This window comes from Acinonyx jubatus, chromosome A3, assembly GCF_027475565.1.
Source record: "Acinonyx jubatus isolate Ajub_Pintada_27869175 chromosome A3, VMU_Ajub_asm_v1.0, whole genome shotgun sequence".
Lineage (NCBI taxonomy): Eukaryota > Metazoa > Chordata > Mammalia > Carnivora > Felidae > Acinonyx > Acinonyx jubatus.
In genome coordinates this window covers 4448584-4520042 of record NC_069388.1, presented here as the reverse complement: position 1 = coordinate 4520042, position 71459 = coordinate 4448584, and the positions used below count along the sequence as shown (strand labels likewise).

Genomic DNA, 71459 nt, shown 5'->3' with positions numbered 1-71459 from the left:
ATTTTATCTTCCCAGATCCAGAACCTATTACCTTCCTCCCAAACAGCTTCCTCCTGCCCCTCAGATAAGTCAACGGGGAGGATCAGACTCCACATGCGGCTGGATTGTGCACCCTGACAATGACTGGTAATTAGGGAGCCCGCGTGGATGGGAGCCCAGAGGTAGCCGCGGCCACCAGTCCTGCCCGTTAAGATGGCTTCACCAGCACCTTGCCGCAGAGAGAGGCCGCTCCAAACATCGATTCTCTCCCCCCCCCCCCCCCAAGGTTAGGATTCTGCTTCGAACTCTCTGCTTCCAGCTAAAATTTCCATCCCCGAAGGGTCTGATTTCTGGCGGAGAAAGGACCACTTTAGCAAATGAGAGAAGAGAAATGAGGGGGTCATTTCAACTGCGGCAAAAATCAGCCATGCCATTTTCCCTGACAGCACTTTAATTATGATGAAAGAACAAGATGGTTTTTGGTTTTTTACAGAGGAGGCTGGGGGCGGGGGGAAGGGAAGGGGCCTCTGGAAGAGGTGCCGGCTGCAGAGCCTGTCACCCAGTGATGGATGCTCCGGGAGGGGGAGCGCCCCCCTGCCCTTGGCCCCCGGGCCCCTCCCCAGCCCCCCGGTCACGCCTTGCTGTGAAGTGTGAATAGGAAGGGCCCACAGGACAGAGCTCAGCAAGCTGCTGGGGGGTGGCCTCTGCCTTCCCTTCCATGCGGGTGAGCTGTGACTTTCACCCCGAGGAGCCTGTCTTCTCCACCGGCTTTGAAAGCCGGGGAGGGATTTTGAGCGGTCACACACCCCATTGTTGAAAATAATGTTTTTCTTTAAAGTCAGGTGCGTGACTCGGATGGACGAGCAAGGGCCTTGGCGCCGCAGGGAGGGCCGGGGACCGATGCTCTCTGATGGGCAGAGAGGCCGTGTTTTGGAGTGAGGAGAGAGTTAGCAAAGCAGGTGTTGGCCTTCATTTGGCTCAGGCAAGAATCAGGGAAGGAGCCCCGTTTCCCCCCCTCCCACCCTCCTGGGCTTGTCTGTAATCCCCGCCCTGACCTTAGGCATTGAGCCCATAGGGAGCCCCCCCCCCCAAGTGGGTTGCTGCACCCCCTGAAGGTGGCCCTGGGACTCCAGTCTGGCAGCGTTTAGAGAGAAACAAAAGTGAAAAGGAGACTCAGCTGCATACGGCCTCGGCTCCTGTGAATGAGGACGTAGGCTAGAGAAGAGCAAAACACATCCAGGTTAGCTGCGGGGTCCCCAGGGATGAAGGGAGCAGAGGAAAGAGAAAACAGACCCGGAAGGTGCATGATTTCCGGCCACCTTTCACCTCCCTCCTCCCTTTTAGGGCTCTTTCATGCCCTGCAACGTACAGAGCAGACAGCTTCCTGAGCCTCCAGCACAGAATCACACAGAACAGGAGAGATGATTTGAACCTGCTCATCTAGGCTGCTTTTGTGTAACTGAATTACACAATGTCTCCGCTCAAAGTGATGTCGCTGCCGAAAGCGCCCCTCGGCCTTGAATTAAACACCGATGGGCATTATTTCCCTCCCAGGAGGCACCCTCTGCGGTGACGTCCCCCAAACAATTTGCGATTTTTCTGGGCTCCTTATCCCCCTCACTAAAAACTGGCATGCTGCTGGAGACACTTCCGATGTTGACGATTATTAACGGGCAGCAGATAATGAAACAGCGCGGACTTAGGGCTTTGTGGTGGATGAACTATGGACATTTACAAGTAACCCCACTTTATGTCTTGCACTTAACAAGAGGATTAACAAGCGAAATGCAACATGTGCAGAATCTTAGAGGAGGGGCCAGCGGTCTGGAAATGGTGAGGCGGCACTGCAGGCTGGGCTGAGATGCCTCCTTCCCCTAGAACAAGCGCGGTCTCCCCAAGCCGAGATGCAAATCCTTGCTCTAGCTAGACACGCGGCGCTTCTGCCCGCTGCAGAGATGGATCGTGGAGGCGCCATGATCCTGCTGATTTCAATGGGCCAGTTGAGGGGAGAACGTTAGAAAAATATGCTGAAACCCATTCCCCTCCCTTTTTTGCTTGGAAAATAATATTAGGAGCCGGCAGTTTCGTCTGCAAGGAGAAACATTCCAGGACAGCATCTTGACTTACAAACCTTGGGGTAGTTTGATATTTTTATTTTATGGCTTGGAGGAGAAAAAGAAAACAGATAAGATACAGAAGCTGGCGGGGGGGGGGGGGAGGGGGGGCGGTCCAGGCTAGCCCACTGTAGGAGACTGTGCCTTTCCAACGTCAGAAGAGGGACAGAGTGAGGATTTCATCCCCTCTTTGAAAGAAATGGGCCCTTCGGAAAAGGAAAACATCCCATTCTTTTGAGAAACACAGTGAAGTGATCGGTTAATGTCAAGCCATGGTGGTCATAATCCTATCTGGAGAATTGGTCTCGTTTTTCACGTCAGAATTAATATTGGTTGGGATTAGATGGCTTCTTAATTTAGACCATTTACATTTTATACAGTGCTAAAAAGGAGGGCTCGAGCCACTTTCTGGCCACAGCAACACCAAATAAACAGGAACAATGTAAGCCTTAAAAACATCCATTCTTTCTGCTATGGCTCTGTTCTGGCAAATTCTGAGTCACTCACCACAATCTGAAAACTCGGATTTTCATTGCTAGGAAAATGGAACGCCTTCCACCATCCTATGACTTCCTATTGCCCCCAAATGTCTCTTCTGGTGACCTTCTTGACTTTTGAGTTTTTGTCTTCTTCACACTGAAGCATCCAAAGGATTTGGTCAAAAATGGAATTGTGAAAAGGCATCTGGTTGTTTCGTCTACAGACAGCCAGTTTGCCTGAATATTTCAGGGAAACAGCTCATCCAACCACCTACCCTGACTTCACCCCAACACAGCCCAAATGCCGTAGATCAACTTATTTTTTGGAACCAGAGGGAAGAGACCGTAGAAGCGAGGTTGCGCTCTGAGGGTCGAGGAAGACAGGGCATGAACAAGGTGTTGGAGGGTCCTGCTTTCTCTGCCGTGGCCATCTGAAGTCTGCACAGGGACGCTGGGGGTGCAGTGGCAAGCCGGTCCTTACAGCCCGGCTCGGGGAGGCAGGCTGGTGCAAGAGACATCTTTATGACTTGGCTCTCGGCAACATCATCATCGAGGTCAAGATTTGTCTGGTGCCTGCAGCCATCTTAGAATTTAGAGGAAGCTGAAGTCACGCCTGCCCTTGTTTTGCCTTAGGTTACAACCAGCTCAGTCCCACCAGGAAAAAAAAAATAATAATGAGAAATGTAGCTTTTATGGAAAAAGAAAAAAATGTCCATGATTCAGTTTCTCAAAAAAGCTGACACCCCCCCCCCCTCTTTTTATCTCACGGTCCCCCAAACTAGAACAAGATCATCAGTCTTCTCTCCTTTTCTTTCTTTCTCCTGTGGATAGCAAATTTAGACTCTCCAGGCTACGTTGTTTTTTTTCCCCCCCGGATCTTTCAATGCGGTAAACAGCCAGGCAGGTGGAGGAGGAAGGGGATGAGGAGAGGCAGGGGAAGGGTACCGGCTGCCTTGTCACACCTCCCTTGTGTGCTGCAGCCTTGTGGATTTCATTTCTATTTGCAGACAGCTCAGCCCAGAGCGGAGCATTGCTATTACCCCCAGATACTGTCTCTAACCCGTCTTTCTTCCTTTCCCTCCCGGGTGCGCGCAGGACAGAGCCCAGATGTGCTCAAACCCCCAGAACCACCCAGCCTTGATCCTTTATTTTTATGTCAGAGTTACAGAACCTTGAAAATGTGTTTTCAGCAGTTTACCACATACCGCGAATTTCAGGAGAAAAAGGTCAAAAATTGATGACTTAGATTTATTAGTAGCCCCATTAGGCAGACCTCAGAATTCTAATAATGGGTGTTTGCTGGACAAATCAATGTCACGTTTCTGAAAGCAAGAGAGTGACAGCTGGGTGATTTCACAGAATTACCAGGTATTGGAAGGAAGGTTAAGCAAGGGTTCAATTACGATAAATGAGAGTGATTTTTCTCGTTTGTTTCCCTGGGGTTTGCGTGCCGCTATAGCTTTTAAAAAATTTTTCATTTGCAAGACGTGCTGTTTGGCTTTACACGTTTTAGAAGGGACGCGTGTTTTCTCTCCCCAAATCTCCTGCCTTTGGCATCCATTTTAGAGACGAGATTTTTTTGCGGCAGGCTTCCCTCCTTTGGTCCTTTTTCCTCTTTCTTTTTACCGAGTCCCCTCTCTGCTTTCTGTACCGTCAGTAAATCTCGCAGATAACGTGGTGACGTTACACCAGGTTGAGGAAAACACGTTTATTTAGCACATTTAAGAACATGTAAGGTAAAGGGAATACACAGGTATTTTATATCTAAGATTCCAACATGAAGTGTCCTTGGGGATCACGTCAGTTAGTCAACAATTTGGTTTTCCCACATTTTTCATTCAGCCAGCCCATTGAAATGATGTGTTTAGAGTGCTTACTGACCTAATTAATAGCAAACCATCTAAGACACTCTCTTTTAAGGCTGAGAATGATTTTCAGTTACCCTGCTCTGGGGCGCCCCCCTGAGGCACTGGGTTAATAACATCATAGTAGGAATTGGGGGTCAGTTAGGTTTTCCTAGACTTGGGGATGCTTTTAGTGGCTGTGAGTAAACGAAGTGTCCATTTAACTTGCGGATTAGAGGTCTTTGGGTCCCAACTAAGTTTTATATCAGCTCCCTTGGAAAGGTTCTTTCACGGCTCTGCTCTGTGGGATCCAGCTCTGGGGAGCCAATTATGAAGGGAATCCTGGTGCTCAAGAGGCAGAGATTACCTGTGAAGGGTAGGAAGCAAAAAAGCCTGACGCTGCTTTCAGCTGCTCGACACCTTCCACCATCTTCTTAGAAGCAGCGTTACTAGAACCAGTCTCCAAAGTGGCAGCATCTGGAGCTGGTCCCCTACCATCAGCCCCATCTTGCCAAGAGACAGGGGCCCAGTGCACACGGGGGACGGACCAAGGAAAGCCTTGTGAAGGATCCATGTCGGCTCGACAAAAAGCCTGGCCGCCTTCCTTCCCTCTGTAGTCCGGGACACCCCGTGGGAGTAGTCAACTGTGCCCAGGCCAGACTGACATTCCAGAGTGGCCCTCTAACCAGCATGCTGACATCAGCCCAGAACGCCCAAGGTTTGGTCTAGAGCCTTACTTGGCTTCCTCCACTGCTGCCAAGTTCCCATGAAAATCCGCTGCCTTCGCAGGTGACCGCTGACTTCTCACCCCAGAGGGGACCCACGGACTCCGTGGAGCCGATGCCCCGCAGCCCCCACCCCCAAGGTGTTTGCATCTCGTACACGTGAAGGGCTAGTTTTCTAGAGATTTCATTTCTTGGCGTTAGGTCACTGCAACCCTGGGGTAAAAATAGGTATAATTAGTATGTTGCAGGTTAGACTCCGTGTTTCTAGCTTGGTGCCACTTCCTCTAATAATACCAATTTTGGTGACACGTCTCCTAGAATCCTGGGCTCGCTTCGGTTGCTAAAACCCTCCAAGAGGCAGTTATAGGACAGACCTGTTTGCTTGAAAACCTGGAAGGGTTTGGTCCTGATCAGTTCTCTCGGCTCCCACCTTGTCTTTCCCCCACCTTCCAGGGTCTGGATTTTCTTGTTTTATGTTCAGGGAGCAATGCCTCCATTTTCCGCACGCCACCCCCCCCCCCCCCCCCCCCCCCGCCACCCGGAGGCTGGCGTTTTTGTTGATGGCTGAGCACACATGGTCTTCTGTGTCTGTGGCGAAAGGCACTTTCCTGGCTGGCTCCAGAGTCCCCTACCAATTAATCGGTGGGGAAAATCTGAGTGGGGCACCACTTCAGCCAAGCTGGGCATTCATTAAGTACACCTGTCACTCGAGCCGGTGTCCAAAATCCAGCCCTGCGGGGCACAGCTGTGGCATTATTTCAGCCTGAGCAATTCAGTATTTAATGTTCCTTAGAAAAACAAATCATTCCAAGCTGCTACTGTTCACCTATTAACCCTTAGGGGATTTCAGAGCGGCAGGGGTGGGGGGGGGGCGGTCTAACCCATAGCTCCCTTGGCTTTGCAGGGATAGCTCGTCCTTCCCAATGCTGGCTTGTACAAGTCGCTTCCCACATAGGGGAGAACAGGGGCAGTGGAGCCCGCATCCTCTCGCCGTGCTGCAGCCACCGCCTTCCCCCGGGGTGGGGAGGGGGGAGAAGTTAGACTCTGATTTCATCGATGCCTTTACCTGCATAGTACAGGTATTGCTTTCTCCAGGTGGCCAACTTCCTTTCTTTCCGCGGTCGCTTCCATTAGCCTGCGATCGTTGGCAAGTCATAATTTACAATTAAGGAAGTGTGGGGGTGGGGGTGGTGGGGGGGTTCATCAATAATCCGATCTTCTCATTTTATGTAAATGGACCCCCAGAGCAGTTTGTCCTCCCGATCGCTGGGCCCTTCTGTCACCTGGGTCTTAATAAATGAACGGGCCATCTGCAGTTAATCCACGCGGTACAAGTCGTGAAAGCTGAGTTGTGCACCTCCTGAAAGAAATCGGCTATATTTAGGTTTTAAGGCAATCCTGCTTTGTGTTCTTTGTAAAGTCAGCGACATTCTTTCAATTTTTTCAGCGTAATTAGCACAAAAGGGGCCCGTAATCTGAGAAGGTAGTAGGGACTCAGGCAACGGAGAGGCAGGAATGTTCAAGAAAGCTGCCCAGCAGCTTTCACAGCCCGGGCGGCGTGCAGAGACCCCCGAGACGCGGCTGCGGGTAGAACTGAGGTCTGGAGCTCGTGGAAAGCTCTCCTTTTCATCTGATCCCCAGACCGGGGGCAAATGGCCGATGCTTTGGCCAAATGGTTTTCTCCTCCTAACTTGCAGTGGTCGGCAAAGACCTGGGGAAGCCACCGTGCCAATAGGTCTGTGCTGCTGTTGAACGGGCTCCCGCCAGGCCGGCGGGGCGCGGTGCACCCCTGCAGACCCCAGCACCCGAGGGAGGGTGTCGGGGGGGGGGTGCAGCCTGGGCATCTCACCAAATGGTGGCTGAATGGAGATTGGGGGGAAGGGGAGGGGGGCGGCCGGGAGGAGAGCTGGGGCTTGCTTGGAGCCTCAGTGCAAAGCAGAAGGCCGCCTTCCCCGTCTGGGAGCCAGGCTGTTTGTGCCCCCTCAAAATAAAAACCCGGGCAGATAGGTGGACCTGAAGTATAATTACACATTTTTTTCTAATTCAGTCTCAACGTGTGTGGGCAAACACAAGAAGATGAAAAGGTAGACCCATTTCTAGATGAAGCAGACACGTGACTAATTATGTGCCATTAATTGCTTAATTCAGGGTTTACCAACAGCAGGTAGAAGTGAGCCTCGGGAGGGGTTCCAGCGGGGAAGGCCAGCGCCCAGGCCTGGCCGGAACCTCGGGCATCTGAAACACAGGCTGGTCAGTAGTTGCAAGGCTGTTTGAAAGGGGTCGCCGACGTTCCGTTGGTAGGTCGATCAAGTAAAACCCGAGATGGAAAACTTGTATCTCGAAGTCGTTGCATTGGTACGTAGGTAAAGCCAAAGCAGCATTTAATGAAAGGAAACTTATTACCCGGTGAAGCCAGAGCGTTTGACTGTCTAAACTCTTAATTATAGGGGGCTAAATTTGGAGAATTGAACGTGATGGCAAAAACCTAAAATCTTTAAAATCTGAGGAGGTCTTATTAGGATGCCACTCTATCGATTGGGCCAACTGGCTTTTTGTTTCTTCCTGTCGATACTTGTTTAGTAAGATGTTGGATCAAAATGTCACTTAAATAAGGCACCTTGAAAATGAAAACAGAAGTTAGCCGGCCCTCCTTCCATCACTCCCCATCCCGGATGAGTCTCCATCCTCATGGCCAACGCAAAAGCTCTAAGCCACAGGCGTTGCCATTACCTTGGCCCTCAAGAAAAAATTTCCCCCCGCGGGGAGTTAAAAATATTTTATGTTTAGGGGAATTAATTTTCCTGCTCTCAAGCAGTTAACACTTGTACAGCTCTTTTTTTTTTTTTTTTAAACCCAATTACAAACTCCAGTCAGTGGATCCATGGGTCTCTGTTTGATGTCATTGTGCCCCAAGTCCAAAGCGTGTCCCTCTAGAATCTTCAGTCAAGGCTACCATGGGTATCATTTTATTTAGATATAAGTTTAAAATTTTTTTTAATGTTTATTTATTTGAGAGAGAGAGAGAGAGAGAGAGAGAGTGAGCACGAGCTGGGGAGGGGCAGAGAAAGAGGGAGACACAGAGTCCGAAGCAGGCTCCAGGCTCGGGGCTGTCAGCACAGAGCCCGACGCAGGGCTTGAACCCACCAACAGTGAGATCATGACCTGAGCTGAAGTCCGGCGCTTAACCGACTGAGCCACCCAGGAGCCCCCTAGATTTAAGTTTTAAAAGGAACAGACGAGGGGGGTCCTCTGATTTCAGCTCAGGTCATATCTCGCAGTTCGCGGGATCAAGTCCCATGTGGTGCTCCGTGGCTCACTGTCTGCCTCTCCCTTGCTCATTCTTGATATCTCTCTCTCTCTCAAAATAAATAAATAAACTTAAAAAAATAAAAGGAACAGAGTAAAGCATATAGTCTCCTTTTGACCAGTTCCGCCTTTTAAGGTCGGTGGTGGCTTTGTTAAAAGTCTACTCCCAACCACTCTGGGACTCTTAGGGATGTTGGGAGGAAGGCACTAACAGCCTTGGCGACTGGGCATCCGTGGAGACCAGAAAGCTCCCCTCGTAAATGGGGCCCACTCATCAAGAGTCCATAAAGTTCCATGAAGGTGCAGAAAATCCCAGGTGCCTTCACAGTTGTGCACCGTGGTCTACCATAGATGCTTGAATGGCGTCTTAACGCACTGGCTCGAGGAATTGGGTCCAAACACTTTGGCAAGGGTGCTCCCCACAGTCCGTTTGGATTAGCTGTGTTTTACATTTGAAACAGATTGTTTTGGAATTAGTCAACGGAAACTAAAGAGGGAAAGTTCATGTGGCAGGTAGTTAATTCTTTGACTTCGAATCTTCTGAGGTGAAGTTTTACTAACTTGAACATCATGTGTCATCTAGAACGCAAGTTGAGAAGTACACTGTGATTGAAGTCACTAACTAGGGAATATGACAAGAAAAAATGCCCTGGGGCATCGCTAGGGTAGATTTTAAGAACTTTGTGGCCATAAGCGATAGAACCTCTTTAGCAGGGATTCCCTGGGTCTTGTGCGGCACTTTCAACATCTGTACGGCACAGGCTTCACGTCACATCCATTTGCAACAATTTGATTCTACTTAAATAAAGCGCAGAAGGTGCCTTAAAGACTGAAAACACTGTGTGGAGACATTAAATGCTATTAAAATCTTATAGCTGAGGTTTCTGTTTCAGTGGAAACCTATTTATTGTTTCCTAGGCTATTAAAATATTATTATATTTTCTCTGGGCTCTTTCCATGACCCCAGCTGATGAAAGGCCAAGAACACCCTTGTCCAAAAACTGAATTACATCATTAAGTGTAACAATGTTTTCACGATTCCGAGCTATAGTGAGTCTGTTGCTTCTAAAAGCAGACAAGGCATTCTTGCTCAGACAGGAAAATGTAAAAGAGCCAAGGAACACATCCATCCGTAAATACGAAGCTTACAAGACCACAAAACTCAAACTCGGACATGTGAATTCGCCGTCAAATGTGGCGCTGGAAGGACCTGTCGCTAGGCTGTCGCTCTGGGTAGCATGTGACAGCGTCTGTCTCACCCAGTTGTATCATTAGGAGACCTCGTGTTTTAGGTTAAGGGTGCGTCATCCCAATTTGCTGGCTTTGGAAGGAAGCAGGTCACCTGAGCCAGGGACCTGTGCCCTCCCTGGACGTTTGATGCCCGGGACATTCTGGCCCTTTGCTCCTCTCTGGAGCCTGAAGTTTCCACGACCTCCATCTCTCCCTGAGCCAAACGAGAGGCCCCCTCCATTAAAAAAAAAACCAAAACAAAACAAAACTCTAGTCTGAGCTGTTCCAAGAATTATGCTAATGGATTGCTTGTACTTTCAAAGCGTAAACCAGGTCCTTAAAATGGCAACGACCTATTAGAATAAATTACTAATTCATATGAAAAGGTCACGCATGGTGGCCTCCAAATGTGAAAGCCCTTTTTAAAAATTAAAACTTTTAAGGCCAGGGGTAGGTCAAATGCGAGACGGAAAACTATAGCCGGTGTCAGCTCACCACACCAATTAAGTAAAATCTCGTCTTTCCGTTTGTGTTGGGTGAAAACAGAAAGCCGGACAGACCACAACGAGCTTGTGTTTCAGGGCGCTCGGTGCCATTTGCTTACCTGTAAACCCTTGATTCCACCTGCTGTCATTTATTTACAAAGTAAATGCCTTGTGTGTCCGCCAGCGGCCACAACGCCATATAGGTGAAGCCTATGCCGAAACAAAACAAAAACCCCTGGAGGGTGGCCTGCTGGGTTAGAAGTCGAAATGAGTGAAGCCCTGACCTTGCTGGATACGTTTCTGGGACAATAGCCCCCATTGTGCCTTTGCCTGGAATATGTGTCTGTGTGTGACATGGGACAGCTTCACCCCTTTCAGAGTTCAGGTGTGATGTTTATCGAGAAGGGGGGAGACAGTAACCCAGCTCCAGGATTTCCAAATAAGAAGACTCAGCAGTAGAGTCACCCCAGTGATGTGTAGCTATTGGCAGAAGTATGGAGGCCGTCTGTATTGGTTACCCTTTAGCTTGTTCCTCTTAAATACAGTGTATTTGTGTTTTGCCACATCAGAAGCAGGAAGGAAGATGCTTTTGAACAAATGGAGCGTAACAGAAACTTCTGGCCTGTTCCTCCTCCTTCTCCGTCTTTGCCAGTTTTCAAAAATGACGATCAGTTCGTCGAATTCAATCAAGAAGTTTTTATTGAATAGGGGAAGATAACCAGTCGTTTCGGGGCTAGTCGGTGAATGATTGTGAGTGAGCCGTGACCCCTTCAAAAAGCCGCGGAATCCTTGCCCGTGAGGCCTTCCCGTCCAAGCGGCCTCTAGGCACATTTGGGTCTATCCCTTTACCATCTTCATCCACTTGGGTTTAAGGGAAAAGCATTAACCTCCAACATATCTCTTTGGAGCTCTTTTCAGAAGAAGGTGCATTCTGGGGTGGAAGGGAGGCCAGGCCGCAGCCGGAAGTGTCATGGGAGACGTGGCTCCGTCTGCGTGCGTGTGCGGTGGGAAGGCACGCTCAGCAGTTCGCGGAGGTTGGAGAAGGTCGGAGGCCCTCGGAGGCCTAGCAGCAGCAGGTTATGAGGGTCCGGAGCGGCTTTTGCTTCCTGTTCTTCGTGCCCAGCGTCTTTAGCGACTTTGCGTTGCCCTCTGTTGTCTTTCAGAGCCATAAAAAAAAAGGGGGGGGGCCTTGTAGAGCAGGGATAGAGGTGTTACCTGACGGGGCCAAGAGAAATAATAGGTAACCTCTCCTTCTCTCCACCTCTTCTTACTTTTTGGCAAAGGGGGATTTCAGTAGTTCAGTTGAATGGTTAACAGTGTCCTTCTGCTTTCAAAGAAAACTTAGAATGTTACAGACAGTGTACTCAAGGCCTCTGGAAGGATCCACAGCCCCCACCCCTCCCGGTACCCCTAGGTATGGTAAGCGTGTTTCCGTTTACAGGTGGGCTTCCTTCCTTCCTTTTTCCCTAGCCACCCCACGCTTTCCTGACTGTTGAGAAAGTCAGATAAGGCCAAAAGTAAGGGAGAGAGTTTCATGACCACTTTGCCCATCTGGGTTTCCTGGCAGGTAGGCCGGCCACGCACCCAAGGCAGTCGCCGAGTCTTATTACCCTTATCACCTGGGCGCCAGGTGGGCCACATGGCCCGACCACCTGTTGAATGGATGAATGAATGAATGAAAGAATGAACTGTACCCAAGCAGACACCCGTGTGGCAGCAAGTGACTCATCCAGGGTCCCAGGAAAAGTGAGCGACAGCTCTGAGGAACTTTAGCGTCACTGCCCTGAACCCCAGTGCGCTCCTACCACGTCCTGGGGTGGGGACACTTGAGAGTTTTCCAACAAACTCGTGGTCAATAAACTACTTCTCCGTCTGTTGCAGGGGCTCCCCCGCAGTGCCCGGGCCGGGCCGCGGGCCTCCAGGACACCCCTCGGCCCTCCACCCCCTCCAGCCTGGGAGGACGCCGCCGCCGCGCACCAACTCTGCGGCCTCCGGCCACCGCCGCTCAGGCTCTCGCGCGCTCGTCGCCGGCGCGCCGCCCGCCTCCTGCTCCTTGGCGGTAGGGCTGGCTTTGCGCTCGCACAGCGCCTCTCACCGCAAGAGCGAAACCCTTTCCAGGCGTCGCGATTAATTAGTCTTGCCGACACCTAGCTCCACGGGCACGCGCCGCCGGGGAAGGGAGGGGTGGGGTGGCGGTCCCCGCGCGCGCTAACCGGGAAACTGGAGGTAAGGAGGCGCGCAACAGGGGTAAGCGCCGCCGTCGCACACTTTGTACGCCGCCCAGGGCTACACCACTCACCGAAAATTGGGAGGCAGGTCTGGGAGGCGGGGTCCGGCGCCCACCGCCTTGGGCGGCCCCGCGCCCCGCGCCGCCGCGCCCCCCGCGCCCCCTGCCCACACCCGCACCACCCGCACGGTGGCCCGCACCCCCTGGGTGCGCGGCGGCCCGTTTGGGCGCGTCCCCGGCGGGCCGATTTTTCGGCTTCCCCTTCGCTTTATAGGGGCCGCCGCTGTGGGTCCGTCCTCTGAAGAGGCTGGGGCGTCATCGGGCTGGTTAGGAGCGCCGGTCTTCAGCGGGGACACTCAGTCGCGTCGGCACCGCGGAGCGGGCTGCGTCAGGTGGCTGGCCCGGCGCGGCGCTCGCCCGCCCGCTCGCTCGCTCGCTCACCCGCTCGCTCGCCGGCTCTCCGGCTCGGGGCTGCGGCGCCGGCTGGAGCGAACCCCTGTCCCGGCGCGGGGCGGCGGCGGGCGGCTGGCCGGCAGGCAGGCAGGCAGGCACTGCCTTGCGTGTGAGTGCATCTCACTCACATGTAAGTCCGGGTGCACCGTGGCCTCCCGCGGAAGTGCGAGTCGCCCGGCGCGGGGCAAGAGCCGCCGGGGCCGGGACGGGGCAGGGGCGCCCCGGCGCCGCCGCCCTGCCCCGCGCCTGCCGGGCACCCCCCAATTCTCTCTTTTCTCTTTTCTCCTCTCCATTGGCGTGCCCAAGAGCCAAACCGAGGAGCGCCTGAGGGTAACCGCAAACTCGTGCCATCGCGCCTCTGCACTTTTCTTTTTTGAGTTGTTTGACATTTCTCGGTGCTTTTTGGTTTCTCGCTGTTGTTGGGTGCTTTTTGGTTTGTTCTCACCCCTTTTTTTCGTTTGCTCATCCTTTTTGGCGCTAACTCTTAGGCAGCCAGCCCAGCAGCCCGAAGCCCGGGCCAGCCGCGCTCCGCGGCCCCGGGGGCAGCGCAGCGGCGGGGATCCCAGCCGACTCCCCCCCGACACGGGGCGCACGGGGTCCGGCCAGGCCGAGGCCGGGGGCAAGCAGGGCGCCCGGGCCAGGCGCGAGCCCGGCACCCCGAGGTGGCCGAGCCACCATGCTGAAGATGGCCATGAAGATCAAAGCCCGAGCGGCGGAGAGCGAGAAGAAGACGGCGGCGGCTGCGGCCGAGGTGGCTGCCGAAGCTGCGGCGGCGGCTGCGGCGCTGGCCGAGCCGAGAGAGCCGCTCGCGCCGCGGAAGAGCGGGGACTCCGAGAGGACCCCGAAGAGCGCGGCGCGGGAGGCGCCCCCCGAGAAGTTCCTGACCGAAAAGGAGCGCAGGAAGATGGAGAAGAAGCTGCTGGAGCAGCGAAGAAAAGAGGAGAAGAAGAAGGAGAAGGAGAGGAAGAAGCTGGAGAAGATGCAGAAGAAGAAGAAGAAGACGGCGCCCGAAGCCCGGGAGGAGGCCCGAGGCCCGGAGGCCGCCGCCGCTGCCGCCGCCGCCGCCGCCGACGAGGGCGCCGCGGAGGGCGCCGGCGGGGTCGGCGAGGGCGCCGGCGGCGGGGGCACGAGTAGGGCCTGGGCCGCGTGGGACACGGACTCGGGCGACGAGGACGACGCCTACTACACGGCGCCGCGCGTGGGGGGCGTCGTGTGGCGGCCCGGGCCGCTGAAGGCCGGCGCGCTGAGCGCCCACCTGCCGCTCGTGGTCTTCCTGGTCTTCTCGGTGCGCAGCCCCTCGTGGGTGCTCAACTTCCTGCTGCAGAAGCGCACGGAGCAGGGCCGCGGCTGCGGCTTCGTGTTCGGCGCGACCTGCTGCTTCCGAGTGTTCCTGGGCTGCGCCTTCTTCTCCTACTTGGGCGGCCGCGCCAAGCGCAGAGGCCGCGGGCGCTCGGGGGCCAGCGGCGCCTTCGGCCCGGGCAGTGGCGCCCGGCGCCGGGGGCGCGACGAGCGGCTCATCTAGTCAGACCCCCGCCCCCCGCCCCCCCGCCACCGCCGCCCCCACCAGAAACCACCATCGCTGTGTCGTGTGGATTTTTATTCAGTATTTGTGTGTGTGTTTGGACACATTTTCCTTTTCGGTTGCTCTGTCCTTTGGTTCGTGCTCGCCTCGCTTTTTCCACACTCCCTGCTCTCTGGTTCTCTCTGTGTCTCTCTCTCTCTCTCTTTTCGAAAATTTTCCGAAGTCCGGGCTCGGGCTGGCGCTCCCTCCCCTTCCGCCCACCCCGGCCCCTCGGCGGCGCCCGCGGGAGGAGGGGGGGGGGGCTCGGCCTTGGGGGCCGCAAGGGCTACGCGGCCCGGGGGGTGGAGCGTTGGCGTCGTGCGAGGGGTCGTCACTGGCTCGGGGCCGCCCCCTCTCCCCCCTCCCCTTTCCCGTGGCCGGGCCCTCCCGGGGGCCCGAGCCAGGGAGGGGGGCGGGGGGGCGGCTCCCCGGCCCGTCCCGGGCCGGGCGCGGGCGGAGGGACCCCCCTTCCCGGGCACCCGGGGAGTGGGGGGGGGACGCCTCCCTCCGCCAGCTCCCGCCCTCCCCGCCGCCGCGGCCGCTGCCGCGGCTGCTCCTCATCCCTCCTCCTCCTCCTCCTCCTCCTCCTCCTTCCACCCCCCTCGCCGCCGCCGCCTCCTCCTCCTCCCCCCGCCTCCCCCCGCCCGCTGCAAAGCTTTGGGTCGGGGCGGCGGCGGGCCCGGGCCGAGGCAATAAGAGCGGCGGCGGCGGCAGCGGCGGCAGCAGCTCCCGCAGCTCCTGCTCTGGTCCGCCTCGGCCCGGCGGCGGCCATCAGCCCCCTCGGCCTCGGCTCGAGGGGCGGGGAGCGACGCGCTCCCCTCGGTCCGACCGCCACCACCCTCCCCGCGCGCTCCGCGGCCCGCGCCCCGTAGTCCGCCCCGCGCGCTCCTCCCCGAGGAGCCGAGCCCGCGCCCGGCCCGCCCGCCCGGCGCTGCCCCGGCCCTCCCGGCCCCGCGTGAGGCCGCCCGCGCCCGGCCCCGCCGCCGCCGCCGCCGCCGCCGCCGCCGCAGCAGCAGCCCGGCCGCGCCCCGCGCCCCGCCGCCGCCGCCGCCATGGGCTGCCTCGGAAACAGTAAGACCGAGGACCAGCGCAACGAGGAGAAGGCGCAGCGCGAGGCCAACAAAAAGATCGAGAAACAGCTGCAGAAGGACAAGCAGGTCTACCGGGCCACGCACCGCCTGCTGCTGCTGGGTAAGGGCGGGGCGGGGGGCGCCGGCCCCGGCCCGGCCCGGGGGCCCCTCGGGGCGCCCCGCAGGCCGCGCGCGCCGAGCCCGCCCCCCGCCCCGGGCGCGCGCTCCCGAGCCCGCCGCCCGCTCGCGGGCTCTGTCTCTGGGGGGCGAGGCCGGAAGGGGGACCCCGGGGCGCAGATTCGGCCGGGCGGGGGGGGGCGGGGGAGCTCAAAATGGGGCGGGGGGCCGCGGCGGCGCGGGCGCGGGGCCCCCTCCCCCGGCCCGCCCGTTCTCCGTCTCTGTTTCTCTCTCTCTCGCCCTCCCCTTGCTCTTTTTCCTCTCTGTTTTCCGCGAGGCCTACACGACGCCGGGGGTTTGGGTGCATGTTGGGGAGGGGGAGGGGGAGCCCCACAGGGCTCGGGAGACTGCGACAAAAAGAGGGTTTCGGGGACAGGAAATGGGGTGGCGGGCAGAGGGAGGGGGACCCGCCTCCGTGGGGTGTGTGATTTGTTGGGAGAGGGAGAAGAAAAGAGGGGCCAGAGAGGAGGGGGTGACGTGGGGGGGGGGCCGCCGCGGTGGCGGAGGGGACCTCGCAGAGGGGAGGCTGTGGCGAGGGAAGTGGCCGAGGAGAGTGGGGGGGGGGGGCGGGTGACATCAGCCCCTCGGAAGGGATCGGAGTGGTAAAGGTGGTGCAGTGAGGGGGAGGGGGCGCGGGCGAGTCGTGGCGCCGGAGTGGGGGGGGGGGGCGGGGAGGAGGGAGCGCGGCGGCCGCTGGGCGCGACTCGGTGCGTTTCGGGCAGGACACACTGTGTGCGCGGAGCAGACGTGTCCCGGGCCGGGGCCGGCCGTGGAAGGAAGAGAAGGAGAATCAAATAAAATGAGACCAAAAAAAAAAAAAAAAAAAAAATGGAGTTAGTACGCTAAGTGCCCAGTGAAACCAAATGACACGTCATTTTTACAGTATGACCTTTTTTTCCCCTTCCAGACATGCAGGCTTTTTGAAAAGCAAAGAGAATTAATTGTAGCACAGCCCCCTCCCGCCCCCCCCCCCCCACGACACACACACACACACACACACACCATTAACACACGCGCACACACACATTTTCCTGTTGGTTGGCCACATTGAGAGTGCTTTGTGAAAAAGAAAAAAAAGACATTCATAAATCAGAACTGGAAAATGACATTTGTCTGTAAATGGCTTCTTGGTCTGGAAATGGCGTGGGGTTTTTTTTTTGTTTGTTTTTTTGTGTTTGTTTTGGTTTTTTGTCCTTCTCAAGGTGGGAGGGGGCATTGAGAGCGCTTTAAGGAGAAGACTTTTTTTCCAGGTGGAAGGAGATGGGCAGACGTTAATTAGTTGTTTGTCAAGTGACATTTGGTTGTTTGGTTTTGGGTTTTCTCTTGATTGCGGTTTTTCCTCTTTGGCCAAAAAAAAAAAAAAAAAAAAAAGGTGGGGAGGTGGGGGTTGTTAACTATAAGGACATGGCCTCCTTTTTTCTTAAAGGTGCTGATGGGGGTGGGGGGAGGCAAAGTGAAACATAAGCACAAAAGAAATTGTTGAAATGACCACAAGAATGACACAAACATTAATTAGCGTGGAAGTTTTCCACTTCCTTAGTAATTTGGCTATCTGAGTTAATTTGTGAATTTGCGAGGTTAAACCCTAGTTCATGGTCGCACTTCAAAAACAGTTTGACTATAAAGAATAAAAACGTAAAAGGCCGATTTTTTCCTTTGTGGTGGTGCTTGGTTTGCTGTTTCTGGATGGGTCACCTCTTTGTTCTCCTGGGTCCAGATTTATATAAAGCAGAAAATTATTAATTAAGTGGAAACAAGTCTGGTGTTCTATGCATTTGCAATTTCAATAATTAAATGATACATATGTTGAAGTCTTGCCTACAGCTTCTGAAGGTAGAATTATGCTATGTGAATATTAATATGCATATAACTTGATTTCAAAGTATCGGCTTGGAAAAGTCTAGAATCTTTTCCTGGGAATGCCATCTTGTTACCTGAATACTAATTAGAAACAAGTGTGACACTTAACAGTGCCTTAAATTTCTAACACCTTTGCTCTGTGAACACAGTCTCCACTTAATTTGAGACTGTTACTCTGAATACACCTTTTACATCCCTGTGGGCTCATTTTCCCCAGGTGTCCTAGTCTATGTGGCTACATATTACCATGATTGATTGATAGCCTCTGGCGGGGGGGTCTGCAACCAAACTAATAAGCCCCCTCCCCAAGAGGAAACCTCATGATGCCCAAAATGCATCTTAATGACATAAATGTGGAAACTGAGGCACAAATCTGTGCCTGTAAGAGACAGGTGGTGCACATTTTAACACTTCTGACAGAAGAATTTGGAGGTTCTGATTAATGCCTTGTATTCTCTGCACGGAATCTCTTAATAGTGCCTTTAATATTTTAATTTATTAGACTTGGGCTCATTAAGATAGAGTGTTTGCTTTGAAATCAATGTTTCTGTGGAAACTAATTTTAACTTTTATAGATATTGATTACAGCCTTGTGAAAAAGCAAGAGAAGGAGGAATGCTTTGCCCTCTGGGCAGTAAAACAAAAACAATTAATAAAATTAAAACTGAAAAAGGGGGGGGGGTAAAAAAAAAAAACAGATTTGTGTGGGAGGAGGGCCAAAAATTTTTCACATACACAGTACTTGTTCAAGAGAGTATACGTTTGCAAAAAAAAAAAAAAGAATGAAAAAAATAGCAATCCTCCTTCTTGCTGGGTGGAACTGTGCTTTTTCCATAAAATATATGTTTACAAATGAAAGGTGATTTAAAATGGAGGCATGTGCTCCTTTTTACTGTTTAGTTGAGAAGGGCTCGAGGAATCTGAAAATCCAGTGGCTCCCTCATGGTTAAAGTCATGTCCTTTTAACAGTACTTTTCATAGTTGTTGCTGCATGCGAATGTGGTCGTTTTCAAGCACTATATTTGATACCAAAATGTATTTTTCGAGAAGATGACATAAACTGGATGGTCTTCCATTTTCCACCCCCCCCCCCCCGCAACATGGTGGTTGTATCCAAAGAGAATTTATCTTTAGGAAGATACCCTTTGCGGAAAAGGAGGATAAATGGAAAATTGCGGGTTGGGGTTGATTTTTGAGTAGCCCGAGGGGAGAAAAGCTGTCCATTAAAGAAGCTGAATTGTGAAAATTTGCGGGAGGGAAATGCTGCGTCAGTCCGTGAGCTGAAGACAGCGGTGTCTGGGCATTGTTTGTGAATCCTGGGTGTTTTAACCATGAAACCTCTGACAAACCGGGAATTCTGTGGCTATCTACATGTATGTGTATGTTTCACCAGTGAATGCTATTCAGTTTCAGTTTTGACTTCCAAGTTTCTCCCCCCACCCCCTCAAATGACAAAATTGCGTCATCCTGTCTTGGCCCCCCCCTTGCTTTCCCACCCCACAAATTTGAAAACAACCAAAAGAAAACAAAACCCTGAAAACAGCAAGCCCTTTAATTCTTGTTACTGTGATGGCGAAAACACTGCAGGTAGACACAGAGTTGGACGTGTTACTTCGTTTTCTCTGCGTCGAAATGTCAAGGAAGATTGCAAGTCTGTTGTTTTGTTTGTTTGGTGTTTTTGTGTTTCCTGTTGTTGTTGTGTTGTTTGTTTTTTTGCGTGCTGCTTCTGTGGAAAACGCGGCAGCCCTCTTCCCTGCCCAAAGTGTGTAAAATGCCTCCCTCATAACCTGAGACTTACTTTCATTTTCTAGGTGCTGGAGAATCTGGTAAAAGCACCATTGTGAAGCAAATGAGGATTCTGCATGTTAATGGGTTTAATGGAGAGTAAGTGTCAACTCTGTGCTGGGGCACAATGAGATTAACACGTTTTATACTAACCTTTAGGAAGTTTAGGTAGATTTTGGGGGCTGGGCAGCCAATTTTCACTTAATTTTTTCAGCCTACATAGGAAAAAATCCAGGGAAGAGCTCTTTGGAGATCCCCCCCCCCCCCTTAGACTCTTTGGTGCAGCAATAAATAATCAAAGTAATAATAAAGCACCAGTGTTGTTGTAAAACTATCCCCCCCCCCCACCAGGGAGAGAGCACCTGGCTGGCCCCATGACAGGTCTGCTGCAGACCTGCCCAAATTTTGGTGCAGTGGGTCTCTGACATAGCTGACACCTGCTGTGACCACCCCCCCTTTTCAGGCAACCTGACCACTGCAGAGAAGCGCCCCCCCCCCCCCCCAGCAGATTTCAGCGCAATGCGCCATTGCGGGATGTATTAAACTATTAGGGAGGACATTGTTTCAGTAATATTCTCACATGAAAACAAAGTTGAAGGAGACAGCCCTTGTTAATAATTCCTCATTCCCTCACCGTCCTCCCCCCGCCCCGCCCCCCCCCGAAATTAACATTATGGGCAAATCATTGTTTCCCTTTCTAAAAATCAGTAGTCTTGCCTAGAGAAAGAAGATGGAGACTGGGAGTTAGGTACTTCCGGCTGGGTCAAGGGGCATTTTTGCCTTTGAAAAGTCCTTCGAGGCATCTTGGTACAGGACAATTTGACAATACCACAGTGAGAATAAAGATGAAAAGAGAGTGCGTGTACTAGGGATGTAAGAAATGGGGGGGGGTCACGCTTGCCATGAAAAACATGCAAACAGAGGGGAGCGTTCAATACACTCAGAATTTGCTTTTTCTGCCCGGACCCCAGATGGACCCTTCCCATGTGAAACCGAAGGAGCTAAATCTGCCCGCCTCTGTTCTCACTGGATGACAGCAGTTAACCTTACAAACACCTGAAGACACTAGTTTACAATTACTAGCTGGTTAGCAATCCCATTCCCTTTCTTAAACCTGGATTCAGTTGAAAACTTGTCTCAGTTTGGTTTCATGGGGGGCGGGGGGGGCATTGAGTCAAGGTCGCATAGTTTAATTCAGTTATGCGCCAAACGCCCCCAGAACAAACCAATAAAGAGGCAGTTACTGACACCTACTATGCACCAAGCACCAGGCAAACAAAGATGAATTTTCTCACCTTTCAGAGGTACCAGGACTGTGCCTGAAGGCAGCTCTTTATGGAACATTCTAGAATTTCTTAGGTCACATAATCGGGGCTAAGGATGATGTCACACATACAAATGGACGGTTTAGTTTAGGATGCTCTTTATCCTTGAACCTCGAATTCAGAAGGATGGGCTGTTTTACCAGTTTTATGAATGGCTCGTTATCAATATGGATATACAGGCGGTTAATTGAGTAGCTCGCTCGCAGCTCTTAATTCCTGACACACCCTTCAATAAAGCCCTCTTTCCAGAGATTGCCATCAGTTGATAAACAAAAAGCCAGAAACCGACTTTTTAGCTATGTGAATTTGTAATTTAAAGAAAAACTTTGCATAATTATTTCCCTTGCATCTTGCCGGGGAGTGCTTCTCCATGAGGCTAGTTAAGCAAAAATGATTTGACCATGTACCCTCTAGATAAATATTTTGATTAAAACTGGACATGGCTAGCATTTTTAAAAGGATGCAGCAGCCACTGTTTACCTTAGCTCGAGTCCAGTAGAAGATAGGACATCCTTGCAATAATTTACTTAAGGTTTTATTACTCTACAGACTGCCCTACGGTTTCTTAATTTTTAGAGCAAGGATTCTCCTCCCTTAGCGAGCCAGTCTGTAATGCACATGAGGCATTTAAACCAGAACTTCTCTTTTCTATTTTCTTTTTAAAAAGAGGAAGCGACATTCCCAGTTTGCCTGCCTTGTAGAGGAAGCCATAGGTAATCTCTGAGGACGTTAAATTTAGCCCGTGGAAGTGACATACAGGGGAATTCTTCGTGTGAGTCTAGAAACCTTATTTTTATCTCCTTCAACTGAGCCTCCTTTTTTCTTTTTCCTCACTGCGGTATTGCAACAAAAGCGGTTTCCTTCTTCACTAGGAATTCCCTATGAAATGGTGACATCCATCCACTAAAGGGTGTTCTGCGTGGTGCAGGGGCCTTCTCCTCCTCGCTCCCGTAAATGTGCGCTTTGTTAGGGCTGGGCTAAGCTATGAGATTTGCCTTAACTATCCGCAGACTGCCGTGCTGGTTACATTTTGAGAGTAAGGTGTACTATTAATCTGACCTTCAGAAATACAGAGGTCAAGTGCGGATTTTCCTAACTCAAAGCTAACTCTTCCTTACATTTAGTGCCAGGGCGGGGGGGGGGGGGGGGGGGGGGGGCGGGGGGGAAGGAGTGCCATTAACACTGGTTGAGCTAATAAGCTAATCAATTAAAAAACTCTGTAGAACGCTTAGCCGTCCTGCCCTTCCTACCTTCAAGGAGAAATTCCTACCACTTATGAAGATTGGGTTTTGTTTTGTTTTGTTGGGTTTTGTTTGGTTTTTGGAGGTGTAGTGAGTTTTGTTCTTTTAATTTTTTTTTCTTTTTTTCTTTTTTTGTTTTGTTTTTTGCTGTCTCACAGTTCAGACATAGTTTTAATTGATGACAGTTATCAGGAACGAGTCTATATAAATAAAAACATTTCCTAGGTAGTTTCCCTGACCTCAAGAAGGGAGGAAATTAATACTGCACCAGGAAATCATGGGCAAAAATCACCCGTATCTCTGCCTTTGTGTGTTCAGATACAACACGGTGAAAGATTGAGATCTGGGAGAATCCAGGAGCCTTATGCGCGGCTCTGTTCTCCAAAGAATTGTGAGATAAATCACTGCTTTATCTCCCTGATGCATGTACATTTAGTGAAAGCACAAGAAAATAATTATCCGTCCCTTCTGTATACCCTACCGGAGAGTCTCCAGAGGGCTCGGCTAATCCTGCGGCAGAGGTGTGGTGTTCTTTCCTCCACGGCCTGCAGTCTCAGTGGACATTGCAACTTAGCCAGAAAGGCGGCTAAGAATTAACGGGAGGATGGTGACCGTTTGTTTAGGAATGTAGAGAGGCTGTGTGGGGTTTTTGGGAAATTGCGGTGCCTTGCAGATTAGGTGAGCTTTCAATCTCTCTTTAAAAGGGGCGGCGAAGAGGACCCGCAGGCTGCCAGGAGCAACAGCGATGGGTAGGCACATTCAAAACCACAACAACTTTGTAACAAACAAACAAACATGAAGATCATCCTGGGAAACTGAGGGCAGAGCCCCGGGGAGAAAACAAAACTCATCTCAGGGCCATCAGCCATCTTGGTATACATGTTTGCACATGACACATAATCTCTTCACATTTCAGAGCAAGTGCAGTGCAAAACATAATTTTTTTTTTTTTTCTGGCCATCCTTTAAATGTAATTAAATCCAGGTGGGGGAAAGTTAACAGATTTCAGCTTTAGACGATCAGTTTAAGATTTCGAGTATTGATGTTTTTCCATATGGTTTCTGTTTCTCCACCCACCCCACCCCCCAGCTCTCCATTTGAATTGGCTACTCGTTTTTAAAACTAGACTAAATTCCATCCACCCGCTGCTTGGTCTGATGTTAAAATTTCAGACTTTTCGGAGAGGAAAAAAAAATCTTTTTCCTCTATTAAGATACATGGTGCTGCACCGTCTATAATTTGGGGAGGGGGGGAAAAAACGCCTCGGCACCTTGAGGAGGTCATTGTTAAGAATGGTCTCGAAAAGCCTCTGATCTTTTAAAACTTCTCAAATGTATGTTAACCAGAGGCACTTTGCCTTAGCCAGTGGATAGGTAATTCACGATGGCATCCGCTTTTTATTTTTTTTTTCCCCATTCATTATCAGTTTTGTTTTTCTTCACTTCCTACATCCCCGCTGCCCATCACACGCCGACATGCACACGCATGCCAGGTAACCATCGCAGCTCAGCTATTTCTCATGAGAACACGCAGAGCCGACTGACCCAGCCTAGGGCATCTCAAAGAAATAGCTTCTGTGGCCGGGGGTGGGGCGGGGCAAAGGATACCGGGGTGGACAAAGTGACTTACACATGTCTGTTCATCTGTTTCTTTTAGAATGTATTATCCCTAGATGGTGGCTACAGTTTCTCCTCTTCCCGGCTATGCTATCCCACTTTGCATGCTGGAATTGCCTGGTCTTTAGGAACCTCTAATAAGAATACTATTCTGTTGTGGGGGGGAGGGGGATGGGGCCCTACCACCTAACATCTAAAGATAACTCAAAACAAAACAAAACAAAAACAAAAAAAACCACAAAAACCCACAAAACCACACACAAAAAAAAAATGGAATGAAATCCTTAATTGGCAAAAATGTAGTGTAACAGCAATCAAAAAAAGGCATCTACATAAAAGTGACTAATTGACAGTTTACTGTACCAAAAGTTGGCATCTGAGAACTAGGACAAGCCCATATTGACCCCCCCGACTCTGTACTAGATGCTGTGCTAGACCCCGGAACCCTACTAACACCTGCCTGCACTTCTATCTGTGACTCTGTTCTGCAAGTAAATAGAAGTATTAACATACGTGATAAATAAAAATTCTCTGCATGTTTCAGCAATCCCTGTATCCTGCGTCTGTCTTCTTCTTTCTTCTTTTGTCTGTCCTTTCCCACAAATGCATAAAGAGAAAGGTGTAGGACCAAAAGAAACTTAGTATAGCATAGCCTTCCCCCACCACTTGGTTAGCTGAAGGGGGGGAGGGAAGGGACTTTTAAAATAAAACCCCAGGCGACAGGCTTCATGGACATGCTGGGGGGGGGGGGGGGGGCCATGTCCCAAAAGCATTTCCAGCCCCACCCAGTGTTTTAGTCCATCAGATCAAAATTGTAGCGGTTGATACATAACTTGGTTTTGTTAAGTAGTTCAGAGACATCTGAGGAATTCTCTCTGAATTTCACCATCAACGTTAAATTCATTAAGCGATAGTAAAAATGATGATAAACCTGCCAGCCCCAGTATAATGTCTCCATCTACATAGTAATTGCTTCAATGGAAGAATTTTATGTTTTAGTATTACACACCCGAATTAGATTTTAGATTTCTCTTTTAGCTGTTTTATACTTGATCTACTCCCACACCTATTCACATACGTAGATGAATACTGAACACGTTCTCAAAATATCCGTATTTAAGACTGGAAGTTTTCCAATTATCATACTACTACTTAGACCAAAATATCAAACTGAATGAAAGAACCTCCTTTCTGGAAGTACTTTCCTCTTGCTCCATGTACCTCTGGGTAGTTAATACCCGGACATCTCTAATTTTAACCACTGTGGGACCTTGAAAGCTAGGGTGACGTAATGGCTCTCATTACCATGGAAATGGAGCCTGTTTTTAATGAATGGGATTTGTCCTGTGGGGTTCTAGGTAAACCTGGGCCTGTGTGCGAACATTAGGGGCAAACACGCATCCTTTCAACATTTCTGACGTCTACGTAACTGACTCAGACTCTAGCACCAAGTCTGGACATGGTTCCTGATTTCAGAAATGAGCTTCACGGGTGCACACACACGAGCTGAAAGGTCCCACAGGGCTCAGGGCTCCCGTCCCTTTCCATGGAGGGTGGCGGCAGTAAGCAGGAGTCTGGGGGCCAGGGGCACCCTTGCCATCGGGGTGTGGATGCCACGCTCCTGGTTTGCAGGACCCCTCTTGCTGTCCTGCCTGTTCCTCAAATTCTCCTGACTCCCAGCACTTGTAAGTGGCCGTGAGGGGGTTCCTGGTACGGTCTTTTACCCCCAGCCTCCCCCACTGATAAGAACACCTGTAAACCAGCTTTTTAGTCTGACATTAAAAGCAGTTGCTCCAAAGCCAGTTTAACCGACAGCGGGCTGACCCTGCCTGGGAAACGGGGGAAATGAAATCAGGAAGTGTGGACCCACCCCTCAGATCTTTATTTTGGTAAGAATGAAATACTTAATGCTAGCTATTACAGCTCCTTGAAAAAAGTCACGAGCGGGATCTTCGGAGGCGGGGGCAGAGCTGTTGGCAGGCGAGCACACGGCCGCCCCCCCCCTCCCCCTTCGAGAGCTCTCTTCTCCACTCCGCACTCCTAACCATGCTGCCAGGCTGCGGTTGCTGTCACTCCCCCTCCGCGTCTTCCCTACACTAACACACTGTCGCGTTCTGCTCCTGAGGGGCCACGGGTTTAATTTCTACCTCCATGCCGGGACTCCTGGTGAAATCAACCAAGTGAAAGCGTCAAAAATGAGGAATTTTGACATTTTCTTTAAAAATTATACACAGCAAGGAAAAGTGAGCCCCGTCCCCTCTCCTGCCTCCGTGGCGCACTTTTCAGCCTCAGTTTCCTCTGGGAGGGGGGAGCACCTTAACCTCCCCGTGACCGTGCTGTCTTGTCCCGGGGCTCAGTACACCGTACATATGTCCTGAATATTGGTTCCACGCCCCCCACCCAACACCACAAGGTTGAGGCAATGGGTGTATTAAGATTTATACCCCAAGCGAGAGGTCCTTTTTATCCCCTGAAGACACAAACTCTAGAATGTTCTTTGGTCGTGTCTCCAATGAAGAACAGTTGCCGGCAGACCCCTACAGCACTTGAGTTGATGTAACTGGGTGTAAACATTCCTCCGGGGGACCCCAGAAGCCACAGGGTGTGACCTTTACTTATGGTCCCAGTGACCCTGAATAAATAGATCACCATGTCCTATATGACTTACATTCAGGTCATAATTAAAAGGCCACTAAACCTCTAACCTCCAACCCCCCCACCCCAGCACACGAGTCCCAGACCATACAGACTTCTGGGGGGCAGAATCTCATTTTATCCCTATTTACATTGAGGGACCAATGTATATTATCACCTAGGAATGTCGTTGCCAGCTGACTGACATGATGACTTAATAAAAATGGCCTCAAAGCGTCAGAATCTGTAATCTCACCATCTGCACTCACTGGTTCTCTGTATACTAAGCCAGTGACCAAGTAAGCCCCAAGAAGAACCATGAAACTTTTTCTCCTCCCTAGTATGTGATTGACATCACCCTCTTCCCCCCAACACAAACACACGCATGCACGCACACACAGGGATGTTGATAAGGGCCAGGAGTGTTGGTGTGCAATGGGGGCTTCAAAAAAAAAAAAAACTGGAACCACATCTGAAATAGTCCATGAACCAGGTCTGACTTCTGGTACAGTAGCCTTGATTCTTATCTCGATGCCAATCTGCTAATCTGCCCCAATCGGGCGTGTCCTCGGGACACATTTGGGAGGTTATAATTTGAAACCACCTTTATTCAGGAACCTCCACTCTGTACAGATCTGAATCCGCAGGTCTTTCAAGAACAGAATACTATGCTTTTAGTTGGAATATCTTGACTAAAGAGACGCTGTTTGCAAATGTGATGCAATATGATTTCTTTTTCTTTTCAATCCCACTGTAGTGAGAAGGCAACCAAAGTGCAGGACATCAAAAACAACCTGAAAGAGGCCATCGAAGTATGTGTTTGGGTCCTTTGTCTCGTTCTTCTCTTAGCTCCCCTTTCAGATAGTGCTGTCCCCCTGACTGCTTTGCTAAATCATTTTCAGACCATCGTGGCCGCCATGAGCAACCTGGTCCCCCCCGTGGAGCTGGCCAACCCTGAGAACCAGTTCAGAGTGGACTACATTCTGAGCGTGATGAACGTGCCCGACTTTGATTTCCCTCCCGTAAGCTAATCTCTTGAATCATTCCTTTGCCCCCTCCCCTGTACAGTGGGCGGCACAGGGTGATGAGCTCTGGTGACCGGTCACCTGTGCATCGCAAATCGGCACACCTGTGTCAGAGCCACAGTTCGGGCCGAACACATTTCTGTGATGCTGATTCTTACAAAAAAGTGAATTCCGTTAGGGCTCAAAATCCTAATCATCATTAGGGCTTTGCTCAAGATGGGTGAGTGGAATTCTGTCACCCCTTGTAAATCTTCCCACCCCCCCCCCCACAAGTAAGCATCACACTTCATTCTCACGACGTTAGATTGTAGGTTTTTATAAAGGAAAACGTCGTGAGCTGCGGCAGCCTGAATTATTCCCTCATACACGTCTTGTGACAAACAAAACTGTATGTTAAATATGGCACACAAATGCTAATTGTCCAGTTAAATGAAAGTATCCAAAGATACCAAGGAATGCAGAAGTGAAGTGCGAGCCCTGGGTTTTATAAATGGAAGACATTCTCCTTTTAAACAGTTCGCTATTTGACCTTTATTAAGGTTTTTTTTTTTTCTTTTTCTTTTTCTCTAAAATCAGTGCTTGCCTTGGGGCAGATGAAACCTTTTCTCTCTTTTTTTTTTTCCTTTGAAAAAAAGAAAAGAAAGGACTTTCACCTAAATTGTAACTTGGGAGAGTTTCTTCTGCCCATCCTGGTTGATGTGCGGGACCCTGTTTACAAAGGTTCTCTGTTCCATAAAGAACTATTTTTAGGGAACACAGGAGGAGCCATACCCAAAACATACGTTTTGACCCCTCTGTAGGGGAAGAGTCGTTTATAAGAGGGGGACGGGAAACAAGATGGGAAGATGCACCAGTTTATAAGGCCCAGAAGGAAAAGACTTGTCTACAGTTAGAACAATGAGTTATTGTTGCCTTTTGTCAGGCTTTCCTGGGAATTTGTGTTTGTGTATTTTAAATGGGCTTGGCTGCAAACGTACGCTAGCAGGGAAGCAGTATTAATAAGTATGGCTAGGTGAATTTTTTTTTTAAATAGCGTGTTTGAAGAAAACTCCAGCAGTAAGAGCAACATACAAAATGCGTGTTTCTAACAGAGGGGAGAATGGCAGCCCACTGAAAATGCAGCAGAACAGTGACCTTTTATCAGTCGCGCCGGCATCTGAACTTCGTGTCCCCTACCTACTTTTAATCCTTCTCTTGGCTGAATTCACACTGAAGAAAAACCCTCTCTTGCCTTGTAAGGGAAGACTGCCCCCACAGAATTAAAAATGTGTTCAAATGACACGTGAATCATAACCGATTGCAATTTAAAGCGACACAGTTTATTTGCTCCTTTGTTCCCATTAGGACCCTTCCCAAAGGACAGGCACCGACAGGGCCACGTTTGCCAGTGGTTCCCAACCATACTACTTTTTTGGTAAAATTCAAATTTTCCTGGAAGGGAACTTCATCCCAAGCACATCTTACAAATGAAATATCTTGTGTTCACAACACTGAATCATTTCTTGGCATATTCTCCTAATGCAGATTAATGTATATCTTTCCCATATAAGCAATTGTGTAAAGAAGCAAAATTATTCGGTAGGTGACTATGTCCCGCACCGCCCCCCCCCCCCCAAAAAAAACCTCACCTAGGAGAACTACCCAAGACCCGTAATTCACAAGAAGAGACAGCAGGAATTAATTACTCTGGCTTTTAATTACGTTTCGCAAATTGAGTGAAAACCCTTTTGAGCATGAAGTCGTTAACTTGGCTCTCAACTGGGAATCCCACCCCGTGCTGGTCACACCGTGGACCGTGGTGTGGGGGTTAGGGGGGCGGCGCGGTGACGGCCTGGGCACAAGCTCATCGGTGCTCTCTCCCGTGTGTCTCAGGAGTTCTACGAGCACGCCAAGGCGCTGTGGGAGGACGAAGGAGTGCGTGCCTGCTATGAGCGCTCCAACGAGTACCAGCTGATTGACTGCGCCCAGTAGTGAGTAACCTCTCTCCTGCCTCCGCACACGGGACGGGCACGCCTTGAGAAAGTGCTAGAAGCCTCTACTCCCGCTTGTCAAGTTCTTTGCGGAAGAGTTGCGTTCACAGAGGCCAGCCAGTCATTCTCACCTGCACTTAGAAAGTTCCAGTTGGAGTCATTTGTTCTGTAAAGCCCTTAATTACACTTTTTTAGTGCAGCGACATTATTTTATATAAACAATTAGTGCCTTTTAGAGCAAAATGATAATTACTTGCAAAAAGGTGACGCTCGGAATTAATTAGCTTGAGGTAATTAACTGGATTGACCTCCAAGCTTTTAGAAAGAGCGGGCAGCTCTCGTACTTGGAATAATGTAAAAATGCTGTATTTTATTGCTATAATTTAAAAACCTAGGGAAATGGTGAGGACAAAAACATACCTCCCCCCTCCTCGGTAGCTAGCGGTTGCCTTGCTATTTCTGCCATCAGGTAAGTGACTACAGTTAGTCGAGTTAGGTTTTGTGTTGAATTCCATGTCCTACCCTTATCCATCCACACTGGGCTTCGATTCAAGGATGCTTCCCCCTATGGGGGGGGGGGTGCTCCTCTGTCCCCCCTTCCAGTGGACATGATAACACATACCTGGAAAGTTGCCTTTTAAATAGCCTACCACCTCCCTCATCCTGTACATGTTAGATAGCGAATACGTGATGGTCAGAGCCGTAAAAAAATTCTTAACATTGCTTGTTGGCTGCTGTTGCACAAACGTGCTGAGGGGTCGCAGTTAAGATATTCGGAAGCTGGAGTGTCTTGTGACCGGGCAGGTGGGGGGTGGGGGAGGCAAAAGACATTTGTGGGGTTTCAACCTTTCTTCTATAGGTAGCTGAAACTCAGAAATGGCTTTGCTATTATGTAGAAAATACTAAGTACTCAGGACCAGGGTTCCAGGCTGGCTCACCAGAAGCCGAAATTGCATTACTGAGGAATTTATTGTGAATACCAGTTGAATAAATAGGAGGCAGGAAGAGGTAGCAGCAAACAAACAGCAAGTTCCCTAGAATCCCGTTATCTGCAAATCACAGAGGCATTTGGTAGGGTCTGTGAAACCTATCAATTTATCTTTCCCTGGTCCCGCCTTCCCATAGGAAGTGCACAGTGGATTATTTCCACTTGTCACATAGAGGGCTTTTTCATGGCTGGGTATGCAGGCAAATCTGTGTATTTTCTCAAGGACAGAAAAACAGTCCATCTTGGCCAGTCCCTGTGACCCCAACCCCCTACCACTTCTTCAACAAAGTCCCTGATTTTCTCAAAAGTTTGAACTGAAAGCTGGAAGTGCTAATTATAGTAACTCAAAACAAATGGAAATCCTGGAATTGTTTGCGTTTTGTATTTTGGATCCGAGTCAGAAGTACAGGTACAACATTGGGAGGGTTTAACCCTCCCAGCTTTCAGTGCTCTGGAAGGGGGAGGGCGTGACAGTTTCATTAACAGTCATTTAGCCAGCATTTGTTTTGTTTTGTTTTGTTTTTGTTTCACGCCATTTAAAAGTTTTCTTTTAAAGCAACGTTAAACTGCTCCTGCAAGTTTATCAGAAAATGGCAACATCTGCACCGTTTATGGAAAGTTTTAAGGAAACTGGGGGGGGGGGGGGGGGGGTTGTGGAATGAACGTGGCTTAAAACTTTTAAAATGTCTTCCCTGGTGGGATGATTGGAACAGCCCCCTGTGCACAGTGACCAGCACGTTTCTGGTTGAACTGCCTTTATGTCCAGGTTGCCATACGGGTACCTTGACTATTTCTTAAGCTGCCTATTTTTATTTGTTGAGCTGGGGTTTGGCTGGCCCGGGTCCAGATGTCGCTCTCACAAGATTTGGTGCTGATGATCTATTTATAGAACTGTGGTTCCGTTGCCATGGCAACGTGCTGGAGGCCAGGGCGGCTGGGGAGCTATTTCTGGACTGGTGCTCTAATGTAGGACTGATTGGGCAAGTTAGTATATCCTCTAAGCCAGACTAACTCTAAAGTGGTAAAAAGGAAGGGGGGGAAAAAAACTTACAGAATTTTGTTAGGTAGATTTTTCTCTCTGGGGGATTTTCTTTTCTGATTAGCCCACTTTCAAAACAAATTCCAAGCCCCCTTGCCTCCCCTGCCCCCCCCAAAAATAACCCCCTGGTTTTAAACTTAATTTTCCATATTAATTAAATGACCCCAATCTTTCCAAAGTTAGTTTTCCTAATGGTGTGCCCAGTGAAGCAACACGGGCAGGACCATCCTTGCTTTGGGAAGAAAGTTATGGCCACTGCCTGCTCCTCGCGGAGAGCCTCCTTAGTGTGCATGATGGGCTCTGGGGCTCTGAGCCTCTCTTCTGTGCAGGACCCTTGCCATGGGAAGATCCATAACCTGGATGGCTGTGAGGTTTCTGAAAAACGCAAAGTCCCCTATCTGGAGTGTTGTATTTCATGGACCCAACAGAACGGAAGGGCACTGTGTGCTTATTTCCTGTTCGGTGTGGTTAGGGCAGAAAGGGGCCCTTTGTGTCCGCCTCCTTTGTTCTCTTTTAATAAGCGAGATTCTTAAAAAGTAGGAGGAAGGGATACCCATTCTGAGTAATTCAAACAATCTCATTTTCATGAGTCCCTGGAGGGGAAAATCCTTGCTGCTTTTAAGTGTGCCATTTTACTCTTTACCCAAAAACAGTGGAATGAAGTGGGGCAGCATACAGTTTTGGAATTACTTGTCATTTTAGTCAAGGCCAGATAACTTGAAAATTTTAACCTTTTAGTCCTTATCAACGGCACAAGCTCAGATAGGCCTGATTTCGGGCCCTCTGCCGGTTGCCGGGCGCGGAACTGAGACCAGAGCCAGCCCTGCGCTCGTCCCGTGCTCTCCCTGTAGGCCGGGCCCCCCCCCCGCCCCAGCGAGAGTCCATTTTCCCGGTCCCTAGATCTACCAGCCAGATAGGGTGACCTTAAACGCTGCCTGCGCTAACCCCTCATAGGCATCGAGGCCTAAGCGTGAACGACAAAGCCCCCACTGACTTCCTGCGCCTAACTACGACACCGTCGTTTCCACTGAGCTCAACTAACTGTACAGCGAGGCGGGAATTGCGGGCAAATGCGGCATGAGCTCTTGGAACACCCCGGTGTGTCTGTCTTTTCCTCCCAGCTTCCTGGACAAGATCGATGTCATCAAGCAGGCTGACTACGTGCCCAGTGACCAGGTACGCAGAGTCCTCAGAATCAGAGGACTTGGAGCCCCCTTTCCAAGCTCGTCAGGATCTCTGCGCCCAGTGGGCGGTTGTTAATATTCCAGTTGGATTCGGTGAGATCCACTGACCCGGGTTTTGTTTTTAGGATCTGCTTCGCTGCCGCGTCCTGACTTCTGGAATCTTTGAGACCAAGTTCCAGGTGGACAAAGTCAACTTCCAGTAAGTGAACGATCCCCTTCCCAGAACGGACGCGTTTCCTTCTGTCCCGCCAGCAGCAGAGTGGCGGGACGGTGTCAGCCCTGTGGGGTGACCGGGTGTCCTCTGTCTCCCGCAGCATGTTCGACGTGGGTGGCCAGCGTGACGAGCGCCGCAAATGGATCCAGTGCTTCAACGGTACGCAGGCCGCGAGGAGCTCTGCTCTGGGGACACTCCGCTCTCTTGACTGTTAAAGGTCATTCTCGCCTCTAACCCACACTGCTTCTGCTTTCTTGGGCCGCAGATGTGACTGCCATTATCTTCGTGGTGGCCAGCAGCAGCTACAACATGGTCATTCGGGAGGACAATCAGACCAACCGCCTGCAGGAGGCTCTGAACCTCTTCAAGAGCATCTGGAACAACAGGTGTGTGGTGCCCCGCCCCCCGGCTTCTCCCAGTTCTCTCACCCCGGGGTCCTGTCCCCGATCTCCAGGCCCCGTGCAAGCGCGTCAACCCCTTAGTGCGTCCTTTTCCTGGACCTTAAACCTGCACCCTCTCTGCCAGATGGCTGCGCACCATCTCCGTGATCCTGTTCCTCAACAAGCAAGACCTGCTCGCTGAGAAAGTCCTCGCTGGGAAATCGAAAATTGAGGACTACTTTCCAGAATTTGCTCGCTACACTACTCCCGAGGATGGTACGTACGACCTCCTGCCGAGGGCCGGGCCCTTCTCGGGTTCACGGGGCCTGTATGCTCCTGAATATGCCGGACGGGTCCGTTCCCGGAGGGTTTTCATGCCAGTGGAGTTTAAGAGTCCCCTCAATGAACAACCTCTAGAAGAAAGGAAGCCTCTCTGCGTTCCCGCCCCCAGACTCTAAGGGAGCTTGTAGGGAAGCAAGAGAAGCTTCTTTCTGCCTATTTGCCTATGGAGAAATGAAGGGGCCCCGGTGATGCCAGCTCTCTGGCTCTGCTCGCTGAATGACCTTACCCCGATTTTTCTGTTCTTCGTAGCTACTCCCGAGCCCGGAGAGGACCCACGCGTGACCCGGGCCAAGTACTTCATCCGCGACGAATTTCTGGTGAGTAGAGACCCTTCTCTGGTTCTCTCTTGTTCTTTTTCTCAGCGGTGTGAATTGGCTGACTTAAATGTGGGGACTGACCTCTCCAGTTCCCTTTTGTTTCGCCAAGGACCGGTGTGAACTTTAGCGGAATCTCGGTAGCCGGTCGATAGTCTGTCGTAGGTGCCCCGCGGGCGACGGTGTGGTCTGACTGTGTCGTCTTGTGTTTGTGCCACAGAGAATCAGCACTGCCAGTGGAGACGGGCGTCACTACTGCTATCCCCACTTCACTTGCGCCGTGGACACCGAGAACATCCGCCGTGTGTTCAACGACTGCCGTGACATCATTCAGCGCATGCACCTTCGTCAGTACGAGCTGCTCTAAGAAGGGAACACCCAAATTTAAGTCAAGCCTTAAGCACAATTAATTAAGAGTGAAACGTAATTGTACACGCAGTTGATCACCCACCATAGGGCATGATTAACAACGCAGCCTTTCCTTTTCCCCCCAAGTGATTTTGCGAAACCCCCTCTTCCCGTCAGCTTGCTTAAATATTCCAAATTTAGAAAGCTTAAGGCGGCCTACAGAGAAAAAGAAAAAAAAAACAAAGGCCACAAAAGTTCCCTCTCTCTTTCAGTAAATAAAATAACAGCAGCAAACAGAAATAATGAAATAAAAGAAATAAATGAAATAAAAGAAATAAATGAAATAAATGAAATAAATATTGTCTTGTGCAGCATTAAAAAAAATCAAAATAAAAATTAAATGTGAGCAAAAGGATGTGAGTCCTGCCAGTTATTTACGGTTTCGAGCAAAAGCCCCCTCGTTCGTGGTCTTAACCACGTATCAGAAGCCGTTAACCTAACGTGGGTTTCTGAAAACAATTTGCAGATTAAGTCCACCCCTGCCCTGGACCCAAGCCTGGGCCCCACACAAAACCATTAGCCAGTGTAAAGAATTCGGCATCGACCATCGATGGCCGCCTTCTCCGTTCGATCAACCTCCCTTGTACATGTCTTCACAGTGTGCCTGCTGGACCTGGAGTCTCCCCCAAATGGGTGTCAGGTCTGGGGCTCCCCGGCTAGCTGGAGGATATGGACTCAGTTATGTGGGGGGAAATGGGAGAAAGTCAGTGTTGCCAATGCACGAGGGAAGGTGGGGTTACTCGTGAGACGGTGTGCGACGTGGGCCCGGAGCCAATCACCCCCGTCGTGCACTTTACATATCTTACGATTCTGTCAGTTATCCCTCGAAGCTGGGGACACGATGGAACGGGAGCCATCGAATAGAAAGAAACGGTTTTGAAACAAATGGCTAAACATTTGGGGGGAAACTTAAGCTGGATCCCTACCTTGTTCCATACACCAGGGAATCTTATGTGGCTCAATCATATGATTAAATACAAACAAGTACTTGAAAAAGGATATTTTTACAGTTAAAATACTGGTTTGTAGAAGGCCTAGGCATGACCTAACATCCAAAAGCCAGAGGGGTGGGGTGGACTATACAATACGAAGATCCCATGAAACAAAATATGAAGGGGGTGGAGACTGGGTGAAGATCTCTAACAAAGAGTTGATTTCCCTAATAAGCACAATACTCTTAAAAGCTAATCAACAGTCGTAGAAATGCAAAGTATGCGAACATACAGTTTAAAAGAGAAGACACAATTAACATCAGGAAAAATGGGGAGTCTCCTAATGCACGACGAAGTTGCATTGTTGGGGGTGGGGGTGGTCAGCCTTCATAGGCCCCACATGGAACTCATTAAAGCTATAATGAACCGTGGCTTGAACCTGGGGTCTACTGGAGCCCCCTTGATCTTCATCCCCGGGCTCATCCCTTAAGCTTGTGGTCCCCCCGGCACTGCTTCCTGGAGCAGCGGGAGGAAGTGCACCACCAACCACCGCACCGCACCCTCTGAAACTGGTCAAATGAAATATTAAGTTGATTCTGTAAATCAGACCAAAACGTCACTTATTTTCCAGGTAAAGTTAATCCGAACCAAATTAATCCTCTAGCATACATAGCTCGTCAGAAGTGAGCAAAATATAAGCCCCAAGGAGGGAAGAGAAAGTAGCAAATAACCTATTTCCACAAACCCTTCGAAAGCTTCCTATGTAATATTCCATCCACATAAAAACTGTGTGTATGCTCTGCAGATTTAATCGCAAAACAACCCTTAAAAGCCCCCCCAAATACACACTCCCCCAAATTAATAGCAATCTACGTAAGAGATTATGCAAATATGGCCAAAGACCAGCCCACCAATCCCCATCATCCTCCAAAGTACTCCAAATACATAACTAAAACCTGTGTACCAGCCATCAAGACCACGGCCCACCAAGATGACCGACTCTTCCAAAATGGCTGCCTGTATGCCCCCTCCGTAGAAATCCCAGAACCTTCTCTGAATAATCCACATAAGATTACCGTAACACTAGTCACAGATCCATCAAAATTAGCAAACAAATCCTCAGGCCATAGAGCAGTTACACCAAGAACATGATACCCCGGAACCCTACCCCCCTCGCTGGTCCACACTGGCAGACACTTTATAATGACCTCCAGAGGGAGGGTCACAAAAGCCACAATTATCCAGTACCTGTTATGTGCCAACCACTGCCCAATGAGCTTGTTTTGGCCATCACCACCATTTTACCAAGGAGTCAACAGAGGCCTAGAGAGGCCAAAGCACCTTGCTACAAGAAACATGGCTAGGAAACAGGGAAAATGGGCTTCAAACTCAGGTAGCCAAACCCCACTGCTTGACTACCACACCATACTGTCCTTCTAGAAGATAAAGAAAAAAGAGGGAAAGGTCTCCTTTGTTCCTTCCAGGATGCCAGCTGTCAGGAGTCCATGACTTGTGACCCCAAAGGGAAATCCTGCAGGGCTCTCCTGGATTCCGGAGCCAGTCAGGTGGTCGTGGGACAGATGGGTTGGTGGTGGAGCAGGGAGGGGGCCCTGTTCCCTCAGAGAGTGGCGTTGGACATACTCCTGCCCCCCCACCAGCTCAGAGGTCTGCTGTGGGGCCACTGTCGGTCACCCAAATGTGTCTGAGGGTTCCTTCTATTCCTCAGGACTCACTCCTACTTAACACGTTCCCATTTCTGTTTTCCCTCTGAGCTGGCCCCAAACATACCTTGTAGAGGGCTACTTTAAAATCTAAAATCCAAGATCTTCAGAAAGCCAAATAATTATGAAGAATTTCATTTAAATCTTCGACTACAAGTAGCCATTAGTTTTTAAAATTTCAGCTGAATTTTACATCTCTGTTTGAATGCAGAACAACCTATTTTTCTACAGGTAACAGTTTGTTAATCACAATGTTTTAGGTATCACTTTTGTTACTCGCGGTGTTTTAGATACCACTTCCCAAAGGTACATAGACTACATATAACTACAGACCTTTTAGAGAATAAATAAAAACATAGTAATAAACCACCAAGCCCCCAGTAAGGCCTAATAGGAGGAGGGTCTAGAATTGAGCATAATCTTTTTTTTATTATTTTTTTAATGTTTTATTTATTTTTGAGACAGAGAGAGACAGAGCATGAATGGGGGAGGGGCAGAGAGAGGGAGACACAGAACCCGAACAGGCTCCAGGCTCTGAGCCTTCAGCACAGAGCCCGACGTGGGGCTCGAACTCTCAAACTGCAAGATCACGACTTGAGCCGAAGTCAGACACTCAACCGACTGAGCCACCCAGGCGCCCCGAGCGTAATCTTTACCCATCTTCATTTTTATTTAAATGTGGGCAAAATCACACCCCCAAAATGACCACCACTGCAAAACCCTTCTATGTCAAATGGCATTCTCTTCTAATGGTTTCTTGGACATCTGGTCATCTCTTTATACAACAAATGTATGGGGATCCCGTGTGGGACCTCAGCCAGCCAGAGAGTTTTGCTCTCGTGGGGTTTCTATTCTATCAGGGGAGGCATACATTTACTAGATAAATAATCAAAAGAATTCCAGATGGTGACAACATCTCTGAGCTAACGACAAGACTGGGGCAATGGGGAATGGGAAGTATTTACGGAGGGATTCCACTTGAGGTAGAATAGCCAGAGAGGGCCTCTCGAGGGAGGTGACTTTTCTTATGGGAATGCAAAAGATGAGAAGGGGCTAGCCATCCATATATGAGTAGCTAACATCAGTATTTTTTATTAATATTGATTATTAAAGCATTATAATTGGGGCATCTGGCTGGCTCGGTCGGTGGAGCATGCATTTCTTGATCTTGGGGTCATGAGATCAAGCCCACATTGGGTGTAGCAATTATTTAAATGAATAAAAAACTAAAAAAAACACACATTATAATTAATTCTTTTGGGTTACTTTACCATGGGATTAAGTGCTGTCCTAGGCCCTTTTTGGGGACTATCTCATTTAATCTCTTTGAAACCCTTTGAGGATGCGTCCTATCATCTGTACAAGATGGACCCAATCTGTACACCACTGTACAAAATTGTGAAAAGTGATATCTAAAACACTCTGAATAATTTATGCAAATTATGCTTTTAACAACAGTTACACTAAAAACGCCACTGCAGTAAGCACTTAATTTGAGGGACTGCTACCCAGGTTCCTATTTTCGAGTTAGGGGATTTGGTGTCTCTGTGATAATCTTTCTGTGCTTAATTAAACACTCATATACTATGAACAACTCAAGTTTTCTGGTTTTGTCCCATTTATCCTCTGTATCGGTTAAGAATGTGTCCGGCTGCACATAACAGACCCCTGACCTGGAGTGGCACAGATGAAAAGAGGCTCGTAACTCACTTCACAAGAATCCTGAAGAATTCTGAGGGTGGTTTCTGATGTTATTTAAGCAGCTCATCAATGGCAGGCCGAGGCCTCCACGATTCTCTTGGCTTCTCTCTCAGGCTCACAAGACGGTATCACATCTTAGCCCAAGGCAGAGAGGACAGGGACAGACAGTCCAGCCAACTCCCTCTTTTATCGGGAATGCAAATGCTTTGTAGCTGTCCTTCCATTTTCTCCACCATGTGAAATACACACAGATGCCTGGAGAGCAAGACAGTTGAGACGGCTAGATAAGTAGCTAGGTAGCTGGGCAGACAGAAAAATATAGATTTCATAACAATATCTCTCTCTCTCTCTCTCTCTCTCACACACACACACACACACACACACACACACACACGATTGATAATTTTCTGTGGCACAGACCTTGAAGGAACATCTAGAAAGATATGTCGAGTTCCTGCAGTTTTTAAGGATTGGGGAAGAAGACAGGAGGAAACTTTCAAATCATAAGAGATTAATTTGTAGAATTCTATGTAAATCAGTTTGAAAGCCTAGATGAAATAGATGGTTGTCCAGAAAAAACACCGTATCTCAAAACTGACCCCAGGGGAGACTAAATAAATAAATAAATAAATTCTAAGCAAATCGGTTACCATAATACAGAGCCTAGTGAAGCACCATGACAAGAAGGCTCGGGGCTCTTGCTGGAGTGGGGAGGCAGTGAGTGGAAGGAAACATGAGGGAGGCTTTGGGGGCATCTGTTTCTAGACCTAACTGCTGATTAAACAACTGTGAGAAAATTTATTGAGCTATACACCTATGATTCATGCAGATTTCAGTCTGCATACTTAACAAATGTATACTTTGAAATGAGAGAAAGGAAGAAGGCACCAGACCCAGGTCGTTTCGCAGAGAATTCTACGAAACAGTTAAAGATCAAATAATTCTAACGCTGCTTAAATTATTCCAGAGTATAACCAAAGGAAAATTTCAAAGTTATTATTGTAAAGCAAGTATAACATGGATTCTAAAACATGCCAAACACTGCACCCGAAAATAAAATTATAGACCAATCTCACTTATGGTATCAGTGTGAAAATCTTAAAATAGAAGCAAACAGCATCCAGTATTACACTTAAAAAATAGTACATCCTGGGGCGCCTGGGTGTCTCAGTCGGTTGGGCGTCCAACTTTGGCTCAGGTCACGATCGCATGGTTTGTGAGTTCAAGCCCCACGTCAGGCTCTGTGCTGACAGCTCGGAGCCTGGAGCCTGCTTTGGATTCTGTGTCTCCTTCTCTCTCTGCCCCTCCCCCACTTATGCTCTGTCTCTATCAAAAATAAATAAATGTAAAAAAATTAAAAAAAAATAATAAGACATCATGCCTAGGGGAGATGTATTCTACAAATGCAAGGTTGGTTCAATATTAGCAGAACAGCAATATGTGCCAAAATTTAATACCCATTTATATTTTTGGAAATCAATAAAACAGTAATCAATGGGTGCCTTCTTAATGTAATGACTACATGTATACTATATATATAAGTATATATATATATGTATATATATATATCTCTGTATAATATACGTAGTACACCGTATATGTGCATATATAGTACCTAAAATATACTTTATCTCCTACATGTTTTATATATTAATATATTAAATATTATAAGTATATTAATTATATTTAAATATATTATTTATATTAATAATTGATTATGCAACCAATTACTATAGACATGTTAAATATCTATAAAATTTTTTTCTCCCCAAACCAACATTTTACTTAATGAGAAACCTCTAAAAGCAGGAACAAGCAGGAACCTCTAATGTCAGGAACAAGAAACAAAAAAGACAAGGATGCCATATTGCCATACTATTTATCATTGTATTGGAAATATACACTAATTCAATTAGACAAAAGAAAGCAATTAAAGGCTTGAGAACTCGAAAGAAAGAAGTAAAACTTCTATTTTTATCTTTCACTGCAAATGATGTAAGTATCAGGAGTCCCCCAAAAAAATCCACAGAAAAATTACTAAAAAGTAAGAATGTAGTAAAGAACAGGTTTATGAGATCAACATGAAAAATCAGTAGTCTTTCAACAATAGATAGAACATCCAGACAGGAAGTCAATAAACAGCTGACATGAACAATACTATCGACCAAGTGGACCTAACAGATATATACAGAACTTTCTTCTGAGCAGGAACAGGATAAATCAACGTTAGGTCACAAAACAAATCTTAACAAATTTAAGAAGACCAAAATTATTCTAAGTGTCTTTCCCATCCAAAATGAAATAAAACTAGAAATCACTAAGTAACAGTAAGAAATGAGAAAATTCAAATATGTAGAAACTAAACAATACATTCTTGAATGACTTTGGGGTCAAAGAGGAAATTAAAAGGAATTTTAAGATTTTTATTTATTGTTTGTTTAAAAAAATTTTTTTAGGTTTATTGATTTGTTTTGGGAGAGACAGAGACAGTGCAAGTGGGGGAGGGACAGAGAGAGGAGGAGACAGAGAACCCCAAGCAGGCTCCACGCTGCCAGCCCAGAGCCCGATGTGGGGACCAAACCCACGAAACTGCGAGATCATGACCTGTACCAGAACCAAGAGTTGGACGCCTAGCCAACTGAGCCACCCAGGTCAGGTGGCCCAGATTTTATTTTTAAGTAACCTCTACACCCAACACGGAGCTCAAACCCACAACCCTGAAATCAAGAGTCACGTGCAACTGAGCCAGCCAGGCACCCCGAGGGGAATTTTAGAAGTACCTTGAGACAGACAAAAATGAAGATACAACACACCAAAACCTAAGGGATGCAGCAAACAGAGTACTAAGGGGGACGTTTATAGTGATCAGCACCTACATTAAACAAGAGGAAAGATCTCAAAATAAACAACCTAACTTTACACCTCAAGGAACTAGAGAAAACAAACTAAGCATAAAGCTAGCAAAAGAAAGGAAATAATAAGATATGGGCAGACATATATCAAATATAAAAACAACAGGAAAGAAACCCCAGAAGTTGGTTCTTTGAGAAGATAAACAAAAGCAACAAACCCTTAGCCAGACTAAGAAAAAAAGGGAGAAGACTCGGGAGCATGTGGCTGGCTCAGTCTGTGGAGCAAGTGACTTTTGATCTCGAGGTCCTGGGTTTGAGTCCCAACTTAGGTGCAGAAATTGCTTAAAAATAATTTTTTTTTTTTAAAAAGAGAAAAGACTCAAATTTAAAAAATCAGAAATGGGGGGCACCTGGGTGGCTCAGTCGGTTAAGCGTCCGACTTCGGCTCGGGTCATGATCTCGTGATTCGTGAGTTCGAGCCCCGCATCCGGCTCTGTGCTGACAGACCGGAGCCTGGAGCCTGGAGCCTGCTTCGGATTCTGTGTCTCCCCCTCTCTCTGTCCCTCCCATGCTCTGTCTCTCTCTCTGGTCTCTCAATAATAAACATTAAAAAATTAAAAAAAAAAAAAAAGAAATAAGAGTTATAAGGGAATATTATGAACAATTCTATGCCAACAAACTGGATAACGCAGAAGTAGATAAATTCTTAGAAACATATAACCTACCAAAACTGAGTAAGAAGAAACAGAAAGCCTGAACAAACCAATAACAATGCAGGAGATTGTATCAGTAATCAAAACTCTCCCAACAAAGAAAAGCCCAGGACCAGATGGCTTCATGGGTGAATTCTACCAAACATTCAAAGAAGATTTAATACCAATTCTTCTTAAACTCTTTGAAAATAACAGAGAAAGAGGGAAGACATCCAAACTCATTTTATGAATCCAGTATCACCCTGACATCAAAGCCAGATAAAGATACCACAAGAAAAGAAAACTACAGGCCAATATCTCTGATGAACACAGATGCAGAAATCCTCAGTGAAATACTAACAAACCAAACTTAACAGCACATTAAAAGGATCATACACCATGACCCAGTGGGATTTACCCCTTAAGATGCAAAGATAATTCAATATATGCAAATCAATCAATGTGATACAATACATTAACAAAATGAAGGATAAAAAATTACATGAGCATCTCAACTGATGCAGAAAAACATTTGACAAAGTTCAATATCCACTCACGGTAAAAACTCTCAACAAAATAGGTACAGAAGGAACTCACCTCAACCCGGTAAAGGTCAACATGAAAAAAGTCCACAGCTAATACCATAATCAATGGGGGGAAACTCAAAGCTTTGTCCTCCAAGATCCAGTACAAGGCAAGAATGCTAACTCTTGCCACTTCTGTTCAACATAGTACTGGAAATTGTAGCCAGAACAATTAGACAAGAAAAAGAAGTAAAAGTCATTCAAATTGGAAAGGAAGAAGCAGACGTATCTCTGTTTGCAGGTGACTGGATTCACGTATGTGGAAAACTCTAAAGACTCAAAAACAAAAAGTGTTAGAATAAATGAATTCAGCAAACTTGCAAAATTAAAAATCAACACATAAAAATTAGTCACGTTTCTCTACACGAACAACAAACTATCCAAAAAGGAAGTTAATTTTTTTGTCAAAATTTTTAACGTTTATTTATTTTTGACAGAGAGAGAGAGAGAGACAGAGAGACAGAGCATGAGAAAGGGAGGGGCAGAGCGGGAGACACAGAATCGGAAGCCGGCTCCAGGCTTCGAGCTGTCCGCACAGAGCCCGACGCGGGGCCCGAACCCACAAACCGCGAGATCATGACCTGAGCCGAAGTCGGTCGCTCAACCGACTGAGCCCCCCAGGCGCCCCAGCGACAGAAATGTTTTAACTCTCCTCCCACACCAGAGGCCTTTTCAATTTGGCCTCAGAAGCCAGAAACCAGCTGTTCCTGGAGGAAAGAAGGTTAACAACACAGGGGGTGCTGTGCTACAAGAATAGACTCAAGATGCGGTGGCCACTGAACTTGGTATCTTGGGAACGGAGACTGCTACTGTCAGAGGCAGACAATCAGAGACCTACAACTACTTGCTTGCTAAGAAACTTAAGAGGAAATCTCAAGAACATACACAAAAGAATTAGACAAACATGTAGATGAATATATGCATGGTGGCCAAAAAAAAGGGGTGGGGTCAAAGGAAGAGGAAAATGGGCAAGGTCATCTCACACAGAAACAACCTGCTAAAGAGAGTCTGGGGGACAGACTAGAAATGAACTATCAAGGCTGGTAGGAGATCGCAGAGGACGATCTGCAAGAGAAAGTGGCTGATGAAATTTCATTCAGGTTGCAGAAACCAAAGAGAGATCTGATAAGCAGTGAGGCTGACTGGGGAACAAAGGGTCAGCTGAACTTCTGATGGAAACCGCTGAAGTCGCCTCAATGGCGGCCTTTCCACAATGCACGCTGGTTGAAGACCAGGTGGCGTTTTCCTGAATCTCCTGAAACCCATTCCTAGTGTCGATGAGGAACAAATTAAGGACGTTTTCTGCGCTGGAAATCAAAAGGAGTATGAACATAAAAAGGCTGCTCGGAAGAGAGGAACACAAGCGTTGGGGGGGGGGGGGGGAAGATGAAACAAGCTATTTAAGAATCTAGATGTTCAACAAGTTGACAAGACATGATGAGAAACTTCTGCAAGTGATATGAATGAGGGGCTGGCCTCTCTCTCTCTTTTTAATGTTTATTTGAGAGAGAGAGAGAGAGCGTGCGCGCGCGCGCAAGCAGGGGAGGGGCAGAGAGAGAGGGAGACGCAGAATCCAAAGCAGGGCTCCAGGCTCTGAGCTGCTGGCACAGAGCTCGACGCGGGGCTCGAACTCATAGACTGCGAGATCATGACCTGAGCTGAAGTCAGACGCTTGCTTAACCAACTGAGCCACCCAGGCGCCCCTGGGGCTGGCCTCTCTTGACAAGCCCCTGGGAGGCCGGGGAGAGACAAAGGTGGCCGCAGAGAAGCCATCAAGGTTGATGATTCTCACGATTTGGACTGGGTATCTTTCAGTACATTTTGAAGCATAAGCCTTTCTAAAATAACACTGTAATAAGCCATTTCTACTGAGATTGCTTTGTTTCACTTTGCACTGATAAACATAAAAATCTGGAGAGAAAGAACTGTTTTCTTGTTTAAAAAAGAATTGCATTTGTGGGGAAATGAATGTTATTGACAGAAACATTTCTCAAGTCTGACAAAATACTTAAAAGTATACAGCAGAGCATTTAGTTTCTCAATCTGTTGTATGTGTTGTTACTAATCGATAATTACTTTTGGCCAGGCCATAGTAACATGTCGTTTAAAAATGCTTCCTTTTTCTAATTTATCATTGCAGTGAATTATGATTGATTTCAAAACATTCAATTAAAGGATCTTAATATAAGGCACATAAATTGTTAAGCTATTACAAATGCATTCAAATTTAGTTTTTCTGTGTTCTAAGAACTTTTAGGCAATTTTAACGATAGAGACTAAAATTAAAATAGGTTCCTACTGATGGCTTTTCCCACTTATTTGTCCAGAAGTAAATTAACATCAGAAGCTTTTCAAAGCAGTATTGTTTCTTAACTTTAACTTTGTTTTCGACTTCTTTTTAATTAGCTTGACCATACACTAAATACTACATGTGATCCATACCTGTGTAATCACCATGGACATTTAAAAATTTTGCAGTGGTTGCCTGCCTAAGACTATTTTGCCTTATGTTTAAAAAGTTGGGTATTAAAAATGTTACATTGGCAAAAAAGAAAAGAAAAGAAAAGAAAAGAAAAGAAAAAAGAAAAGAAGGAAATCCCATTCACAACAGCAACAACAACAAAAAATAAAATACTTATGTATAAACTTAACCAAAGAGGTGAAAGACTGGTGCACTGAAATTATAAAATGTTAATGAAGGAAATTAAAGACAACACAGGTGAATGGAAAGACATCCCATGTTCATGGACTGGGAAATAAATATTGTTAAAATGTCTGTACTACCCCAAATTATCTACAAATTCAATGTACTCTCTAGCAAAATCCCAAAGGCATTTTTTACAGAAATAGAAAAAAAGTCCTATAATTATTGTGGAACAAAACACTTCAAAATAATCAAAGCTATCATGAATAAGAAGAAAAACGCTAAAGGCATCACACTTTAAAATATATTTCAAAACATATTACAAAGCTACAGTAATCAAAACACTATGGTGCTGACATAAAAATGGACATATAGACCAATGGAACAGAATAGAGAGCCCCAAAATAAATCCTCACATCCATGGTCAATTGATTTTTGACAAGAGTACTAATGAAGAACAGGACAATCTCTTTACTAAAGGGTATAGGGAAAACGGGATATCCACATGCCAAAGAATGAAATTGGGCTTTTATCTCACACCATATACACAAATCCACTTAAAATGGATTGAAGACATAAATGTAAGAGCAATTCTAATTAATGGAAGAAAACATAGCGGAACAGCTTATAGACTGGTTTGGACAATGATTTTTTGGATGTCGCCAAAAGCACAGGCAGCAAAAGCACAAAAGAGACAAATAGGATGACATCAAACTAAAAGCCTTCTGCATAGCAACAGAAACCACGAACAGAGTGAAAAGGCAACCAACCTATGGAACGGGAGAATGTATGTGCAAACCATACATCTGATAAGGGGTTAATACCCAAAATATATATCCAAAATCATAGCAAAAAATCCAAATAACCCAGTTACAAAATAGACAAAGGACCTGAATAGATATTTCTCAAAAGAAGAAACACAAATGACCGAAAGGTATATAAAAGGTGTTCAATATCACTGATCACCAGAGAAATGCAAATCAAAACTTCCATAAGACATCACCTTACACCTATCAGAACGGCTGTTGTCAAAAAGGCAAAAGGATAAGTGTTGATGAGGATGTACAGAAGAGGAAATCCTTGTACGCTGCTGATGGCAATGTAAATTGGTACAGCCGTTACGGAAAACCTCAAAAATTAAAACAGAACGAACTCATGATCCAGCAACCCCACTTCTAGGCAGAGAGCCAAAAGGAATGTAATCAGTATCTTGAAGAGAGATTTACTCTCCCGTGTTCACTGGTGTTACAATAACCACGACAAGGAAACAACCTAAGTCTGTCTAGAGATGAACGGATAAAGAAAATGTTGCACAGACGCACAATAGAATACTACTCAGTCTTAAAAAAGAAGGAAGTCCTTGGGGCGCCTGGGGGGCTCTGTCGATTGAGCGTCTGACTTCAGCTCAGGTCATGATCTCCCGGTTGGTGAGTTCGAGCCCCACATCGGGCTCTGTGCCGACAGCTCAGAGCCTGGAGCCTGCTTCGGATTCTGTGTCTCCCTGTGTCTCTGCCCCTCCCCTGCTCATCCTCAGTCTTCCTGTCTCCCTCCCTCCCTCTCTCTGTCTCTCTCAAAATAAATAAAACATTCTAAAAAAAATGAACTCTTTTATGTGTGACAGGGAATTAGAGTTAAAGGTCTGAAGGAATTCTAATCTTTTAGGTGTACCCACTGAAAGAAAATAACGATGCTCCCAGATAATCTAGCCGGGTGGAGGGCAGGGTGGGAGAGGGAGCAAGGGCGTGTCGGTAACGGCCCAACGGCAGGCTCCCTGGCACGGGGGGGGGGGGGGGGGGGGGGGGGGCAGGGGAGTCCTGGTCTGAAGCATTTGCCAATTTCCGCGACGTAAGCACGCCCATCGCTCCCAGTAGTACACCCCCCCAGCACAGAGTTGGGAAGGGAGGAGATCTTGGCAGACGGGGCGACCCAGCTACAGCACGTCACCAACGAGGCAGAGGCGAAACGGGACGGGCTGGGACTGGATATGTGCTGAAACCGAGTGATGCGGATGGGGGTTCGTTACACTATTCTCTCTAAATTTGTTTACTGAGCTATCACAGACATAACACTGTATTCGTTTTAGGTGCACCACATAATGATTTGATATATGTATATATATCCCAAAACCATCATCAGAGGAAGTTTAGTCAACATCCAACACCACTCATAGTTACAAAACCTTTCTTTTCCTGTGATGACCACTTTTAAGACCTACCCTCTCAGGAGCTTCCAAATACACAACACAGGACAGTAAACTATCTTCACCATGCTGTACATTACAATCCCATGTCATCCTGTATATTCTTGACATTTCAACCAAAAATTTAAAAAGACAAATCCTTGGGATACCTGAGTGGCTCAGTCGGTTAAGGGTCTGACTCTCGATTTTGGCTCAGGTCATGATCTCAGGGTTCGTGAGTTTGAGCCCCGCATCAGGTTCTGTGCTGACAGCGTGGAGCCTGCTTGGGATCTCTGTCTCCCTCTCTCTGCCCCACCCCCACTCACTCTCTCGCTCTCAAAACAAGTATTTTTTATTTAAAAAAAATTTTTTTTAACGTCTATTTATTTTTGAGACAGAGAGAGACAGAGCATGAACAGGGGAGGGGCAGAGAGAGAGAGGGAGACACAGAATCGGAAGCAGGCTCCAGGCTCTGAACCATCAGCCCAGAGCCCGACGCGGGGCTGGAACTCACGGACCGGGAGATCATGACCCGAGCTGAAGTCGGACGCTTAACCGACTGAGCCACCCAGGTACCCCACAAGTATTTTTTAAAAAACAAGAAATCTCCAAAAAAAAAATGAAAACCCCTAAATTTCAAGATTAAAATGTTTAAATCTTTTTTTTTTTTTTAACGTTTATTTATCATTGAAAGACAGAGAGAGTCAGAGCGTGAGCAGGCGAGGGGCAGAGAGAGAGGGAGACACAGAATCCGAAGCAGGTTCAAGGCTCTGAGCTGTCAGCACAGAGCCCGACGCGGGGCTCGAACTCACCAACTGCAAGATCATGACCTGAGCCGAGGTTGGACGCTTCACCAAGTGAGCCACCCAGGCGCCCCTAAAATTTTTAAATCTTTTCATGTTACAATCGGTCATTGCAAACAATTATGACTAGGAACTGCATGAGCACATCAGTGGTCCGTGACTGCAGTAACAGCTACTATGCTACCTGCTCCACCCTGGTTTAAGTGTTTTACAAGGAATAATGCAAGGGGCTATTCGTATCCTGTTTTACAGATGAAGAAACTGAGGAGTAAAAAGCCAAACAATTTCTTTGGTTTATGTTCATGCAGCCAAAAATGCAGACTCGGGATTCAAATCCAGGCAGTCAGGCTCCAGAACTTGCAAAAAATATATTTATATTATATATATTATTGTTTATATATATATATATATATATATATATATATATATATATATAGATTACATATATATACATACATGTTTATTTTTGAGAGAGAGACAGAGCACGAGCAAGGGAGGGGCAGAGAGGGAGACACAGAATCGGAAGCAGGCTCCAGGCTCCACACTGACAGCACAGAGCCCCACAGAGTGGGGCTCAAACTCACAAACCGTGAGATCATGACCTGAGCCAAGTCGGATGCTTAACCGACTAAGCCACTCAGGAGCCCCCAGAACCTGCGATTTTAAAGTCTGACCCAAGACACTTTATTTGTTTTTATTTATAATTTTTTTTATTTCCTTAAGTAATCTCTAAGACCAACGTGGGGCTCGAACTCACGACCCCAAGGTCAAGAGTCACATGCTCTACTGAGCCAGCCAGGTACCGCGCTTAATTTAAAAAACCACCCGAAATTGGTAGATTGGAAATAAACTCTGTGATGCAGCCCACTGACAAAACACTGTTTAGAACTGTTTTCTAATCGCAAACTTGGTGAGTGCCTCCTGTAGACCAGAATCAGAGCAGATCACGGTGACCAAGGCAGATGTGGCTCCCGTCTTCATGAAGCACGCCTCTGAAGGAAGGCAAAGTACTTTCCTAACGTGGTATTTCACTGTTACGGGGCTCAGTGAAGCAGGCTCAAGGGGACTGTTGATATCAAGTTTGGGGTTAGTCTTTTATCAACACGGTATTCTGGTAGTTCCTCTGCATAGATCTGTTAAGAGTAATTTTTTCTATAGTTTAAAAACACAAGAAACAACAGGTGTCGGTGAGGATGCAGAGAAACGGGGACCCTCTTGCACTGTTGGTGGAAGGCAACGCAGGGCAGCCGCTCTGGAGCACAGTCTGGGGTGCCTCAAAAAAGTTAAAAAGAGAACTTCCCCATGATCCAGCACGGCACTGCTAGGTTTTTACACAACGGATACGAAAACGCTAGTTCAAGGGAATACGTGCTCCTCCAGGTTTACAGCAGCACTGTCGACAGTTGGCAAATTATGCAAACAGCCCCAATGTCCATCGACTGATGAATCGATACAGAAGATGTGGTTCGCACACACACCAACACACAGGGATAGCATTCAGCCACAAAAAAGAAAGAACGCTTGCCATTTGCAAGGACACGGATGGAGCTAGTGATTGGCGTGCGAAAGCAAAATAAGCCAGAGAAGGGCAATTACCGTACGATTTCACTCATGGGTGGAATTTAAAAAGCAAAAGCAAGGGCGCCTGGGTGGCTCAGTTGGCTGAACGTCTGACTCTTGGTTTTGGCTCAGGTCGTGATCTCAGGGTCGTGGGACAAAGCCCCAAGTCAGGCTCCAAGACGAGAACGGGGCCTGCTTGGGATTCCCACTCTCTTTTCCTCTGTCCCTCTCCCCTGCGCGCGCACGCGCTCTCTCTCTAAAATAAATAAATAAATGGAACAAAACAAAGGAGCAAAGGGGGAAAAGAGAGAGAGAAAGAGAGAGAGATGCCAAGCAAGAGACAGACTCTGAACTACAGAGAACACACTGATGGTCGCCAGAGGGGAGGCGGGCAGGGGTTGGGGTTTAAGGAGCGCGTTTGCGGGATGACCACCGGGTGACGGATGGAGGTGCTGAATCGCTGTATCGTACACCTGATACTACACTGCGTGTTAACCGTTTGGATTGAATAGAAACTTAAAAAGATGCTTTCACTGTCTGTCATAGTGCAGACTATTTCACCCGCTCGGCAAATAGTTACCGGGCACTTACTATCTGCCCGGCGCTGTGTAGGCACCGCTGGCCGCAAACAGGGCAGGGAAAGCCTTCTCGTTCTAGAGACAGAACTCAGACAGTAAAAGGGTAACGTAATAAATAATCAAGGTGACTCAGCGGGTCACCAGGTCCACCTGAAGCCCTGCGATGTGGTGGTGGCTGCATCACTTTAGAAGGTGTGATCAGGGAAAAATCAAATAAAATAAGGGTGGTTCAGTCAGTTAAGCATCTGACTCTCGATTTCGGCTCAGGTCAAGATCTCACAGTTTGGGAGTTCGAGCCCCGTATCCGGCTCTGTGCTGACAGTGTGGAGCCTGCTTGGGATTCTCTCCCCCAGCCACCCCCCCCCCGCCCCTCCCCACCACTTTCTCTCTCTCTCAAAATAAATAAATAAACTTAAACAATTTTTTTTAATTTGAAAAATAAAAAAAGAAGGTGTGATCAGGGAAGTGCGTCTGAGGGGGTGACACTGGCCTGAGCCCAGAAATGTGGGCAGAGGGTGGGGGCTGAGAGGGGAGCTCAGGCACAGGGCACAGCCCCCAGCAAGGCCCTGCTGCACCCCATGTCCCCAAAGCACACATCTTGAGACCCAAATGTGTGCTTGTAATTCAGGACTTTTACGACGACGCCTGGGACCTCTGGCCTTGCACCTCGGTCCTTCCTTTCCAAACTGAGGTTCTCCAGAAACACAAACCAAAAGTGGAGTGTTTGGCTGGGAGGGGTGGCCTCGGGGGTGGGATTAGCAGGAGCGTGAATGATGGAAAGACTACCTGTTGGAATGAGAGTCGTGGAATGAACCCACTGGAGAAACAGGACGGCATTTCAATCAACTTTCTGGTGAAACGAATAAGCTCGTCAACGTGACGCTCTTGATATCGGGGAGGTGAGCATAGGACTTCCCTGACCCCCACTTACCTAGACCGTACACACACACACACACACCCCCACACACACGGCTGCTTCAGAGATGAAGTTCAAGTTTGAGAACAACTGAGTTCAGCTGTCAGAAGGATCCATGAGCCACAGATAAGAATCGGTTCCTCACCTTTTTCCAAAAGGATAGAAATTAAAAAAAAAAAAAAAATGCTATGCAGTACCAAGGTTGGGGTACCTCAAAAGAAAGAGAGAGAGTCTCCATTAAATTGGGTTTCAGTGAACAAAGACTTTAAGAAATGGATAACTGCACACAGGGCTGGGATTACTAAACAGCCCCTCAAACTAGGGACCCTTCGACACTGTACTAAGTAGCCAGTGAGGGCATGTGAAACTACATTCTTTAGGGTTTTATAATTTAATAGTGCTTAGCAAACATCTGAAGACCCGTTAAAAATCACACCGCAAAAACAAAATCACACTGTATTTGGTAAATCTGCAATTATTAGTACTCCTCCCACTGTTCTGTGTTTCTCAGTTATTAAGCAGCCTCTGTTGGCAGTGTCCACAATGACATTTTTTCTGATGCCTCTCAAGTGTGAAATGTCTCAGACTCCTAAAGTTCAAGGAGCCCTCAATATAGTTTCATTTGGGTAATTTGGTGCTACAATTTTTTCCTTAGTTTCAAACTGAAAACACAGGTCACAAATAGATTGGCCATACAAAGATGTGGATCAAAGAAACAGAGGCTCCTAAAGACAAATGGTTAACAGGTAAGGCAGAAACCAGACTGTTAATAACAGAAGGTTTTAAGGGAAAATTCACATTTTCTTGCCTTCACACAGAAAGGAATTATTGTCACTGGAATAGCTAGAATAATTCTTATTTGTCTCCTGGAACACGAGTCTAACACAGAAATGAATACGTTTCACAAGAGAAGAGGTCTTTCCTTAATTAGTAAGTGAAAATCTAAAAATCAGTAGGTAATACAGGTTAAATTCAAAACGACAGTACGTGGTAACAAAGCATTAAACCTTTACCCATAAAATTATAGCTTATTATACAACCAATTGAGAAATTACCCCATATAGAATTCTGTAATTGCTTCCATCCACAACTACAAACATTTCCATTATCTTCATATAGAGGTTCAAATATTCTTATAATAGTTTCAGCAATAAATTGAAGTTGTAATAGTAGCTTATCATTTGCCTTAAGGCTTTTACTCTTATTAAGTAGTAATACTAATATGGAAGCCACAGGAGTCCCAAGTGTGTGCCTATGACAATAAGAGTCCACGTGACCAAGGTTCAATCCTCAATGAAACCCGCTGCTGTGCTGAAATCAACAGCTCAGTCTTGCGTTTCTTTCTACCGAACAAAGACAGAAACAAAGACAGAAACAAAAACCCAGGATTTGCTTTATACCTACCTACCTCAAATAAAAATTCTACTTACGGGCCACCTGCTTCTTCTTCAGTTAGGAATTTTAAGTTTGCACGTAGAATTAACTCACCTACACACGTGATCAAGGCAAGGGCTTTTTCAGGTATAGTTCAGTGCATCTTCGGAAACCCGAACCTTCAATATAAGAGTTTAAATTTAGATGAGCTTTCAGAAGCATTTAGGTTTCCACCCATGCCCGCTTGTAGAAAAAGCCATTCTGACCATTGTTCTTCTTTTGCATTCCACTGCTGCTTTGCGTTTGTCAAAGCTGCTTCAACAACTTGGCAGCATTTAGAAGGATGCTGTCGTGTTAGGCTTGCTTCTTGCCCATTTGGTTCTTCCTAAAATGATAGTGAGGCTTTGTCTTCTGACCCTGATGCTTGACACACTACTTATAAAGTGAAAGATGGATTACATTAGAGACAATGGGATCCAGACAACAGCCAGAGGGGTTTACGGGACAGGATCGCAGAACTGGCCAATGGGATTCTCCATATCAATGGGTCCAAAGAGCAGACACATCACGCTGCTCAATGAAGGTTCAAAAGGCATCTGAGTTTGGTAAGTTCTTTGTAGATTTTGGACGCTAACCCTTTATCTGATAGGTCATTTGCAAATATCTTCTCCCATTCAGTCTGTTGCCTCTTAGTTTTGTTGATTGTTTCCTTTGCAGTGGAGGAGCTTTTTATCTTGATGAGGTCCCAGTAGGTCATTTTTGCTTTTATTTCCCTTGCTTTCAGAGATGTGTCGGGCAAGAAATTGCCGCGGCTGAGGTCAAAGAGGTTGCTGCCTGTTTTCTCCTGTAGGGTTTTGATGGTTTCCTGTCTCACATTTAGGTCTTTCATCCATTTTGAGTTTATTTTTGTGTCTGGTGTGAGAAAGTGGTCTAGTTTCATTCTTCTGCATGTTGCTGTCCAGTTCTCCCAGCACCATTTGCTAAAGAGAATGTCATTTTGTCATTGGACACTCTTTCCTGCTTGTCAAAGGTTAGTTGGCCATATATTTGTGGGTCCAATTCTGGGTTCTCTATTCTATTCCATTGGTCTGTGTGTCTGTTCTTGTGCCAGAACCATACTGTCTTGATGACTACACTAGTAATGTAATGATGTAAAGTAATGATGTAGTGGAGGCTAAACTCCACACCCGAAAAACAAATAATCCAGTGGAGAAATGGGCAAAAGACATGAATAGACACTTCTCCAAAGAAGAGACCCAGATGGCCAACAGACACATGACAAGATGCCCGACATCACTCATCATCAGGCAAATCCAAATCAAAACCACACGAGATACCACCTCACACTGGTCAGAGTGGCTACAATTAATTCAGGAAACAACAGATGTTGGCGACTATGTGGAGAAACAGGAACCCTCTTGCACTGTTGGTGGGAATGCAAACCGATGCGGCTGCTCTAGAAAAGTGTGGAGGTTCCTCAAAAAATTAAAAATAGAACTACCCTACAACCCAGCAATAGCACTACTAGGAATTTATCCAAAGGATACAGAAGTGCGGATTCACAGGGGCATATGTACCCCAATGTTTATAGCAGCGCTTTCAACAATAGCCAAATCATGGAAAGAGCCCACATGTCCATCAACTGATGAATGGATAAAGAAGATGTGGTTTATATACACAATGGAATACTACTTGACAATGGGAAAGAATGAAATCGTGCCATTTGTAGCAACGTGGATAGAACTGGAGGGTACTATGCTGAGTGAAATAAGTCAGGCAGAGAAAGACAGATATCATATGCTCTCACTCATATGTGAAACTTGAGAAACTTAACAGAAGACCATGGGGGAAGGGAAGGGGAAACAATAGTTTCAAACAGAGAGGGAGGCAAACCGTAAGAGACTCTTAAATACAGAGAATAAATAGGGTTGATGGGGAGGGGGGGCGCGGGAGAGGGGAAAATGGGGGATGGGCATTGAGGAGGGCACCTGTTGGGATGAGCACTGGGTGTTGTACGTAAGTCATGAATCACAGGAATCTACTCTCGAAACCAAGAGCACACTGTATACACTGTGTGTTAGCTAACCTGACAATTAATTTTATATATATATATTTTTAAAAAGACATTGGAGAACTTTGGGTCCCTTCCTGGTTGTTTTTTAAAGCCCTTGGCAGGAGAGTAATAAAAGGGATAGCTCCTTCACGTCATGTATACATCTCCCAAGTGAGCATGGGTCCACCAGCCAGTGATATGCTCACCATTCTTGAAGTCAGGAGCAACGAAAACAGTGCCTGCTCTCATCACTGCTATTTAATTCCACTCTGGAAGGTCTGGTTACACTTCCAGTACGATTCCACAAACATAATAATTACTATTGGAATTAAAAACCTGAGGAAGTAGAAGGAAATACCATCATTACCTGTGGATGATATGATCGTACAACTTAGGAAAACCCCAAAGAATAGTCGCTGCGTGTACTGTAATTAGACTTAACACCTACTGAGTCAGCACTGTGCTAAGGACTCACATTGGTACAACTATGTGATACAAGCCACCACTGACAGAGGACTTACCATGTGCCAGTACCGTTCAGTATTTTGCTACTCATGTACATACAACTGTAATAGTAAAACTTTGTATTTCCTGAGTGTTTACAATGGGCCAAAAACTTTTTAATACTTTTGTCGATTTTCAGAGATTTTAAATACTATTTGTGCCATGTCGCAAGATAGTATAAATTATTCATAACACATCGCTACAGATGTAGTTCTGTAATATGGTTTGTATGTAATTATACATTATACACTATACTACATCATAAATTTCATCTTACTGTAGATTAAATTGTGTTATATCGTGATGTTGTTACATATTTACATAGCTCATATAATGACATGTATAAGATGCTATATTACATATTAAAGTATATATAACTTATCGTTCTACACTACACTATATTTATGATATAAACTCCCTAACAGGACACACAGTAAACAAGGCATGATTAGATGGTTTCAGGAGGGGGTTCCAAGGGGGAAGTCTTTTTCCCTTTAGTGGAACTCGGGAGAAGAGTTGAGCTAACTGTCACCCCAGGTCCCAGCCAGGCCCTCACTGGCCTGTGCAAGGTCACGTTTCGGTGATTTACTCGTGCCCCCTTGGCTGTATCTCCCTTCCCACCATCAGCAGCAATTCTAGTATGTTCGAGGCATAGCCTTTTGTGTGTTACATGTTCTGGGAAAAATGCGTAAATTGTTTGGGGCACATTATTTTTAACTGATGTAAATGGTGTTGTGGGAGAGATCTCGTTCAGCTTCTCCCCTACCCAGAACTCTTTCTAAGACCTATGCACACTGCTGTGTGTGCCTAGTGCACAGCTTCCAACGTCTACCTGTGGCCACTGTACCCGTCAGCGTCGCTTACACGACGGTAACAAATACGCCCCGGACTGAAATGGTTGAAAGCCACAAAGGCTTACTTCTCATTCATACTGCCTGCCCACTACAGACCGCAGGAGGGCTTTGCTCACTGGAATCGCCCAGAGACCGATGCATCAGCTCTGTCGCTGCCAGGTGCCATGCCGGAGGTAAAAGAACATAGCAAAGCAGGCACTGACTTGAGTCCCGTCCAGAGGTGACACACATCCCCTCTGCCAGTATTCCGATGGCCCGAGCGTGTCACGTGGTTCTACCTAACTGTTAACGGCGGGGAAGTTCAGTCCTACCAGGCAGCTATAGAAAGAGAGTCGAAACAGTCACAGACGGTCCCGGCGAGTGGTCCCACACGCCCTGATGCTGCCTTCCCCCCCCCTGCCACCCCAAACCTTGATGAACACTCCCGTACGTGTCCCCCACAGGCCCACTGGACCACCGCTTCGGACGTGCGCCCAGGAGTGGGGCTTCTGGGCAGGCAGGCACGTATTTAATTTCACTAAGAGGACCAGATCATTCTCCACAACGGCTGCTCCAGCATACGCTACGGGCATTTGTACCCACATCTTGCCGATGCTTGACAATAACCAGTTTTGAAAATTTTGCCAAATAGGTGTAAAATGATAGCTATTACTGCTCTAAATTGTAGTTCTCTGATTTCTAATGAGTTTAAGTATCTCTCTGTATGTTTATTGATTTTAGGTTTCTTCTTCTCTAAATTGCTTGTTCATATTTTCTCTATTAGGGTTTCTATATCTTTCTTATTGATTTTCAAGAGTTGCTTGTAGAGATTTTTACTGCCGTTAGTATCTTTCGGATGTGGACAAATACGTATATATTCCTGTTCTGCCAGAAAGTAATCGATTATTTTAATGGACTGCATCTCATCTCCCAACTCTTTGGGGAAAAAAAACCTCAAGAATGGAAGACAGGCCAGGCTTGAATCAGGAGCCTTTCCTGGACCAATCAAAGGTGAGTGGGAAGGTGGACCTAAAAAATGATAGCTTTTACTTTATTCCATTCCATTCCATTTCAGACAAAGTGCGCATGAGTGGGGGAGAGGCGCAGAGAGAGAGAGAGAAAATATCTTAAGCGGGCTCCATGCTCAAAAAGGAGACCAACGTGGGGCTCAATCCCATGATCCTATGATTATGACATGAGCTGAAATCAAGAGTCGGTCACTCAGCCAGTTGGATGCTCAACCAACTGAGCCACCTAGATACCCCCGACAGCTTCTATTCAAGCCACAAGGCAGGAATAGAAGAAAAAACTTTCCCAGAACAAGTTGGGAGGAAGTGGGCAGAGAGGAAGGAACGGACACTCTTCTGGACAGACAAAGCAATAGATTAGTCTAATCTATTAGACTAATAGTCTAATATTAGTCTAATCTAATCTAAACACTAATCTCTAGCTTAGTGTTTGATGTAAAAACTAAGGTCATATATCCAGGATGCTTCTGACTGTAAGTGACAGACACTCAGTTGAGGCTAATTTTTGGGGGGAAAAAAAAAAGGAATGCTTTGGGGGCACCTGGGTGGCTCAGTCAGTTGAGCTTCTGACTCTTGATTTCTGCTCAGGTCATGATCTCACAGTGGGAAGACCAAGCCCCCATTAGGCTCCATGCTGAGCATGCAGCCTGGTTGGGATTCTTGCTCTCTCCCTCTGCTCACTCACACCCTCTCTGGAAGGAAGGAAGGAAGGAAGGAAGGAAGGAAGGAAGGAAGGAAGGAAGGAAGGAGTAAAGAAAGGAAGAAAGGAAAGAAGGAGAAAAGAAGGAAGGAAGGAAGGAAGGAAGGAAGGAAGGAAGGAAGGAGTAAAGAAAGGAAGAAAGGAAAGAAGGAGAAAAGAAGGAAGGAAGGAAGGAAGGAAGGAAGGAAGGAAGGAAGGAGTAAAGAAAGGAAGAAAAGAAGGAAGGAAGGAAGGAGAAAAGAAAGAATGGAAGGAAGGAAGGAAGGAGAAAAGAAAGGAAGAAAGGAAGGAGAAAGGAAGGAAGGAAGGAAGGAAGGAAGGAAGGAAGGAAGGAAGGAACATACTGGTTCCAGTAACTCAAAAGTCTAGTGGATAGTAGGACAGTTGGATCTAGGTGCTCAGATAATGTCATCAGATCTCCATCTTTCTTTCCATGTCTCCCAGAAGCTCTCCCAATGTGTGTGTGGTAACTTCCAATAACCAACACACATAGCACCTTGAAGATTTAAGCCTAAGACAGTGGTTCTTTCCTAATCGTTGTGGTAGGAGAGAAAAAATCCAATCGTAGGCAGAAATTCTGATTGGCCCAACCTGTACGACAAGCCCTTCCCTGGACCAATCACTGTGGCTAGAGAGACAGAACAGTCTGATTGATCAGACGTGGATCAAGCATGCGTGCTACATGGGCTCACCCCACCCGACACTGCAATGACGGGTCGCCCCACAGGGACGTGAAAGAGAGAAAATACAATGGACAGGCAGGACCCAGAAATGCCAGATTTCTGCCTCATTCCTCATGTTAGTATGTATTCTATACGGACAAGGATTTGGGGGGGGGGGGAAGGAAACCATTCAGGAGCTGGCAAAAAATATTGGCGACTGAAAGAATTAGAGAGTTGGCAAATGCCTTTCCAACCGTGACACTACAATTCAACGTCATAAATAAAGCCACAGGCACATACTAAACGTCCACAGCGCAAAAATAAGCTGAACCACCAGAATCCCTCCAAGCAAGATCAAGGGACTAATGACAGGTGGGGGCGGGGGGATCTGTAACCCTCAGGTCACACAGAGCACTGGTACCCCATTTATGCTAAAGAGTTCTTAGAGATGAATACAAGGTGGACACCCTGATGGAAGTCTGAAAAAATGACACAAACAAACAATTCTGAAAAGATAGGACAATGGAAGTGTGATACATGTGTGAAGGACGTGCATACCCAAGATTTTAAAAGACTGAATTCCCAGTAGAAAAGTCAGCGTGCTCAGGCATGGCTGCTCGAAGTGTCAATCGGCCCAACCTTTCCAGAAGACAGGTTGGCTCTACGTATCATTCACTGGTTCATTCAGCAACTATGACTCGAGCGTTCCATGTCACGAGACACGACTCCAAGCGCCCGAGAAGACAAGTGAACAAGCAGACACAGTCCCGGCCCACTTGGAGTCCACATTCTATAGGGAAGGTAAAGGTTAAAAACCAATTGACAAGAGGGGCACCTGGGTGGCTCAGTCGGTTCAGCATCCGACTTTGGCTCAGGTCACGATCTCCCGGTTTGTGGGTTCGAGCCCCGCATGGGGCTCTGCGCTGACAGCTTGGAGCCTGGAGCCTGCTTCGGATTCTGTGTCTTCTTCTCTCTCTGCCTTTCCCCCACTCATGCTCTGCCTCTGTCTCTCTCAAAACTAAATGAATGTCAAAAAGAAATTGTTTCTTAAAAAAAAGAGAGAGAGAGAAAAGGATGAGGCATACCTAAAGGCAAAAAAAAAAAAAAAAAAGAAAAACTTGGAAGAGACAGAGCATCGGAACCAGACACAGCAGGGATGTTGGAACTGTCAGACAGGAAATTTTAAACAATTAAGAAAACACACAGGCATACCTCACCTCCTTTTATTGTGCTTTGTGGACACTGCTTTTTTTTTTTTTTTTACAAACCAAAGGTTTGTGGCAACCCTGTGTCGAGCAAGTGTATCAGTGCCATTTTCACCAACAGCATTTGCTCACTTTGTGTCTCTGTGTCACATGTTGGTAACTCTTGCAAATATTTTGAGCTCTTTCATTATTATTATGTTTGTTACGGTAATCTACGATCAGTGGTCACAACTTGCTGAAAGCTCAGATTATGGTTAGCATTTTTTAGCATGAAGTATTTTACTTATTTACATGTTTTAATGTTTATTTTTGAGAGGCGGAGACAGAGCACAAGCGGGGGAGGGGCAGAGAGAGAGGGAGACAGAATCGGAAGCAGGCTCCGGGGCTCCAAGCCGTCAGCACAGAGCCCGACGCGGGGCTCGAACCCACGAACTGTGAGATCGTGACCCGAGCTGAAAAATGGATGCTTAACCGACTGAGCCACCCAGGCGCCCCAGCATGACGTATTTTAAATTAAGGTATGTGCATCGTTTTTGCAGAAGTGATGCTCTCGCACACTTAATAGACTATGTCATACCGTAAACGTAAGTTTTATATGCACTAGGAAACCAACACATTCATTTCACTCGCTTTACTGGTGGTCTGTTTGGAACCAGCCCCACAAGGCCTCTGATGTGTGCCCGTGCTACGGGCACTATCAGATTAAGTAGGCAGTGCACAAGAACAGGTAGGCAGTGTGGCAGGGATGGAAATCCTAAGGAAGAACCAAAAGAAATGGTAGAGATTAAAAAAACACTGAAACGAAGAACGTCTCTGTTGGGCTTATGAGCTGACTGGGCACGACTGACGACAGTCTCCCAGCTGAGGACATCTCAGTAGGATCCTCAAAAACAGAAATGCAAAGAGAATTAACAGTGTAACGTGTGATGGGGATTCTAGATGGAGAAGAAAGAAACGGCAAAAATATTTGAAACAATGACGACTGAGAAGTTCCCCCAAATTAATGTCAGACAGAAAACCACACACTCAGGAAGCTCAGAGAACACTAAGCAGGATAAGTGCCAAACAAACAAAACAGAAAACTACACTTGGGCATATCATTTCAAATTCTGATTTTCAGAAAATCAAAGATGAATAGGAAAAATCATTAAAAGAGCTGGAGGGAAAAACCCATCTTACCTATAGAGGCCAAAGGTAAGAATTATATTTGGGGAACGTAAAGTGGTGCGGCCACTCTGGAAAACAGGATGGAGGGTCCTCAAAAAACTAAAAATAGAACCACCCTACGACCCAGCAATTGCACCACTAGGCATTTATCCACGGGATACAGGGATGCCATTTCGAGGGGACACATGCACCCCCGTGTTTACAGCAGCACGATCAACAGTAGCCAAAGTATGGAAAGAGCCCAAATGTCCATCGATGGATGAATGGAGAAAGCAGATGTGGTCTATATATACAACGGAGTATTACTCGGCCATCAAAAAGAATGAAATCTTGCCATTGGCAACTTCGTGGATGGAACTGGAGGGTATTACGCTAAGTGAAATTAGTCAGAGAAAGAGAAAAATCTGAATGACTTCACTCGTATGAGGACTTTAAGAGACAAAACAGAGGAACACAAGGGAAGGGAAACAAAAATCATATAAAAACAGGGAGGGGGACGAAACAGAAGAGACTCACAAATATGGAGAACAAACTGAGGGTTGCTGGAGGGGCTGTGGGAGGGGGGAGGGGCCAAATGGGGGAGGGGCACTGAGGCATCTACTCCTGAAACCAGCGTTGCGCTAGAGGCTAACTAACTTGGATGTGCATTTTAAAAAATAAAATAAAATAAAAGTATATTTACCAAAGAGCTTACCACTCATAAAAAAAAAAAAAAAGAATTAGATTTGACTTCTCAGAAACCATGCAAGCAAGAAGAGAATAAAACGAAATGTTGCGAAGTGTTGAGAGGCAAGAAACCCCACCACCGATCTACAAGTCTGTATGTGTGAAGGGGAAATAAGGATCTTCTCAGACAGAAACACAACAGACAAACACGGGGGAGGGAAAGGAAAATAAGATAAAAACAGAGAGGCAGGCAAACCATTAGAGACTCTTAAATACGGAGAACAAGCAGGGTTTGTGGAGGGGAGGAGGTGGGGGATGGGCTAGATGGGGGATGGGCACTCAGGAGGGCACATACGTGCTGGGACGAGCACTGGGTGTCGTATGTAAGTGACGCATCACTGGGTTCTACTCCTAAAACCAATACCACTGTATGCTAACCAACTAGAATTTGAACAAATAAATTTTTTTTAACGTTTATTCATTTTTGAAAGATAGAGACAGAGCACAAGCAGGGGAGGGGCGGAGAGAGAGGGGGGACACAGAATCGGAAGCAGGCTCCAGGCTCTGAGCTGTCCGTACAGAGCCCGAACCGGGGCTGGAACTCACGAACCGTGAGATCATGACCTGAGCTGAAGTCAGACGCTTACCGACCGAGCCACCCAGGCGCCCCTGAACAAATACATTTTAAAAAATCTTCTCAGACCAACAAATCTTGAGGGAATTTGTTTCCAGTAGGCCTGCCCTGCAGGAAGTGCTAAAAGTTCTTTAAAGAGAAGATAACCACTGTGCTCAAAGAGTCAGACATGCCTACAGCAAGGTAGAGCATCAGAATAGGATACTGAAGATCAGACAAAAACTTTGTATTTTATTTTTCATGTTTTTATTAAAAAATTTTATTATGTTTATTTCTGAGAGAGACAGAATGCAAGCGGGGGAGGGGCAGAGAGAGAGAGGGAGACACAGAATCTGAAGCAGGCTCCAGGGTCCAAGCTGTCAGCACAGAGCCCGATATGGGGCTCGAACCTGTGAACCATGAGATCATGACCTGAGCTGAAGTCAGACACTTAATTGACTGAGCCACCCAGGCGTCCCTTATTTTTCATATTCTTAATAATAGATCTTAATACTTTGTTCAAAACAGTAACAGCAATAATGTATTCAGTTATGCATGTTAATGTATATGCATGTGCTTACTTATGATTGTGTAGAAGTGAAATGAATGGCATAGCAACACAAGGATGGGAGGAAAGATTAAGGAACAGTTTCTTGCACCACCTGTGATGGGGTAGAGCAGAACAGTGTTACTTAAAGTGGATCTGGATTCGTTGTAACCGTATGTTGCAAACTCTAGGTCAACTGTTAAAAATAGCCTACCGAATCCAATGATGGATAAAAAGAATTATACACTATGACCTGAGGGGGTTTATCCCAGGGGCGCAAGGAAACTTGGTTCATCATTTGAAAATCAATGGATGTGATGCATTCCCACGTGATCATATTAGTAGAGAAAAAAATCACATGACTGTATTAATAAGTGCGGAAGAGCCATGTGTCAAAATTCAGCACCGTTCATGATAAAAACTCTTAGTAAACCAGGGATGAAGGAGAACTTCCTCAACTTTATAAAGGACATCTGCAACCCATTCCTCCCACAGCTGACCTTGCACTGAATGGAGAGAAACTCAAAGCGTTTCCACTAAAATCAGGTATAACGGGGGCATGTCCCTTCTCACCACTGCTTTTCAACACTCTACTGGAATTCCTAGTTAATGCAACACGATGAGAAAAGGAAATAAAAGGTACACAGATTGGGGAGGAAGACATAAAATTGTCTTTGTTTGCATCTAGATGACATGATCATGCATGTAGGAAATCCAAAAGAATGGGGGGAAAAAAACCACAAACTCTCAGAGCTAATGAGCAATCATAGCAAGCTTGCAGGACACAAATTTAAAATACAAAAAGTAAACTGCTTTACCCACGTCCCAGCAATGAATAAGTGGAGTGTGATAAACTCACACGTACACACACACTCACAAGACTATTTCCGTTAGCACTCCAAAATACTATTTACGTCAGCGCTCCAAAATGAAATACTTAGGGTGTAAATCTAACGAAATATGTACAAGATCTACGTGAGGAAAACTACGTGAGGAAACTTCTTTGGTCAAAATCAAAGAACGAAGTAAGTGGAGAGCTCTCCCTGTGCGTGAAGTAAGAGACTCACTATTGTCAGACTGTCAGTTTCTACCAACTTGACCTCCCAACTTGATTCACTGCAGTCGTAAGTAATCAAAGCCTCGGCAATTATTCTGTGGATATCGACAAACAAATTCCAAAATTTATGTGCAGAAGCAAAAGACCCAGAGAAGCCAACCCAATATTAAACGAGAACAAAGTTGGAGGGCTGATGCTACGTAATTTTCAGACTTACGGTAAAGTAGGGCTCCTGGGTGGCTCAGACGGTTAAGCGTCCGACTTCAGCTCAGGTCATGATCTCGCAGTTCGTGAGTTGGAGCCCCATGTTGGACTCTGTGATGACAGCTCAGAGCCTGGAGCCTGTTTTGGATTCTCTCTCTCTCTGTCCTTCCTCTGCCTGTGCTCTCTCTCTCTCTCAAAACTAAACAAACATTAGAAAAAGAGACTTACTGTAAAACTATAGTAATCGAGATCAGGAAGTGGCAAAAATACAGACGAATAGCTCAAAAATGGGCCCACATAGATACAGCCAACTAATTTTTAACAAATGCAAAGGCAGTTTGTTCAACAAATGACACTAGAACTACTTGAGGTCCATGTGCAGAAAAATGAATCTAGACACAGACCTTACACCTGTCACAAAATTTAACTCAAAACGGATCATACATCTCAATGCAAAACACAAAACTCTAAAGCTCCTATGAGATGACACTGGAGAAAACCAAGGTGACCTTGGACACAGGGACGCATTTTTAGACAAAACACCAGGGACACAATCAATGGAAGAAATGACTGATGAGCTGGACTTCACTAAAATTAAAAACATTTTTTTTTTTTTGTCGTTTTTAGCACAGCGAGTGAGAGAAAGCTAGTTAGTGCTCAAGCGGGGGAGAGGGTCGGAGGATGGGTGGGAATTTAAACAGGCTCCACTGCTCAGTGCAGAGCCCGATGCAGGGCTTGATCTCACGACCCTGAGATCATGACCTGAGTTGAAATCAAGAGTCAGATGCTTAACCGACTGAGCCACCCACGTGCCCCCCAAGTAAAAACTGCTGCTTAGCAAAACGCAGTGTCACAACAGCATGAGAAGACAAGACACAGAACAGGAGAAAATATTTCCAAAAGACGTATCTGATAACAGACTGCTATCCAGAACATACCAAGAACTCTTAAAACTCGACAGGAAGAAAAATGAAAAAACATTTAAAATACGGGCCTAAGACCGTAACAGACAACTCAGCACAGAAGACGTGCAGGTGGCCGGGGCACCTGGGCGGCTCAGTCGGTTGGGTGAACGACTCATGATCTCTGCTCGGGTCATGGTCTCGAGGTTCGTGGGCTCGAGTCCTGCATCTGGCTCTGCACTGATGGCGTGGAGCCTGCTTGGAATGCTGTCTCTCCCTCTCTCTGCCCCTCCCCCACTTGCGTGCACAGGCTCGCTCTCTCGGGAAAAAAAACCCCAAACCTAAGAAGATGTACAGGCAGCAAGCAAGCACAGGGAAAGATGCTCCACATCTTATCTCGCCAGGGAAACACGAACTGAAACGACGACGGGATACATCACACACCTGTCAGGCCAGCCAAAATCCCGAACCCTACGACGACCAGATCCTGGCGGGGATGCGAGCATCAGGAAGTCTCATTTGTCGCCGGTGGGAATGCCACACGGCACAGCTGCTCCACAAGATAGTTCGGCCGGCTCTTCCGAAACGAAACATACTCTTGCCAAACGTTCCACCAGTCACGCTCCTTGGTATTTACCCCAAAGAGGTGAAAACTTATGTCCACACAAAAATCCGTACACAAGTGTTTACAGCAGCTTTAGACATAACCGACACATGTTGGAAGCAAGCAAAATGTTCTTCAGTAGGTCGATGTGTACATCAACTGTGGGACCGTCCAGACAATGGAATATTAGTCACTGCTAAAAAGAAAGGAGCTACCAAGCCACAAAAAAGACACAGAGGAAACTTAAATGCATATTACTAAGTCAAAAGGCTACATATTGTAGGATTCCAGCTGTATGGCGTTCTGGAGAAGGCAACACTATGGAGATGGTAAAAGATCAATTAAAAAAAAAAAAAATCAGTGGTTGCCAGGCACCGTTGGGGGAGGGAATCAGCAAATGGAACAGAGGATTTCTAGGGCAGTGAAACTACTCAGATACCATAATTACGGATACATGTCATTATACGTCCGTCCGATTCCAATTCATCAGGGGCTGAAATACGGTCAAAAACGAATAGTAGCATCCCGTTTCCATGTATTCGCTGGAATGCTGCTTTAAAAAGAAACTTCTCTCTCTCCCTCTCTCTCTGCCCCTCCCCGGCTCACGCGTGCACCCTTTCTCACTCTCGCTCTCACAATAAGTAAACTTAAAAAAAAAAAAAAAGAAAAAGAAACCTCCTCTAGTCTATTATTTGGTTACCCAAATAGGGTTCAAAATAATGTGTTCATCCTCCAACAACCTCCATCTGCGGCTAACTAAGTAGGTTTCAGTGACTATCATCATTATCAATTCTAATTGCATCAATTCTAATCTATTTAGTATCCTATTAATATTTTTTTCAAAGGAATTAAAGACCCTATTCTGCGGGAAGACTCAGGGTGATACAGTTGCCCCCTGAACTATGCAGGAGTTTGGGGCATCAACCCCTCCACACAGTCAAAACTCTGCTTATAACTTTGGACTCCCCCAAACTTAACGACGAACAGCCTACTGTTGACTGGAAGCCTTACTGATAACACAAACGACACGTATTTTGTACATGCATTGTCTGTTACCTCCTTACAATAAAGTAAGCTAGAGAGAAAAAGCTTAAGCTTAAGAAAATCTTAAGAGAAAATACATTTACGGTACTATGTTGCATGTATTGAAAAAAATCTGCGTGTAAGTGGATTTGCGGGGTTCACAGCCACGTTGTTCTACGGTCAACGGTATTTCCGGGTATCAGAGAGACGAGCCCAGGGAAAGAAGAACAGGCCTCTGTGGTGTGTTGGGGGCAGAGGCCTGCACTTGTGCAGCGAAGGCACAGCAAGTAGCTGTTAGGTTCACTAAGCAAGATCTTCCTCCTCCTCCTCTTCTTCTATCTTTTTTTTTTAATTTTTTATGTTTATTTATTTCTGAGACAGAGAGAGACAGAGCATGAGCGGGGGAGGGGCAGAGAGAGGGAGACACAGAATCTGAAACAGGCTCCAGGCTCTGAGCCGTCAGCCCAGAGCCCGATGCGGGGCTCGAACTCACGGACCGCGAGATCATGACCTGAGCCGAAGTCGGTCGCTCAACCCACTGAGCCACTCAGGCGCCCCTCTTAACTAGTTTTTTAAAAATTTGTTATGTTTATTTATTTTTGAGAAAGAGAGAGAGAGAGAGAGAGGGATCAGGGAAAGGGCAGAGAGAGAGGGAGACACAGAATCTGAAGTGGGCTCCGGGCTCGAGCTGTCAGCACAGAGTACTATCTTGACTAGTGTTAAGTGTGCTCAGGTGTATTAAATACACTCATAACATTGGGCAACCAGCACCACCATCCATCTCTATAACTCTTTTTATCTTTTCTTTTTTAAAGTTTATTTATTTTGAGAGGGAGAGGGAGAGAGTGGGGGAGGGGCAGAGGAAGAGGGACAGACCGAGAACCCCAAGCAGGCTCCGCACTGTCAGCATAGAGCCCAACGTGGGGTTCAAACTCGTGAACCGCGAGATCATGACCTAAGTCAAAGGTGGAGACACAACGGACTGAGCCGCCCAGGTGTCCCTCTTTTTATCTTTTAAAACCAAAACTCCATGCCCTTTAAGCAATTAACTTCCTATTTCCCTTTCTCCCTAGCCCTACTGTCTGTCTCTATGATTTTGTCTACACTAACTCATGTAAGTGGAGTCACACAGAATTTGTCTTTTTGCAACTAGCTTATTTCACATAGCGCAATATTCTCCAGGTTAACCATGTCGTAGCATATGTATCAGAATTTCCTTTTTAAAGCTGAGTGATATTCCAATGTATGTATATATTACATTTTGTTTCTCCAACCCCACTGGGGGACCCTTGGGTTGCCCCCATGTTTTAGCTGCTGTGAATAATGTTGCTATAGATGGGTGTACAAATATCTCTTCAAGATCCTGCTTTCAATTCTTTGAGTATATACCCAGAAGTGAACAGGATGGTTTTATTTGTAATTTTTTGAGGAAATGCCACACTATCTTCCACACTGGCTGTAACATTTTGCATTCCCACCAACAGGGCACAGGCGTTCCAAATTCTACATACCCTCTCCAACGCTAGTTATTTTTTTTTCTGATGGCTGCCATCTTACTGGGTGTGAGTATCTCATTGTAGGTTTGATTTACATTTCCCTAGTGATTAGTGATGTCAGGTATCCTTATGTGCTTATTGGCCATCTGTGTATCTTTTTTGAAGAAATGTCTAGTAAAGTCTTTTGTCCATGTTTAAAACCAGGTTGTTTGATTTTTGTCATGGAGTTTTCAGAGTTCTCTATAGTCATCCCTTATTGATTTTCAAATATTCCTTCCCATTCTGGGGGTGATCTTTTTACTCTGTTGATCCTGCCTTCTGATGAACAAAATTTTTAAATTTTCAGGAAATCTAGGTTTTCTGTTTTATTTTTTTCTTTTGTTGTCTGTGCCTTTGGTGTCATATCCAAAAAAAAACCATTGCCAAAGTCAATGTTGTGACGTTTTTGTCCTGTTTTCTTCTAAGGTTTTTACAGTTTCAGGTGCTACATACAGATCTTTGATCCATTTTGAATTAATTTTTTGCATGTGGTGTTAGGTAAGGGTCCAACTTCATTCTTTTGCATATGGCTACACAGTTTTCCTAGCATCATTTATTGAAAAGACTATCCTTTCCCAATTGGATGGCCTTGGCCCCTCTTAATCAAAAACCATCCGACCATACATGTAAGGGTTTATTTCAGATCTTTCTACTCTATTCCATTAGTCTGTTGGCACAATAGTGTTTTGATTACTATAGCTTTGTGTCTGTTTTCAAGTCCTCCAATTCTTTTGTTCTTTTTCAAAATTGTTTTGGTTATTCAGGGTTCCTTGAGATTCTATAGGAATTTTAGGATGGGGCTTTCTACTTCTGCAAAGCAGAAATGTTAAGTGTGATTTTGATAGGGATACACTGACTCTGTAGATGGCTTTGGGTAGTATGGACATCTTAGGAATATTACATCTTCCAGTCCATGAAGGTGGGATTTGTTTCCCTTTATTGATATCTTCTTTGATTTCTTTCAGCAATGCTCTGTAGTTTTCATTGTACATCTTTCACCTCCTTGATAAACTTCTAAGTCTTTTTCTTTTTGATGTCATTATAAATGAAATCGTTCCTTTTCAAGTTGCCCATTGTTAATATATATAAATGCAGCTGACTTTTGTATGTTGACTTTGTGTCCTGCTACTTTGCTGAATTCATGCAATAGTTCGAACAGTGTGTGTGTATGTGTGTGTGTGCAGTCTTCAGGGTTTTCTATGTATAGGATCATATCAGCCAGGAACAGTGATAATTATACTTTTTCCTTTCCAATGTGGCTGCCTTTTACTTCTTTTTTTAAAAAAATGTTTACGTATTTTGAGAGAGACAGGGTACATGCACATGAGCAGAGGAAGGGCAGAGAGAGAGGGAGAGAGAGAATCCCAAGCAGGCTCTGCACTGTCAGGGGGCAGTGTGGGGCTCGATCTCACAAACCGTGAGATCATGACCTGAGCCAAAAATCAAGAGTTGGACGCTCAAGGCGCCCCTATTTCTTTTTCTTGCCTAATTGCTCTGGCTAGAATTTACAGTACAATTTTGAATAGAAGTAGTGATCCCTTCCTCCTGATCTTAGAGGAAACATTTCAACCTTTCACTATTGACTATGATGCTCATTGCAGGTTTTCCTAGATGGCTTTTATGTGAAGGTAGCTTCCTTCTGTTCGAGTTTGCTGAGTGTTTTTATCAAGAAAGGTCATCCAAGTTTGTCAAATGCTTCTTCTGCATCAATTGCAATAATCATGTGAGGTTTTCCCTTCCTTCCTTCCATCTGTTAATGGGATATGTTACACTGATGTGTAGTTTCGTTTTATTGTTGCAGCTTTACCTGGCTTTGGGATTGGGGTAATGGTAGCCTCATGAAAATCAATCACTCCTCAGAATCACAGTGCAGCTCTTTCTGCCCATGGGTCCTATCCCTGTGCTTTAATAACACACACACACACACACACACACCATTTTTTTGCCCAGGGAAGGAAGGAAGGAAGGAAGGAAGGAAGGAAGGAAGGAAGGAAGGAAGGAAGGAAAGAAAAAAATATAAAAGATAAAAGAAACAAGAAGAGAAGAGGAGAGGAGAGGGGAGGGGAGGAGGAGAGGAGAGGAGAGGAGAGGAGAGGAGAGGAGAGGAGAGGAGAGGAGAGGAGAGGGGAGAGAGGAGAGGAGAGGAGAGGAGTTAGGAAGTGTTTACTGCTTTTCAGTTGTTTGGAAACATTTGGTATTCATTCTCCTTTTAATATTGAGTAGAATTCAGCAATAAAGGCACTGGGTTCAGGACTTTTCTTTCTTGGGGGATTTGTGATTACCGATTCAGTCTCCTTACTGGTTATAAGCCTATTCAGATTTTCTACTTCATCATTTAATCTCGGTAGGTTTGATGCTTCTAGGAATTTGCCCATTTCATCTAGGTTATCCAATTTGTTGGCATACAGTTGTTCACCGTAATCTCTTATAATCCTTTTGTTTCTGTAGAATTGGTAGCAATATCCCTACTTTCATTTCTGGTCCGTGTAGCTAAAGATGTGACAGTTTGAGCGATCTTTCCAGAGAAGAAACTTTTGGTTTCATGCATTTTCTCTGCTGTTTCTCTCTTCTCTATTTTGTTTATCTCGGCTCTAATCGTTATTTCCTTCTTTCTGCCAGCTCTGGGTTTAGTGTTCTCTCCTTTTTAGTTCCTCAAGTTGTAAATTTAGGTTGCTGATTTGAGATCGTTCTTGTTTTTTTAATAATGTAAGCGTTTATAGCTAAAAATTTCCTTATTAGTACTGCTTTCACTGCATTCTGTAAGTTTTGGCCTGTTGTGCTTTTGTTTTCATTTATCTCTAAATGTTTTTAATTTCCTATATTATTTCTTCTTTCACCCACTGGTTAAGAGTGTTGTTTCCATTTGCACAAATTTATGAATTCTCCAGCTTTCCTTCTGTTATTGATTTCTAACTTTATCCCGCTGTGGTTGGCGGAGATCCTTTGTATGATATCTATCTTTTTAAATCTATTTAGACTTAAGTTGTGGCCTTATATATAGTCTATCATGGAAAACGTCCCACGTGCACTTGAGAAGAATGTGCACGAGCGCAGCTGTCGTTGGTAGAGTGGCTTTCTATACCTCTTAAGTCTGGTCTAACACGTAAGCTTTTTAAGAAAACACCTCACAGCAAATATCTTAGGCTCTGTGGATGAAGGGGAAACTCAATAATGTATGCACTTCTATAATAAGAAAGAAAACTAACTTCACAAATTTTTGATTGATACAATGAGAAATGTGATACTAAATATATTTTCTGTTATTAGGTCTACTCATAAGAACAGAATAATTTTTCACTAACAACCCCTGTGAGCAAAACAGCTGGAATAACATTTAATTGGTGACCAAAGTCAGTGTTCCCGATCATCAAAACCAATCACGTGTATTCACCTATTAACACTGATCTGTACTGAGATCTTCTGTTTTTCATCTTTGAAAGGGTACACACGAAGGTACTGCCCAAACTGGGACCCATCCACAAGCCTGTGATTTTAATTAAACAAATTCATCACATAAAAGGCAGTTACAGAATTCTATTAGGTTTTTCTCCTGATATTTGTCTTGTAGCGTGTCATTCCATTACAGATTAATCACTGCCGATTGACAGCTATGTGGAAGCCGCTCTTTGCAGAGTTTAATGGATT

At 46.5% G+C, this 71459-nt stretch overlaps 1 protein-coding gene and 1 pseudogene across 4 annotated transcripts; both read left to right on the top strand.

Annotated features, from left to right (window-relative positions):
• Window positions 1-15396: 15396 nt before the first annotated feature.
• On the top strand, window positions 15397-34327 carry LOC106969942 (guanine nucleotide-binding protein G(s) subunit alpha). 4 transcript variants are annotated; one of them, XM_053199774.1, is made up of 13 exons: window positions 15397-15594; window positions 19322-19394; window positions 22566-22610; window positions 26869-26923; window positions 27014-27133; window positions 29009-29106; window positions 32255-32309; window positions 32443-32516; window positions 32632-32690; window positions 32797-32917; window positions 33057-33187; window positions 33503-33570; window positions 33788-34327. In XM_053199774.1, exons 1-13 carry the CDS (start codon window positions 15456-15458, stop codon window positions 33932-33934), a joined length of 1185 nt encoding a protein of 394 aa, XP_053055749.1. In that variant the 5' UTR covers window positions 15397-15455; the 3' UTR covers window positions 33935-34327. The 4 variants fall into 4 exon arrangements, with proteins under 4 accessions (XP_053055749.1, XP_053055748.1, XP_053055751.1 ...); XM_053199773.1 differs by having other exon boundaries at window positions 26866-26923; XM_053199776.1 differs by lacking the exon at window positions 22566-22610.
• Window positions 34328-34525: 198 nt separating this feature from the next.
• Window positions 34526-44282, top strand: LOC106969920 (phosphorylated adapter RNA export protein-like; annotated as a pseudogene).
• Window positions 44283-71459: the final 27177 nt, after the last annotated feature.

Bases quoted from the DNA above. Each gene is read 5' to 3' on its own strand.
- LOC106969942 (XM_053199773.1), top strand. From the start codon at position 15,456: ATGGGCTGCCTCGGAAACAGTAAGACCGAGGACCAGCGCAACGAGGAG. The intron at 32,517-32,631 runs GTAAGTGAACGA...TGTCTCCCGCAG, and splicing joins GTGGACAAAGTCAACTTCCA to CATGTTCGACGTGGGTGGCC. The intron at 32,918-33,056 runs GTGTGTGGTGCC...CCTCTCTGCCAG, and splicing joins AAGAGCATCTGGAACAACAG to ATGGCTGCGCACCATCTCCG.